The sequence below is a fragment of the Aegilops tauschii genome, chromosome 1 (genome assembly GCF_002575655.3).
Source record: "Aegilops tauschii subsp. strangulata cultivar AL8/78 chromosome 1, Aet v6.0, whole genome shotgun sequence".
Taxonomy (NCBI): domain Eukaryota; kingdom Viridiplantae; phylum Streptophyta; class Magnoliopsida; order Poales; family Poaceae; genus Aegilops; species Aegilops tauschii.
In genome coordinates, this window is record NC_053035.3 from 89971419 (window position 1) to 90042829 (window position 71411).

Sequence of the window (71411 nt, forward strand, 5' to 3'; positions counted from 1 at the left end):
CAGAGTGACCGACAGAGGGAACCCACTGCCACTCAAACCGTTGAAGAGGATCAAAAGCAAGCAAATCCCTGAAGGTAAAATCAGATTTAATCGTTTCTTGTAACGCAACCACGTCTATATGTTCTTTGACCATGAATTCTCTGAGCTGCGTGCGTCGACCACCGTGGCCACAACCACGGATATTCCAGAACATGTAACGCATCTAAATCACCCTGTTACGTAGGCGCACACCTCTAGAGGTCACCGCCTTCGCCACTCTCTTCCTAGCCGTCGCTCGGCCATTAGAAGGAAGGACACCAGCATCCCTAGCTAGTGTCACCTCGTCGGGCACTCTCTCAGCAACAGCCTCTACTGGCACAATGGCTAACTCGCTGCTGTTAGCACAGCGCACAGCAGCGGCCGCCAGCGCAGCCTGCGCCTCTTCCCTAGCGCGCACAAGAGAAACGATCTTGGACTGCGCCCCACGAGTCTCCACCCCGCAGTCATCTAGAATGCTCACTAGTTGCTCATCCGAGAAGGCATTAAGAATGCGAAAAGAGGGCAAGGGGTTACCTGCGGCGTCCATGTTCTTGTCAGCGGTGCGAAGTTTGGCGCTTTCCAAGGAGGAGAGGTCGCGAGCTTGGCCTTGGCCCGAACGCTCGGGGCGCGCTGCACCACCGGGATCGCCTTGGTGCGCCTGGCCTTGTTGATAGTCCCCGTCGTCCCCAGCGCTGCGCCCAACTCACCACCAAGGTCAGAGCTCTCCGCCTCCGCCACCACCATCGCCTGCTTGTTCGCCGGTTTCCTCCCCGCCTTCTTCTTCGGTTGCCTGCCCCCACTGTTGGAGCCCCGGCGCGGAGCAGGCGTATTGTCAGCTGGCTCGCTAACCACGCCACCGTAGTCCGCCCCCACAGCCACTGGTGAGGAAGAGGTTGGCAGAGAAGGAGGGACAGCAGAGGAAACCCCACCCGCGCCAGTCAAAGTCGCCGCCACCTGGGATGAGCCAAGGTTGGACCCGTACCGTTGAAGGTAAGTTCCAGCGACCTGGCTAGCGGGGGCCCGCTGACCGCGGTGTCCTGTGTCGCCACCCCCATGGCACCAATCTCGGCCGACAACGCACCCAGCTTGTCCCAAGTTTCCGTGTCAATGGATGTGTCCTGAATGCTGTCGTCTTGGTCCTCTCCCTTCTCTGTCATCTTGGTATCCTGGTACTCCGCATCACGAGGGCCGCCCTCGCACCCTTGCGACTCCTTGCCTGGTTCGGCCCTGCCGTGCTTTTCGGTGCCCAGCGTCCGAGCGCCCGGATTCGCGGCCTTGTCAGGGGGGTTGGCAGGGCCTGCTCCCAGCACGGCCCGCTCACCACCCCTTTTGGGCAGGGTCTCGCGCTCCACCTTGATTTGGTATCCCTCATGGTTGAACCATACCTCGACAACTCCATTGAGCTTCTCCGGGGCTTTGCACGCAAGCTTCATCCGAACAGGCCCCAACCTGATCAGAGAAAGTTCATCGACCACAATTAGCCTGCCCAGCATTCGGAACCCTTCCCTGATGCGATCTTCCCGCCTATGTTTCTTTGGGATGCCATGGAGACGCACCCAAGTCTCCGGCATCACCATGGGTTGGACCTCCTCGTGTAACATGTCGCGCACCCGCGCAGTGATGTCATTGATGGACAGAAACAATTTACCACTAGACTTCGCCATGTGTAACAGGTCTGCAGAAGGAAAGACCACCACGAAATCATCATCCCCCACTTGAGATACCTGCCAGTCCCAGTCGCCTGTCACCATGTGCTTCAATTCTTGCTTGAGAATCCGTAGGTTCAATTTCCCCGGCTCCGCAGATAAGATGGCCGCGTTCTTGATGCGAGCATCTATGGGTGCTTCGGCCTCGTCCACGTCCTCGAACTCTAGGCAGAAAAAGCCTTCCCCAGAAATGGCGCTGCCCATGATTTGGAGGTGGAGTTGCCGGCCCCTTGTTGGGCAGTGTGCAGACGCATGCCCTTCTTCCTTGCAGAGTACACAGAGGGGCAAGAACTTGCACTGGGACTGGAAGTGGCCGGGGCGCCCGCACTTGAAGCACTCCACGTCCGCCACCACTTCCACTGGGATGGGTTCCTCCGCCGTACCCTTAGGAGCAGAGGGCAGTGCCACCGCCAGTGAAGCTGCCCTCGGCTTCATGGCCTTTGGGTCCCCGTGGCCCCCACCACCGCTGGGGAACGGCTCGGGCTTCCTCTCAAGCTCGCGACGCCGCTGCTGGGCCTTCTTTTTCTTCTTGCGCTCCTGCTGCTGGATCCACCACGGGGGAGGAGGACCCCAATCCCCCTCGCGCCTGCCCTGGTCGCGGGATCCGCCTCGCTCTTCTCTGGCCTCGCGTCCACGAAGTTCCCGCTCCCTACGCCGCTCCGCCTCCGGATCTGAGACCTCCATCGGCCGCTTGTCCGCACGCCTGTCTCCCATCACCACCGCCGCGAAGGACTGGAGAAGGGGGGAGGAGGTGGGCAGATCTGGATCGAGCGAGCGGAGTGGGCAAAGCGCCGCACCTCGCGAGTGGTGGCTGGAAACCCTAAACGGGGATCCAGGCAGCCCCGCCTCACCCATATATATCCAGTTATCGGGCCAGAGTCGGGCCGTGGCGCGTTGGGCCGTTGTGAAGCATGAGGCTGCGGTGCCGCGGCCGACTCCAGGCCTAGTCCACTCGGCCCAGGCCCAGAAGCCGCTGCCAGCTCCACGCACGACGCCGACCCCGATGGGACCCCCACCAACGGCCCACCCGGCCCAACCCTAGGGCCTGGTGCCGAGCGCATCGGCTCGGGACCGCACGTCGCCCCCGCCGCCGCCGCCGCCGTCGCCACGGGGGATGCCGGCAGGCGCGGCCAGTCCTCCCTAGACAGCTCCATCTGCGACTCCGTCAAGCTCGCCGCCGCCCCCGACGAGCCGCCAGCACCTGAGCCCGAGTCGAGCTCCCGCGGCGGCTACCAGATGCGAGAAGCAATGGACCTGGAGCCACGGCCGCCCGGCGCGAAGCGACTCCCGCACCCCGAGCGCGAGGCCACCCCGCCGTGCTTCGCAGCCAAGGCCACGAAGTCGCCGAGCGACGGCCCTGCCGGCGCCGCGCACAGGCCTCGCTCCGGATCCAGCTCCCCGCCTTCGTCTTCCTCTTCCGAGTCCTCCGCCGCCAGCGCCCAGAAGCGGTTGTGGCGACCTGCGGCCCCCACTGTCGGTGAGCCGGCGCGGCCCTCCCCGCCGCTCACCTGAAGCACGCTCGCGGTGCGCCGGACCCCGGTCCAGCCCGTCTTCCCCGCCACGGCTGGCTGCCACACCGCAGTCGCGTCGCCCACGCTGTCGCCCACGCTATCGCCCCTGCTGTCGCCCATTCTTTCCTCACCTCTACACTCTTCAATTGCCTAAGTTTTAGCCTTCATGATAAGGCAGTCAAGCGCCCGCAGGACATACAACACACCGTTATGTGCATATTGTGTCCTAGTTTCTTGTATAGTTGAGGTCCGTGGCCCACCTTTATACATCATATATATGTGCCTATGCATGAAGAGCAATATAACATGCAATTCATACATCATACATGGTATCAGTTCCCGGGTTCTAACCATAGTCTTCCGCTGCCGCCGTCGTCGTCGCCGCACGTTGCCGCCGCCGCGCCATCTCCCTGCGCCGCTACCGCATCTCCTGCCGCCGCCGCGCCCTTCCTGCCTTCCTCAACAGCCGCAACTCCTTCTCCCACACCGTTGTCTACGGCCGGCTCAATCGGAACCATAGCTGCCGGACCGATCTTCTCGCATCAGTCGGATCCGTTGGCTGTCTTCGCCAACATGCAGCCCGATGTGACCGGCTTCTTCCACAGCATGCAGGCAGCTGCGCCAGGCCTCGTCACCAGCATGCCGGCCTACCCGCACAGCATGCATGCAGGCACGCAGGCTGGCGCCCCGGCCTACAGCATGCATACCGCCATGCATGCAGGTGCCCATGCCTGCCGCATGTATACGGACATGGATGCTAGCTCCTTGGACTTCAACCTGCACGCGGCGCTGCCTCCTCCGATTGGCGGGTACCCCGCGCTGCCTCCTCCGCCTGTCGGTGGTGCCGGCTACGAGCAGCGGCAGTCGGCGTCCTCCCCATGGCATGGCCAGTCCGTCGTCGCCCCGCCGCCGGCGCCCTCCGGCGCGGCCTCTCACACGCCCGTTCCCACGTACGGGGCGTACGGGGCTCCGCCCGTGTACGGGTCTCCCGGATACAGGTGGGGGTCGTCAGCGGGCCAGCACTCGCCTGCTGGGCAGCAGCCAGTCGGCACCCAGCATCTGTCAGCAGGCCAGCAGGTTTTTCCGGCGGGCCATCCGGCCTACCCGGCACCGCAGTTGCCGCCGCGGCCGCTATCCATACCGTACGGGCCTCCCGCCCCTCCCACGCCTCATGCGTACTACGCGGCTCCGCAGCCGTATAGAGAGTACCCACCGCCGCAGTTGAGCGGCGGTTACGCCTTGCCCATGGCGTCTCCGTCCCCCTCGCCGACCCTGCCGCCGACACCCTGGGACCTGGTGCTCCTCACCAGGCTGCATGCCGCTCGTACGCTGAACAACTACACCGGAGGTGATGATTGGTACATGGACACCGGGGCTACGGCTCACATGTTTGCTCATCCTGGTAATCTTGCCTCCTTCACTCCCATCAGCACCGACCGCCGCATCATTATCGGCGACGGTTCCACACTCCCTATCACACATGTCGGACACACTTCTTTTCCTTCTAATTACATGCCTATTACTTTATCTAACATACTTGTGTCACCTCATCTTATTAAGAACCTCGTTTCCGTTCGTCGTTTAACTCGTGAAAATCCTATTACCATTGAATTTGACGAGCTTGGTTTTTGTGTCAAAGACGCTCGAACCAGGATGGTACTTTACCGATGTGACAGCCTCGACGAGCTCTATCCGGTGCACTCGCCTTCATCCACCACCACCACCACCACCGCACCAGTTGCTCTCTCCGCTGGCGTCGATCTCTGGCACGCTCGCTTGGGTCATCCCAACCCCGCCACAGTTCGTCATATTCTTAGGAGTTTCAGTTTCAGTTGCAATAAGATCGAGGATCACACCTGTCATGCCTGTCGTGTCGGCAAACATGTTCGCCTCCCATTTAATAACTCCACCATCATTGCTTCTTTTCCTTTTCAGTTGATTCATAGTGATGTGTGGACTTCTCCGGTTCCCAGTAACTCGGGCTATTTATATTATCTGATCATTCTTGATGATTATTCTCATTATGTGTGGACTTTTCCTTTGCGCAGAAAGTCGGATGCACTCTCTACCTTGACGGCCTTTTACTCCTATGTCCGCACGCAGTTTGGGCGTCCCATCCTTGCACTTCAGACGGACAATGGAAAAGAGTTCGACAACCTCGCTTTCCGCACCTTTTTGTCGCATCACGGCACAATTTTCCGCCTCATATGCTCGTACACTTCACAGCAGAACGGTCGAGCCGAACGCGTCCTTCGCACTCTGAATGACTGCGTTCGCACGCTCCTGTTTCATGCCAACGTGCCGCCTCGTTTCTGGCCGGACGCACTCGCCACTGCATCACTTCTTCTTAACATTAGACCCTGCTGCCCACGGTGGAACTACGCACCTTACAATCTTCTCTTTGGTATGCCCCCGTCTTATGACGACTTGCGTATTTTTGGGTGCCTTTGCTATCCCAGCATTGCCGACACTGCTCCTCACAAGCTTGCACCTCGATCTGTCGCTTACATCTTCATCGGCTACCCCTCCAACTCCAAGGGATATCGGTGCTACGATCCCGTCTCCCACCGTGTGTTCACTTCCCGGCACGTTTACTTTGATGAGCATGTGTTTCCGTTTCACCAGGTACCCCCGGCTGTTCCTCCCGCCACTGGTGACGCGGGCTCCTCGAAGCCTCTCCCAGGGCGCTCGCGCGCCCCTCTTGGCCCACCCCCTGGCTTTGAGGCGCGCCCCCCGCATGCGCCGCCTCCTACACCCGCGGCGCTGGCGCCCCCGGCAGCCCCGACGTTGGCGCCCGCGGCCCCCCGGCGCCTGTGGCCGGTTCGGTCACCCGCGCCCGTACGGGCGTTTTTCGCCCGAGCTCGCGCTACGCCTCGGATGACTACGTCCATGCGGCGTCCACCTCTGAGCCGTCGCCGTTGCCATCCTCCGTTCGAGCCGCTCTTCGTGACCCGCTCTGGATGGCTGCGATGCAATAGGAGTTTGACGCCTTGTTGCGCAACCGGACGTGGCAGCTTGTTCCCCGTCCCCGGCACGCCAACATGATTACCGGGAAGTGGGTCTTTAAACACAAGCTCCGTCCTGATAGTACCCTTGATCGCTACAAAGTGCGCTGGTTCGTTCGTGGCTTCCGGCAGCGTGCTGGCATCGACTTCACCGACACCTTCGCTGCGGTCGTCAAGCCCGGCACGATACGCACGGTTCTCCACCTTGCGGTCTCCCGTGCTTGGCCGGTGCACCAGATGGACGTCTCCAACTCCTTCCTCCATGGTCACCTCGAGGAGCAGGTCTTCTGCCAGCAGCCCACCGGGTTTGTTGACCCGGTGCTTCCCGACCACGTGTGCTTGCTTTCGCGGTCCTTGTACGGACTCAAGCAGGCTCCACGCGCTTGGTACCAGCGCATCGCGGCGTTTCTCCACCAGCTTGGGTTCCGCTCCACCCGCTCGGACGCCTCGCTCTTCGTCTATCATCAGGGCTCTGACACGGCCTACTTGCTGCTCTATGTCGACGACATCATCCTGACGGCATGTACGGCTGGTCTACTCAGTCAGCTCACGGCTCGTCTTCGCGCTGAGTTCGCCATCAAGGACTTGGGTCCTTTGCACTACTTCCTCGGTGTCGAGGTGGTGCGCCGTCCGGATGGCTTATTCATACATCAGCGGAAGTACGCTCACGAGCTCCTCGAGCGCGTTGGCATGCTTAACTGCAAGCCCGACGCTACATCTGTTGATACGAAGGCCAAGCTTTCTGCCACGGATGGTTCTCCTGCTTCGGATGCTGCTTTATATCGGTCTATCGTTGGTGCTCTCCAATACCTCACTCTGACTCGACCGGAGATCCAGTATGCCGTGCAACAGGTGTGTCTTCATATGCATGCTCCTCGAGACGTTCACTGGGCTGCCATCAAACGGATTCTCCGCTATATCTGTGGCACTATGGATCTTGGCGTCACGCTTCACGCCTCCGCCGACACCGCCCTCACCGCCTACTCCGATGCAGACTGGGCGGGCTGCCCTGACACTCGTTGCTCCACCTCGGGCTATTGTGTCTACCTTGGACCCTCACTTATCTCGTGGTCGTCCAAGCGGCAGCCTACGGTCTCTCGTTCCAGTGCTAAGTCTGAGTATCGCGCGGTGGCCAACGCCGTCGCTGAGTGTTCGTGGCTTCGCCAACTGCTTCAGGAGCTTTCTTGCCCTGTTGACCGTGCCACGGTGGTCTACTGCGACAATGTCTCGGCGGTCTACCTCTCCGCTAACCTGGTGCATCATCGACAGGCCAAGCATATTGAGTTGGATATTCATTTTGTTCGGGAACAGGTGGCCCTTGGCCATATTCGTGTTTTACACGTCCCTACTTCCTAACAATTTGCAGATATCATGACCAAGGGCTTGCCTACGACGTCATTTGAGGAGTTTCGGACCAGTCTTTGCGTCAGCCGCGGTGCCGCTTTGACTGCGCGGGGGGGGGGGGGGGGGGGGGGGGGGGGGGGTGTTGAGTATATGTGTTATGTGCATATTGTATATTGGACCCGCCTCCTAGTTCCTTGTATAGTTGAGGTCCGTGGCCCACCTTTGATGTGCATTTAGAGCACACAAACCCTCCATTATCACATAATGTTTTTGCTGCACGCAAGGCGACCTGACAGCACAAGTTTATTGGCTAGATAGGACTTCTGTTTTCCTGATCTTAGGCTTCTGCCTGTTACGTTTTACCTTTTGTTTGTGTAGTTTAATGTCCGTGCCACCCTTCGTGCTTGTTTAGCTTTATACCATTTTGGAGAACTTTTTTCCAATATAAATGACACGCCTGCCTTTTGGTTCGAGAATGGCTCATGTGACAATGTGAATACTAGAATTTTCATCATAAATATGTCCATAGTACTAGTATCAAGTATGTATATGCTGTTACAATATTACTCCCTCCATCCCAAAATAAGTGTCTCAACTTTAGTACAAATTTGTACCCCCCGTCCGGAAATACTTGTCCTAGAAATGGATATAAATGGATGCATCTAAAACAAAAATACATCTAGATACATCCATTCCTCCGACAAGTATTTTCGGACGAAGGGAGTACTAAACTTAGTACGAAGTTAAGACACTTATTTTGGGATGGAGGGAGTACTAGTCTATTGACTATAAAAAGCAATTAAAGTGCCTATTGGGGACTATGCCAGTCTGATTCCTATTATGTATATATTACTAATATATTGCATCCTTATACACAATCTGATTCGTATTATGTAGACTATAGACTTCTTAAACAATATGTATCCGCCACAATATAGACTATAGACTTCTTAAACCTTATGTATCCACCACTATAGCTGTTTAATATAATGCTCTCCACCACTATAGCTGTTTAATATAATGCTCTCCACCACTTCAACAGTCGTGTCATCAAACTAACCTCCAGATTCATTTCTTTCTCCCCATTCATGTGGGAACTTGCCTTTTGATTGTTACCAAGGACTGTTAGTTGTTACCGAGTGGATTTATACGAGTTTCTTCGTCTAGTTATTGTGGCTCCTCTAATATTACATGTTGTTTTGATTTGTCGAGATTAATATGATGTATATACACATGCATAACAACACTCTTGTGGCTCCCTGGCGTGGATGGGAAGGTTTGAGGCTTAGAGATCTTCTCTTTATTTCATTGCTTGATTTTGGCGGAGTACATGGGGTCCCTTTTATGGGGAGAGAAGAGTTGACTTGACCACCAAAAATAGTGTCTCTACCGTCTTAACAAACACTTATCTCTCTTTTTTTTAAATTAAACATATATTTTTTCCAATTGCCTCTATCTTTAGTATGTTCTTTGATTCTGTTGGTTTCTTACTAGGACATGTGTTACATACCAATTGCGTTGGATGTGCCATACTTTTAGGCCATAACATTACAACGCTTTTTGCTAGACAGCTGGCATCTGGGGTTATATTTCTAGAACCCACCTTGTTGAGGGGTAGTGATGTCTGCTTCTATTACCGATGATCGAATAATGTCCATCCCTGGGAGCCTGAACCTGAAAGGATCATTCTTGTAGAAGAACCTGCCCAGGGCCACACTGGTCATGCCAAGCTAAAGTGCCACACCGAGGAGAAAGTGGCATTCCCAAACTGACAGCCGAAGCGGTTGACAAAACTCTTTACCAATTCCTGTTCAGATTTCCCTAATACACTAGAAGTGGTTCCAGACTTCCAGGTCTTCATGGCCTTTCAAGGTTGGAAGCCCTAGGGGGCGAAGTCATGAAGCCCGCCACATCATGGCGCTCACTACTGAGCATTGTAAACCCTACTGCTAACCATCTGATACCAAATGTTAACCTTGATCCATAACAAGATACTTTGGGTAGGATAATGGTTTGAAGATCGGGGATATGTAGCACTCGGCCTCCACAATCTGGTGACAGGGCTCTTGTTGTGGAAGGGAGGCTTTTTACTAAAGTATAAGGGTCCCTTTTATCGGCAATCTCTACTTTCCCAACTATCTTTTCTATTATGACAACTTTCTTTTTTATGCCTTGTCCATTGACAATTCTATAATATTTCTGACGTATATTGGGTTTTCGTTCCAGAGTCATCATTGTTATCCAACTTGAAGTAGTGCAAACTGAGTGTACACTGATCGGGAGTCCTTCAAGTTATCAGGTCAATGCTGCTCAACCAAATATCAGATCCTGTTCTGGTAGCCTAGGCATCAATGGGTCAAGGGCTGAGCAAGGTGTTAATGCCATGGCATTTTCTCCTGATCAAGGTCTGTTGCGCTCTTCTATTGCTGCAAGGGCAGAAAATGCTGTGAACAATCTGCCATTCAGCAGACTTCATAGTTCAGTGCTAAAGCAAAACACAATAAATGCCAAGATGCAGCAGCTTTCACTGAACTCTCATCAAGGGAAAATGCCTGCAGTTCGTTCCATTGGTCAGGGCTTTGGCCCACGCCCTGCAGAGTTTTTGTGTCAGCAGCCACCTCCAGCATATGTGAACAGAGGATCTGTTGCTAACAATGTCACTCCTAATGTCACCCCTGTTGCTTTCTTGAACCCGTACCAAGGTAGATGGACAATCAAGGGCAGGGTCACTGCAAGCCTTATCCTTTGATCTCATTGATGCACAGGGTGGAGAAATTCGTGCAACATGCTTTGGTTCGATGGCTGCTCAATTCTCTGACCAGCTTGTTGTTGGAAATGTGTACCTCATATCTGGAGGATTGTTGAAACCAGAGCAGAAGTTAGTTAACTGTTTAGACAATGCGTACGAACTGATTTGGGATAGTTCAACATCTATAGAAATTTATTGCAGTGACGACAGCGGCATCCCTTGGCAGCAATATAATTTCCAACAGATCAGTGAAATAGTAAATATGGACAATGGATCTATGATTGATTTGCTTGGGGTTGTTACATCAGTTAGTCCTTCTGTTATGATAACGCGGAAGGATGGCACAGAAACCCAGAAAAAAGACCCTTCAACTGAAGGACATGTCTGGTTGCAGTGTGGAAATAACCTTATGGGGAAATGTCTGTAATGCTGAAGGTCAGCTGCTGCACTCGATGTGCATTTCTGGTACTAATCCTATACTTGCCTTGAAAGGTGGCCGCATATGTGAATTCAACGGCAAATTTGTGGACACAATCAACTCAAGCTTGTTAAAAATAAATCCAGACTTGCCTGATGCAGAAAAGCTGATGCAGTGGTACATAACTGAAGGGAAATTAGCAGTTTGCACTTCTTTATCTCAGGAAATCTCAAGCATGGAAAAGATGTATTTCCGAAAAACAGTTGCGCAGATCAAGGATGAGAATATGGGGCGATCAGATCAGCCAGATTGGGTCACTGTTGAAGCTACAATTTCACACATCAACACTGAGAAATTTTCTTATCCAGCTTGCACAAGGGAGGTTAATGGTAAGCGCTGCAACAGAAAGGTAACAAATAATGGTGATGGGATGTGGCATTGCCCCAAATGCCAGCAGAGCTCTCAAAATTGTGAGTATCGATACTTGTTTCAGTGTAAGATCCAGGACCACACTGGGACTACCAATGCTACTGCATTCCAAGAAGCTGGCCAGGAAATAATTGGCCTCTCGGCGGAAGAGCTTGTCATGATAAAAAATGTGGATCTAGATGACGCACGATTTGCAGAAATAATACATGGGGCCTGTTATTAGCAATTTCTGTTGAAGCTGAAAGTCATGGAAGAAACCTTCGGTGACGAGGCGCGCGTGAAAGTCAGCATCATGAAGGCTGAAAGATTGGACCACACATCAAACAAGAGTCATGTTTTTTATCTTGGAGCATTTGATGGCCTTTGGGCGGATGGTCGAGGCTCGGCACCTGGTGCGAATGGTGTTGCTACTGCTGTGAACGTTGGTTTCACCAACTCAGACGCCGGACGGCAAGCTAAGGTATCTGGCGGGATGCCTAATGCAGCACCATCAGCAGCACGATATGCCTGCAGTACATGTGGCTCCACTGGGCACAACGTGCAGAACTGCCCTGCAGCCATGGATATCCAGCTACCACCAACAGGTTGGGACTTCACGCCGAGTTCATATGGCTCTTCTGCATCCAATGCTCGCCGGTGCTGCAAGTGCAATCAGCCTGGGCACTGGGCCAGAGACTGTCCATGGCAGGCCACCTCGTACGGCTCTTCTGCATCCAAAGCTCAGTTGTGCTGCAAATGCAATCAGCCTGGGCACTGGGCTAGAGACTGTCCGGTGCAGGCGCCTCGCATGGCTCTTCAGCTGGAAACGGCAACGGCAGCCTTGGTTTCTGCTTCAGATGTAATCAGCTTGGGCACTGTCCTAGTGACTGCCCAGCCCCCTACTCCTTTGCAGGTGGTAACGGCGGCGCGGGTGGTCCGGGCATAAAAAATAATCAGCCTGTGCGCCTCGCTGGACTGTCCAGCTCAGGCTAGTGCCCCTCCAGCGGCAGGCTGCGCCGCATCAGGAGGATGCCTATGTTGGTAATGTCTGAAGTATTCTGCCGATCATATAGCGTCTTGATTCGGCTTAGTTGCACGTTTTGTACAGTTTGTTAAATCTACCTGCTCTGTGTGCCTTTCTACCGTTGTTCACTTGCTACCTACGTATGTATGGTCGAGGACCTTGTATTAGCACTTTATTAAGCTTTATATAATCAGCGTATGTTAAGTAGTATGCCGTCGCATTTTTGGTATTTTGTGGTGCGATTTGCTTGTTATTATGCCTCTATGCACAGATTTCAGCCCAAGTAGGCTAGTCAGTTCATTGTTCCGATTATTAGACCTCTTCGTAGCATTGCATATTTTCAGTTGGACTGGTTATTATTTGGATGATGCATCATCGGCACAGGCCGGAGAGTGTCACAGTGCCGACCACCAGTGAAGGAACTCAGCGACGGTGGTGAGGGAGGAGAGGTAGAGGCGCAAATGCCTCCCGTGAAGAACTGCCACCGCCACTGTGGAGTGTGCATTGCAAGCAGGATCTTAACAGAAGCTCTTTCTTCATCTAAGCTTTTAGTAATATTAGTTGTCATCAATAGGGTGGAACACATTAACCAGTAGTTTGGAGTTTTGTCCTGCTACTACTACTCTACTACTACTTGCAGGAGGACATCCAATTGCAGGTGACGGAGGCGATCAAGGAGCTCGATGACGAAAGAATACAGATATGACGCCGGCGGCGGTTGGACCGTTGCGCTGTTGAGCATGTATAGTCAGACTGATCAAATTTGCCCCTGTACATCTGCGGGTAGTGATCGGTCACTCCTTATTTCTCCTTGTCAAAAGCTGTTCTCATATCCGTCCTTCAAATCCATACAAACCACATGCAACGTGATAAACACTGTGGATCAACATGGCAACTTAAGTTCAAAAAAGGGAAAAATCTAAAATAAACCTTGAACTTATGGACAAAAGCTAAATTGAACCCTAAACTTCAAATCCCGAAAATCAGCACACCAAATTTTCCGATCCCGGTCTATTTTCAACCTTGAGTGAGTTTCCAAACAGGGATTGTGGATATGGCATGCTAAATCCCGGGATTGCTTGCTGTGGACTCGACTGGACCGGCCCGGCCCAACAGGCACTAAGCGAGTTATTTTTTTCTTAACGAGCAACGTAAATCCTCTTTCTCTATTAAAGCGCGACGGATTCTCGAAAAAAAATATTAAAGTGCGACGTAACAAAAAATGACTCGAGCAGGGTCGAACTCGGTACCTGCCAGAGGTGTTGTCATCCCGCTAGCCACTAGAACAAACAACTATTAGTGATACAATAATTGACCCGAAATATTTAAGTACACAACGAAGCGTTGAACTTTGAAAACATTTTGTAGGGGCAAACAAATATTCAAAACATAAACAATTTTGGAAATGTCCGAACCTTCTATAAAGTGTGAGAACTTTTTGAAAATTCTGAATACTTTAAGAAAACAACTATTTTTTGAAAAAGCAATCAATTCTGAAAAGGCAAACACTTTTTGAAACATAAACATTTTTGAAACCTGAAGAAAATTTGAAAGTGCAAAAACTTTTTGAAAATTATAAAAATGGAAACAAATTTTGAAACCTAAATGTGTAAAGAAAATGTTTGTGATATCTAAAAAATATCACGAGTTTAGATAAATGTATGTGGCATTTCAAGAAGAAAAAAATGGTTGTACAATGTAAAATAGTATTCGTGTGATTCAATTTTTTTTAAAATGTGCTTGTGATGTAAAAAAATGCATCATACCCTTAAAATACTATATGTGACATGTTTTTGAAAAAAGTGTATACAATTTAAAAAATGTGTAACAAAAATGTTTGCGTGATGTAAAAAAATGTGCCATACCACTAAAAGACTATACGTAAAACGTGTTTCAAAAAAGTGTATACAATTTAAAAAATGTGTAACAATGTAAAATAATATTTAGTTTATAAAGTGTTTATTGTTGTTAAGAAAATGTAAAATGTGTCTTTGGAAAAATATTGCAGTGTATTCAAAAAGTATTGAAACCATGTATTTTAAAAAATGTATGTAATGTATTGAAAAATGACGAAAGTGTATCAAAAAATATTTCATGTCTGCCTAAAAATGTACATTGGTTACTGAGAATAATTATACTTGTGTAAAAAAGAAAACCAGTTACCAGTAAAGAAGCAAAATAAAAGCAAAAAGCAAACAATATGAAGAAATAAAAAAACAAAAGTATAACGAGGAAAGAAAAACCAGATATAAAACATAGTATATTGAATAAAAACAAAAGAAAGCCGATGAAAACCCATAGAGAAAAAACGAAAACAAAAATAAAAAAACAAAGAAAAACCAGAGCAGCGCGAGCGACTATGTTAATGGGCCGGCCCAATTCAGCGAATACCAGCTAAATCCTCTCAAGGTTCAAAATAGATCGGGGTCAGAGAGTTTGGTGTGCTGATTTCAGGGATTGAGAGTTCGGGGTCTGATTTAGCTTTCACCTACAAGTTCAAGGTTTATTTTAGACTTTTTCTAAAAAAAACGAACATATAGTAACATAAGAATATAGCATCATATCATACATACATAAAGTATTAAAATTTTGCATAATCACGCCCAAAAAAGCAAGTTCGTCCACTTGGATATATAGATTAACTGAAACGCTAGCTAGATTGACTAATTAAACGGAGAGGGGCGCCAATCGTCGGTCCTTCTCTTTTGCGGTCACTGAACCGGTGGTATTGGCCCTCCGTTTAGGCATCGACGGCCGAGGAGGATCGTTGTCATGCCGCTCTCGGACGACAACAAGGAGTTGATGTTGGCGAGTTGTCGGGCGGTGTGGGCCTATTCCTTCGCCAGCTGGACCGCTTTCGCCGTGGCGGTCGCCCTCTTCGCTGTGAGACGCTTGGACTCCTCAATATCGAGCTCGGGGTCAGCGACCGGTGGATGACATCGTGCATGAGCTGCTCCTCTGGGTCGAGCAGTGCAGACATGCGGGAGCCGCAGCAGCCGCGGGACGAACCGGCGGCCGCCTCCCTTCTCCGTGGGCTCAACGGTGCGGGCACTAGGACCCAGTGCGTTTGTCACGCAAAACGCTGTGTGTATGAATACAGTAATACAGCATGAAATTGCAAATCAAAGCGAAATTCTCTGGGCATTTAAGTTCATTTCAAAATTAACAAGCCCTGAAACCTTGTTAATTTTGATTCCAAATTGACATCTGCGTCATTTGTGCTGTGATTTCCGCTTTGTAATCAGTGAGGCCGCCGGCCGCTAAGTATTATCCACTGTATTTCAGAAGAGCCGCCATGGTTGGGCCGGCAGACCTCACCGCACGGCCGACATTCTTTCGGCTCTGATTGATCGATCCTTTTTTTTCTTTTTTTATAAGCGGAACAAAGGGTTGATATAGATAGATCGGGAAAAGGAAAAGTATCTAAATTAACCGGATGAAAACAGCGTCGCATAAGTCAGGTCCCCTACGCGACACGTGTCCCATGCGTCAGCTAGTCCGCCGCTTTCCCGTCGAGCCTTATCTCTTTCACACGCCCGCTCCTTCACCCGTTCTTTCCTCATCTTTTTTCCTCTCCCCATCTTATCTTCCATTGCCCATGGCGACGCCGACCACCAGCCACCAGCTGCACCCCGTCCAAATAGGGGTTGTTGCTGCAAGCGAGAGGCGACGCGACCGCGGGCTGTGCGCTCCTCCCATGAGCGTACCACCATTGCTACGAGCATGAAGGAGTGGTGTGCTGCTCGCCATGGGTGCACCGGCCACCGGCGTAGCAGCGCCGCCGGTGTTGCATCGCAGCACGAAGAACAGAGGCGGGCGCCACTCACCGTCAATGCTGCAATGCAGCACGCACGAGGGAGGTTGCGCGGCTCGCCGCCGGCATTGCAAGGCAGCACGAAGGCCAGAGGCGGACGCCGCTCGCCGCCGGTGCTGCAATGCCCTACGCAGGAGGTGCTGCATTGGAGCTTTTTTTGCGCCGTCGGGGTTGCATTGGAGCGTCTCCCGGGGCTCCATTGGAGCACCGCCCGGTCGTTAGAGCTGCGATGGGGTTGGAACGGACTCCGCCGGGGCTGCAATGAAGCTTCGCCGGAGCTGCAATGAAGCTTTTCGCCGGAGCTGTAATGAAGCTTCACCGGAGATGACGCGCTAGGTGTCGCCATGAAGCAGCCCCCCTGCCTCCCGGTGGTGCGTTGCAGCGGTCACCGGTGGCTTTGAGAGCTGCGATGCAATGCTTGTCGGCGGCCCCGGTGCCGGGATGTCGTAGGCGCAGGTACCACGGCGGTGGTGTCGTTGCGTTGCTCTGCACCGGGGATGTCGTCTTCTCTCGTCTTCAGAGAAGACGCAGGGTGTCAAACTGAATCGCGACGTGGATGGGTTTAGTGGAAGAAAGACGCGGGGCTGCCTTGGTGAGATCGACGGTCCACAGTGCTAGATCGGACGACCAACTGGACGGTCTATAATTCGTTGTCATCAGTCGGCTTACGTCTAGCAGGCGCCTCGGGAAAAGGAGTTTACAACTAGCCCTTCATTGCGGAACAAAGGGCTGATTCCCTTTTTCTTTCTTTCTTCCGTAAGAACCATATATCAGACTCGAATATAATACTCCGTTTGAACAAGGCTTGGATGAGAAATACAGGAAGCGGCAGGGAAGATTTTCCGATTTCCATAACTTAACTGGCTATTGGAAAGGACCCTTACAAATTATTTTTTCTGCCAAACAAATTGTTAAACTTTGCACAAAAGAATGACTTTATATGATCATCATTTAAGTGGTGTTTTTGAGTGCAGGGGCTCGAGTTCCTGGGGTGAAAACTTTAGGTTTTACCATCATTGGTTCAACCTCGCAATGACGTTGTTAATGTAATGTTTCCTTGTTGCATTGTGTTCACTTAGAGCATCTCCAATAGAAGACGTAATACAGTAGAGGTAAAAAAAAATTACATTTCCAAAAAGTGATTTTTACATCTCTAAAAAAGAGGCAACTTCAACAGATGATGTATATTGAAGATGTAAACGAGAAACTCCAATAGATGATGCAAAATGAAGATGTAGAAACTAGTGGGCGGCGGCAGCGCGACGCGATTTGGGGCGGCAGTGCTTGTGTGTGGGGGCGCAGAGGAGCGTCGGAGGGGCGGTGGGGTGGTGAATCAGAACGGCGATTCGAGGGAGAGGAGCGGTGTAGGAGCGTCGGGAGCTCGGCGCAGCCGGCAGCCGGCTTCGCGCGGCTAGAAGACGACGGAGGCCGGCGGTCGTCGGGCAGGCGACATGCCACACCTTACTTACCTGTGGCGGTGGGTTAAGGCTAGGAACAAGCCCAGCTCGTCCACGACCGCGCCATGGAAGCCATTATGACAGACAACCAGACCTCTGGCGAAGCTTCGATTCGAAGCGGCGGCCGAAATCGAATCGGCGGCTGCGGGGGACAGTCGGTGCTACTCAGGCGAGGCAGACGGCGGGGGACAGGCGGGAGAGTCGCGCGCGGGGTAGGAGGTGGGCGGGCCGGCGGCGGCAGTGTCGTTTTTGGGTGGAATCGGCCGGCGACGGAGTTGGGCGGGCGGCGGGCGCCTCACAGCTAGTCGAAGAAAAATCTAAACATAAGCTAGCTCACGGCTGGTCCTGGTATCCAATATCGTATGCAAACTGTAGCTCAGATGGTTAGGTTCTGTGGTTTCGTGTGGTGAAACCTGCCCACCAGAGTTCAAGTCCTACACTGTCACTGGTGCACACATTTGCTAGATTTATTTTAACCTTTCTAGCAACTAGATGACCCGGTTGCGCCAATGGCGCAAAAAGCGAGTTAGAAGCGATGCTAGTGGTGAGTAAGTAAGATATGTAGAATGAAAGATAATGCAATGTGGATTGTATTGCAGGTAATACAATGACTTAGATGGGTTTACAAATAGTAGAATAACTTAAATTAGTTTACAGATAGTAGAATGACTTAGATCAGTTTATAGAAAAACACTTATATATAGGCAGCCTCATGGCTTATTTAGGCATCTTCTTAGTCTGACCATGGTCTTAAGATGATATGTACGAAAAAGCAGTGTCATCGTCGGATAATGCTTGCATGGTAGACTTCCACAGGTACTTGAGGGCCTATAAAAGTTGGTTCCACTGTCAGACCATTTGGAGTAGCCCATATAGTTATTATCTCCGAAATATCTTTTCTTTCATTGGTCCATATGACACACTTGTAGAACCAGATATCAGGGAAATCACCAACGTGATAGTTGTTGTTATCTAGCATGCAAAACAATGACTCGGGATGTCTTCCATTATAGGTGAGGTGAGGATGTCTTCCATTATTGGTGAGGTGAGCTGTAGAACTCAGTTGGTAGTCCTTTAATCCTTATCTCATCTCTTCGAGAGAGGATATGAGATACTGCACCAATAGACACGATGAGAGGATAGCAAGCTGCCTGCGGTAGACAGAATAAATGGCTTAGGAGGGGGAAAAAGAAATGAAGAGAGTGTATAATATTCATACTACACAAAGGATAGGTTAACCATGCATGCAATCACCATAAATAGAATTAGCAACAACTACCTATCCGTTACTTGAATGGAACGCAGGTGAATGCATCTCCAATAAGAGAAGAATAGGTAGTGAGCACACAAGTTTGCACTTTACACAGGTATGTAACTGGATCAGGTCATCAGGTTTGACAATGAGGTTAGAACAAAAGTTTGGTATCAAAAGTAACTTAATACAATTGCAGAGGAAAGGTTTTGTAAGAAAGGTACTCTGTAAGCAATTTCTTCTGGTCAACACAGATGCAAAGCAAAGGTGAAAACATCAGTTTATCTTGGATTTTAGGCCTATTATCAAACATCTTGGTTTTTAGGCCTATTATCAAACAACCTGTGAGTGTCACAAAAACAATGAAGTAGGTAAAATCTGGGAGTTATTCAACTAAGTTTGACAATACACGGTTTATTTTCGGCGAAAAATACATCCTCTGGTTTTTAGGAAGATCCAACTTACAAACAACACCGAGCATACGTTCATAGGAATAGATCAACACCGAGCATACGTTCATAATGACCATGGGCAATGGCACGGAATGCAGAACACAATAGATGGTTTAATTTACATGTGCCATCATCATAGGAAAACTAAATACACCTACCACAGATCCTTGAACCTAGAGCAGATAAACAGTTTCAGGTAAAGAAAAGCAGGAATGATTGTTAAGGAGCTATTTCTGTCAAGGATGTCAGTTGTAGTTTCCCAAAGCATAGGAACAACATAAATTAGGGGATTCACTAAGAGTATTATGTTAACAATCTGGTATCACATACATAGCCTAAGTATATACTCACAGGCATGTTCCTTAGTATATAACTAATAGCAAAGAGGCATTGTCGATCAGTTAAACCAAAGTTAATAGTGCAGCATGTTGTCTGTAAAGTCAAGTGACCATGCAGTTTTTTTTCCTGGGATAAAAGATGGTGTGATCTTTTCCATGGTCTTTAGTTATCATCTTTAAGCCTATGTATATGAAGTTTTGGTTGACCTGCACTTCAATTGATAGTTTGGTGAAGTCTTGTACTAAAGATCAGAAAACAAGTTGGTGGTTAGCATGTACTGCTCCAATAAACCTGGATCACCATCTGAATGAAAATGCACCTAAAGGAAGGTGTATCACAATTTCTATCACGGGAAATACACAGGTTGTCATGATACCCCTATAAAAAGGCGCTCTTTGAGGCAGGCAGCTTGGTCCGGAGGCCCTCGTTATTAGCATAATTGACTAACTATCAAATGGGCATCCACTCAAATTATCTAAAGGGAGATTATTCTTTGTGGTGGTCCATATATACAAATTTTCAAGTAATGTTATACATGAAATGAAGGTTATATGGTTAACTATCATATCAGCATCACTCAAATTATCTGAAGGGAAACTCAGTATTTTTCAGGCTAAAGCACTGAAACGGAGGAGCTACCCCACTTTTCTTTCTTATTATATACAGGTTATACATGAAATAAAATGAAGTATACATGGTGCGTAAATGATTATGGAATTGCTCCTCCCTATCCAGACGAATTGATTTCAACTACCAAATCACAGCAGAGAGGACGAACAGTGAATAAATTGGATGGGAAGGAGTTGCAATACCTGTCCAGACGGATGGGTTGGAGACAGCGAGGTCGCCGGCAAGGACACACATCCAAGCATGTTTATGTTTTTGTGAAACCTGGGAAGGATGTGAAAACTGAGCTGCAAGTAAAACCATAGTTTAGGTTCTGCCGAAAAGTCCCATAGCATGATATCTTCAGAGAGGGGAGCAAGTAGATGGATTAGGACTCCAAGAAAGATCGCGTTACAATAGAAAGAACAGAGAGGGGGACAAGTAGATGGATTAGGACTCCAAGAAAGCGTTGACTTTTGGGAGTTGGGTTACGACCACAAGGAAATCAAGCCTGCGGGAAAAGAGAAACACTGAAGAAAGCATCCAACGTCCACCTGACCGGGGGTGCCACTTGTACAGCCATGCCATCGGGTCTCCTTCAGGATATAGATGAAAGAAGAATAGCTAAAGATAATTGCTAGTACTTTAATACCAATGGCAGCAAGGCTAACCTTGTAGAGTGGGTGCCACTTGTACAGCCATGCCATCGGGTCTCCTTCAGGATATAGATGAAAGAAGAATAGCTAAAGATAATTGCTAGTACTTTAATACCAATGGCAGCAAGGCTAACCTTGTAGAGTGCACTCATTGCTCAATAGAGTTAAAAAAAGTTTCCTTATTTTTCTATATAGACATTGGTAGCGTTCAAATAATTCAACACCATGTAATCGAGTGGTCGATAATTTTTAGTTCTCGGGGGTAACAGAAATTTCCAATCCTTGTCAGCAAAATCCAGGAATGAAGTGAGAGAATGTGCCAGCATATCATGGAAGCATTTATGGTTAAGTAAAAACCATCAACTCGTAGAAAAAGCATAGGATGTTGAAAGTTTGTTATTTTAGATCCATTCATGTAATAAGTTGGAAATATTGAAACAGTGAAACAGAGCAAGGCGATCAGAGACTCGCCCGCGGCGACGCGCGACTACCTGTGACAGCCTAAAAGTCAAGGCATCTACAAACAAAATGCAGCGGTGAACCTACCGACCATGAAGTGAACTTATAATTTTATACCACCACACTAATTCTACCATAGAAAATACCGTCTTCCCATGGTCATGCATAATACATTAGCCCACTCATGTTCCTGACTTGAAATCATCCAAATCAAAGCTAGCCCATACCAAAATCACAAATAGTAATTTTATTCCAGGAAGTGCAAATTAGTTGTGTTCTCTACCAGACTGGAGCCAGTCAAGTCATAGCTAACACATACCAAAAATACATGAAATAATCACACTGTACAAAGTGGCAAGCTTGATTTAATTAGTAGTCCAAGGGTAAGAAGTTTGCATAGTAGAGGAAAAATGCAGGGAATACAGTAGGCATGAGTGTATACACAACTGTGATCAAAAGACAGTGAACAAATATATACGATGGGCATTCATAGGCATGATCAAAAAGTCAGAGAACAAAAAATGAGCACGAACACACATGTGCGGTGGAAATGGTCTGAAAAGGGTGCATCGTAATTAGACATATGGCAGAACCATGGTGGAGCTAATGCAAAGAAGGCACATCTCTTTTTTTCCCTGAGCAGTTGATCTAATTAGTGGGACATACAACTTTATTTTCATCCTCAGGTGTAAACAAATAACACCTCAGGAAAGGCGTTTGACAATAATGCAGAATCTGCTGAAGCATCATGCGCTCCATCATTTTCTGCATCCTCCATATACCATGAATCAAAAAACATCAAATTAGAATATAAAGATGGAAACATCTAACTGTCAAGCTGGGAGTTGATAGATGGAAGCAGTTAACTATCAAGCTGGGAGTTGATAAAACCAAGTATTCTTTATGCACAATAGAACCAAATAAGACAGGTCACAACAAAATAAAGAAAGATTTTTACCATAGTAGCCCTTTAGCCTTGTCGCAATATCTTCTTTCTTGAATATCTCTAGAAAGAAAGAAAGCAGAATATCAGCTCAAACATGATGGCCAAGCAGTAAATCCATAGCTTTCAACAGTTGAACCTGCTTTGCAAAAGAACTAATCAAGGACTGGACGTAAATGTCAGTACAAATTTGAGCAGGTCATCAAGCATATATTATTACACATATATTAATCTGCCCCTGCAGCAGTTTGGATTTTCATCAAACAACTTGTAGGTAGGTGGATACCTAAACGAATCTACACAAAAGAGGAGAGACATGCTGGCGTTAAATCAAAAAAATGAGTGGAAAAGAGAGGGGAGGAGATTAATAAGGAGGGGTGAAGGGGTGTGGTTACCTGCAAAGGCCAGATGCTGCAAGGTTGGTGTGGCAGAGGATGTGTCGGGGGCTCGGGGCTATCTTACATGTAAGCTCAGCTGCAGCGGTCACCCGTGCTTCTCCTACTGGCCATGGCGGCGCCCCAGGCTCCCGCCGACAAGCAACAAATCAGTGGGAAGTAAATATTTTTTCAGATCAAGGACAACTCACCAGGGGAAGAAGGAAGTGCAGGCCGCTAGCCAAAACACGCGAACGCCGCCAGGAATCGTCACCCCGTCCTGCTCCATCTGCCTATTGATTTTCTGGTCATACGTCATGCACGCCATCCTCCGGCGATAAGGGATTCCAGCCACCGCCGGATCCAACATTTTTACCTTGCCTGGGCCGATGAGTTGGAAGATCTGGCAGGTTGGGGCGCCCTCGGGAAGGACTCTCTGCTTCCTCGCTCCTGCCTCTGAAGCTCTCGCCTCCTCATCCATACCGCCGCGGACTGAGCCGATGACGTCTAGGCCCTGGCTACATGGATGAGACGAGAGGCGGCGGCGGTGGTGGGAGAATTGGGGGAGAGGAGAGGGGGGTGGCTGCGGCAGCAGAAGAATCGAGGAGGAGAGGAGGCGGCTGCGGCACGCGGGTTAGGTCACAGTGCCTCTGACCAATGGTTGACCCACCCCCACGGCACTCTTATCCGGTGCCAGTACCCCTCACCCGAGCCACTTATAACCCAAGCCACTGCACCACTGGCCCAAGTGCTAACCGGGGCCACCAAAGCAGCAGGGTAACGCACGGTCGAGTAGGCCAGCGAAAACCCATCCACAGATGTCGACCTCACCCAATCACAAACAGCTAATTACCAGCCAATCGTGCATGCAGCCGCGAGAGAAACCCAGCCTCTGCTCATGGGCCCCATACAGTCACGACCCCATCAGTCATAGAGTTTTAAAATGGCATGACGTGTGCAAATGCAACGAACGGTTGGCCAATCGACAACAAGGTAAAAATGCAAACAGTAAATCCATCGTGGGGTTGAAAATGCCCGACGCTCGCAAGTGCGGTAGAACGGCGGGTTGCCTAGAGCTGTTTATATGTTCAATGTTCGTTTAGTGGACCGCAGGCGACCATGGTCTGCACGATGACCGAAGGCATCATGAATAGGTTTTTGAGCTCCACGAAGGCCGAGATGCTTCAAAAGAACGAGACGGAGATAAAATGTCTGTGTCGAAGATGCAAGCTGAAGAGCCTTATGGACCCGGATTTCATACAGGTGCAGGACCACCTGCTTTGCGTGGTTTCATGGATGGCTATCGGTCGCAAGGTGATGAAGATGATTATGAAGTCGTCCATGGGGGCCGGGCAAGAAATGAGGAAGGGCAGCAAGACAACCGCGGCGAGGGCGGGCGAGAAGACGAAGAATCTTTAGGACATGATCACGAAGTAGATGCAGGACACAGTCATCATGTAGAAGATGCCGGACATGATGATGAAGAAGATCAAGACGAAGGGCATGATCATGAAGATGAAGATGCCAGAGCAGACGACGATGGACCATCGATGGGCTGGGTGCAGGACCCTCATATTCAAGAGCTGCTTCTCAAGCAGACGGGTAACGCAAGAGCTGCCGCCCGAGAGAAAGCCAAGCTGGATCAACTGGAGATAGACGCGGTTACTCCATTGTATGAAGGATGCAGGCCCGAGGATACCCGCCTAAAAGTAACGCTGATGGCTCTGGAGATGAAGGTAAAACACAAAATGACCGACGCATGCTTCGACGAGAATATGTCATTCTGGCACGAACGTCTTCCCAAGGGGAACAAGTGCCCGACCAGTTTCGAGGAGGTGAAGAAAATCGTGTGTCCTTTGGATTTACTGCACGTGAAATACCATGTGTGCACGAACAATTGCATCATTTATCGGGACGAGCACGCGAAGTCTACCATATGTCAGGTGTGCGGCGTCACTCGATACAAGAAGAGGAAGAAAGCTCCTCGAAAAGTGGTGTGGTACTTTCCGATCACTCCTCGTCTGCAGCGGTATTTCGCGGACCCTAAGCTAGCAAAGCTCCTGCGTTGGCACGCGGATAGGGAGGAGAAGAAGCGAGAAGATGACGGAAATGATCCGGAGATAAATAAAAAAGACAAGATGCTGAGTCACCCTAAGGATGCGAGCCAGTGGCAAGCGTTCAACTTCGAACACCCAGAATTTGGGGATGATCCAAGGAACATCGTGCTGGGCGCAAGCACCGATGGAGTCAATCCGTTTGGTAGCCAGAGAAGCACACATAGCACCTGGCCTGTGTTTGTGTGGATGTACAACCTTCCCCCTGGTTGTGCATGAAGAGGAAGTACATTCACATGAGTATGCTAATTGAAGGGCCGAAACAACCAGGGAACAACATCAATCTGTATCTGGGGCTGCTGAAAGAAGAGCTAGGCACGCTGTGGAAAACGCCAGCCAATACGTGGGACGCCGCAGAGAAAGAATATTTCCCTATGAGAGCCGCACTACTCACGACAGTGCACGACTATCTCGGTTACGGATATGTCGCGGGGCAGGTGGTCCACGGATTTTCTGCATGCGTCAGGTGCATGGACGACACAACGTATCGCCAGCTGATAGAGATCCCGGGTCTTCGCAAACCGTGTTCATGGGACATCGAAGGTGGCTTCGCGACGATGACTCATGGAGAAAATGCAAGGATCTGATCGATGGTGAAACCGAACCCCGAAGACGCCCGCGTACGAGGAGCGGCGAGGAAATAGACGAGCTGTTGAAAAATTGGAAAGAGTGCCCACCGTCGGGAAAGAAGCGAAAGGCGCCAGAGCCCCTGCTGAAGGTATGGAAAACGAGGTCTGTTTTCTGGGACTTGTCGTACTGGAAGAACCTCCGTGTGCCTCACAGCCTTGATGTCATGCATATCACGAAGAACGTGTGCGAGAGTCTGCTTGGTACCCTGCTCAACATGCTAGAGAGGACCAAAGATGGGCCGAAAGCAATGGCAGACTTGAAATCAATGGGCATCAGGGAGGAGCTTCACGCTAATGATGATGATGATGATGATGAGGCAAAGGATACGGAAAGTCGTCGCAAAGGAAAAAAGGCCAAGAAGATCGGAGATGACTGCCCTCCCGCGTGCTTCACTCTAAGTCAGGAGGAGATCGAGCAGTTTTTCACCTGCCTCGTAGGAGTAAAACTTCCTTACGGTTACGCGGGAAAGATAAGCAGATACCTAGACTCAGCGAAGCAGAAGTTCAGCGGGATGAAGTCTCACGACTGTCACATGCTGATGACGCAGATACTTCCAGTTGCAATCCGTGGGATCATGGACGCGCACGTCCGTGAAACGCTATTTGGCCTATGCAAATTTTTCGACGTCATCTCTCGGAAGTCGGTTGGCGTGAGGCAACTCAGAAGGATACAGGAAGAGATCGTGGAGATACTATGCGAGCTTGAGATGTACTTCCCGCCCGCATTCTTCGACGTTATGGTGCATCTGCTGGTCCATATCGTGGAGGATATCATCCAACTCGGGCCGACGTTCCTGCACAGCATGATGCCGTTCGAAAGGATGAATGGTGTCATCAAAGGATACGTTCGCAACATGTCACGTCCAGAGGGAAGCATAGCCAAGCGCTTTCTGACCAAAGAGTGCATCTCCTACTGCATGAATTATCTAGGCATCGAGAACCCCGTTGGTCTGCCCGTCAACAGGCACCTGGGCAGGCTCGCTGGATGGGGTCACCGCGAGGGTCGCCGCGAAATGTGTTGACTTCGAGGGTCGACTCGCCAACTTTGAAAGAGCAAACCTAGTCGCGCTACAACATATAGACGTGGTCGATCCTTGGGTGGTAGAGCACAAAACCTTTATTGAGAAGACGTACAATGACCGAGGCCAATAGAGGACGGACGGAGATATAATCAAAGAGCACAACTCATGTTTCACGCGTTGGTTCAGGGAGAAGCTTCTGTCGTACCCTTTACATGAGGATTCTTCCGCGGAAGAAAAACTCATATTCGCCTTGTCACAGGGCGCCGAGCACAACCTGATGACCTATGAGGCGTACAATATCAACGGCTACACATTCTACACTGAGGAAAAGGACATGAAGAGCGATGGTTATCAGAACTCCGGGGTAACGATGGAATCCTACACCGGTAACGACAAGGACAGATACTAGGGAAGGATCGAGGAGATCTGGGAGCTGAGTTACGCTGGAGAGAAGGTCCCGATGTTCCGTGTCAGATGGGCCAAGAGCGTTCTAAAAGAAGACCGGTATTTCACAACCATGGTTATACCCGAAGCCAAATCCAAGACCGCGGGCGCAAACGTCACCGTGAAAAATGAGCCATGGTTACTGGCTTCCCAAGTGGACCAATGCTTCTTCATTACCGACCCGTCAAAGCCCAGTCGTGTTGTCGTGAGGAGAGGCAAAAGGAAGATCATCGGAATGGATGGAGTCGCCAATGAGCAAGACTTCGACAAGTACGGCGACCCGAAGATGGAACATGACGACGACGATGAAGTACCATACACCACAAGAAGAAGCAGGACCACCCTACCTAAAGGACGTCCGTTCAAGAGAAGAACTCCATTTGCGAAAAAGAAGGGCAAGAAGATTATGAAAAGATAGCTAAGATCGATTGTATTTAAATTGTAGCCTTCATTTCTCGATTGTATTTCGACATATGGAAATGGCATTTCTTCTTGTTTTGTTGCAGATCATCATTTACAGGCACCTTGGGCTTCTTTGTGTTTTCTTCTGGTATTTTAATTGCTTTTATTTATGTTTATTCTGGTGAAAAAAAAGTTATTAATGGCGCACCAGGAGAAGGTGCGCCATTGCTATCAAGGTATTTATGGCGCACCCCTAGGAGGTGCGCCATTGATATACAAATTTTTATTTATGTTTATTCAGGTATTTTATTTTTCAGTGTTCCTTTTCCTGCTTAAATTTGCAAACATTTTTTTAAAATGTGAACATTTTTCTAACTCACAAAAAGTATTGAATTTGTTAATATTTTTTGAACTCATGAATATTTTTAAATTTCATGGGCACTTTTTGAATTCATGAATATTTTTTCAAATTTGATGATATTTTTTCATATTCATAAATGTTTTACCAATTCACAAATGTTTTGCAACACAAATATTTGAAAATTAGTAATAACTACTTATATCGTAACATTTTAAAATTTATCGTCATTTTCTAAAAAAATTCTTAGATGCAACTAAAAATCCAAAAAAAGTTAGTAATGGCGCACCAGGGGAAGGTGCGCCATTGCTATCACGGTACTTATGGCGCACCCCTAGACGGTGCGCCATTGCTAACCTTCCCCCCACTAAAATATCCAAGACGTTCCATCTTGCCAGCCGTTCGTCCTTCTCCCATCTCGCCCCTCGCCTCTCGCCACCGCCGCCGATCCCCTTCCACCACCGCCGCCGCCCCCACCCACCGGCGACCTCGCTCCCGGGCTCCGCTGCCCCCACCCACCCCCTCCCTCGCCTTCGCCGCACCCACCCCCTCCCTTGCCTTCCCAGCCCTCAAAACCCTAGAAACCCGCGGCGCCTCTCCGCTCGAGCTCCACCGTGCGAGGCGACAGGCAAGGCGGCGGGCGGAATCTGCTTCAACACCGGGCCGGCGAGCCGCGGAAGCAGGGCGCGACGGCGCTCGACGCTGTAGACGTGCTCGCCCGCCCCCAGTAGACATGCTCGCCGCTGTAGACGTGCTTGTCGGGGCCTCTCCCCCGACGTCACCGGTGAGCCACCGCGCCCTGCCCTCTCCCTCTCTGCTCCTCCCTCCTTGCCCTCTCCCTCTCTGCTCGATCCCCTCTCTTCTCTGTCTCCACCTTCTGTTCTTGCCTGTGAGGTGTTTGATTAAATGTCAATTCAAATGATTGATGCAGCCGCGTCCACTGGAGCACCACGACCGCGTCTGCGACCTCGTCTCTGCTCCGCCGCCGTCTACGACCTCGTCTGCGACCGCGTCCATCGAGGTGAGTTCTTCCATGGATCACTTCCAGGCCGTAGGTGCCAACCTGTGCCGTCTGTTTAAATTGTGTTGTTTGGAATTGTGAATCTTAATATTCTTGTGGTGTTCTTGTGTAGATCATATGCTAGATTTTAGTTTAGATTTTTGCTACTGTCAGATACAAGATAATTAGAAGAGGGAACAGTTCATGCCTCACATTGTAAAACAGTAGCAGAATATATGAAATCCATCTAAATAAATAACCACTGTGACCAGATTTTTGCAATTATAAAAAGGGAAAGAAACAACCATTGAACCAACAGATAATTGATTTGGCCTAAGGCAACATGGTATAAAAAAGTTTGATTCACATGCCTCACATTGTAAAAAAGGGCTAGTGTTGTTGCCAGTCCTAATGAAAAAGCAACTGAATTTCCAACAACCTACTAGGTAGAACAATCCATTTATATCATGAATATATGAAGGGAAGGACATGGTTGCTACATGATTGCCATTATACTCCTTGCTGCTAGTTGCATTATTTCTCAGTGCTACAAATGTGTTTAACTTGTAGCTTCTAGCTAGCTTAAGTGAGTAGCCAGTACTGTAGTGAGTAGCTTAACTTGTTTAAGTACTGCCAATTAGTAGTACTACTAGTGAGTAGATGAACTCCATTTAACTAGCTTAATTGAGTTTCGGTACTCCAAACATAGATGATCTGAATAATTAACCCTATCCTATTTTATATGATCAGATGCACAACTTGATGCTACCTAGCTTAATTGAGTTTCAGTACTCCAAACACTCTGCTACCTAACTGAAACCACTATGTGTGTTTTCTGATAATATTATAAAAACTGCCTGGTGTGTGTTCTAGTACTTGTATGCCTATAGCACTGGTTAATCTATTTCGAAATTATTTGATTACTTCAAGTAGTCTAATCTTGATTTGAGGGAAGATACTGGGATGGAAGTCTGTCACTGATGCTTCTTTTCTTGAGCATTATAGCAAAGTAAGACTACTGTGACTATAAGCATCTAGACAGCATGTTGTAGGTTGTTTGTACTGCCTGTGTAGTTTCCATCAATTATGTTGAAGTACTCATTTGTATGACTTATTCTGTTCGTGTGATGCAATGTAAGGATACTGTGTTGTATTTTCAAATGACCTTGATTTCTTTATTTGCGGTGACTTCGGAAATAGAAAATTGACCTTTCTGTGGTCAATCTCATTGCAAGGAAACCAATAACAAAGGATGCAATCTTGTTTTGCAAATGTTGTATAAAGCCCTGATATGTCATAGTGATGCTGCTGCTACTTTAGATCTTCTGAACTTTGTAAACTGTGATGCAATCTTTCTATGGTCAATAACAAAGGATGCAATCTTTCTGTGGTCAATCTCACTGAATTTTGTCAACTTCTGAAATGACCCCTTTCTCCTGAAATGTTGATTAATTTCCGTATCGGTTGAGAATGGGGCACTCCTAGGTCAAGAAAATTAGCAAAGGTCATGCCCAATTTTTTTGACCTAGAAGGTGCCCGATTCTCAGCCGAAACAAAAATTAATCAGCATGTATCTTGACATCAACCAACTTTCTGGACACATCCCTCGACAAGTAGGTTATCTTGAGAACTTAGAGGAGTTGTGGCTTTGCTACAACACACTAACAGGTTCCATCCCAAACTGCCTAGGAAATTTGACCAAACTCACAACCTTGGATCTTGAGAACAACCAACTTTCTGGACACATCCCTCGAGAATTAGGTTATCTTGAGAACTTAGAGAAGTTGTTTGTTTGCTACAACACACTAACAGGTTCCATCCCAAACAGCATAGGCAATTTGACCAAACTCACAGCCTTGTATCTTTGCAGCAACCAACTTTCTGGACACATCCCTCAAGAACTAGGTTACCTTGAGAACGTGGACTTGGACCTTAGCAACAACACACTAACAGGTTCCATCCCAAAACACCTAGGCAATATCACAAACATCTCTCAATTGTTCCTTGACAATAACCAACTTTTTGGTGACATTCCTCGAGAATTAGGTTATATGGTCAACTTAGAGTCTTGTTCCTTGACAATAACCAACTTTTTGACCAAACTTTTTTCCTATTTAGAGCGAACATGGCCCACAACGATGCGGCCGGCGGTTCGGGCAAGGCATTCTGGGAGCTGTCCCAGGAGATGGAGGAAGAACCTCACCGCTATGAGGACGCCGCGGAAAACACCGATCCCGACTACACAACCCCTAGTGGCGTCGGGGATGACACCACTGATGGTGCCGCCGAGGATGCCACCACTGATGATGGCAGCGCACGCACAGATGGCAGCCAACCGAAGAGGCAACGGAAGTACCGGCGCCCGAACATGCTCGGCACCGTCAAGGAGGAATTTACTGAAGTGTCCTCTAGTGGGAATCCAACGGCGCCCAAAGAATTAGTCAGTGGGTACGCGGGACAACTCGGGTGCATTCTCCGAAGCACCATCTCGATCAATACCGAGAACCTAAGGCATCGTGACCGAGGGAATTTGTGCAACCTCCTCTTCACGAAGCTACACGAACGATACAAGTTCCCCGGTGACTTCGCAAACACACGCCTCTCAGGGAATAAAGTGAACAGTGTCGCCCTCACGAAGATGAGCACGGCCCTGGCTACTTGGAGAGCCGCGGTGAAGAGAAGGATTCTAAGAGGTGATAGTTATGAGAAGATCAAGGAGACAAATCCTTCGATCAGCGAAGCTGACTACCTGGAGTTCAAGATCAAGTGCGAGAGCAACGCATCTGCGGAATCAAGTCAGTGGGGGAAAGATATGCAGGACTTGAACTTAGGGGTCCACAAACTCGGTCCCGGCGGTTACAGAGTGGCGGAACCTATATGGGACAAGGAGGACGCGGAGCGTGCCGAGCAAGGCCTACCGCCCTTCTTCGATAAATACCGTGACAAGCAGACCAGGAACTATGTCAGGGCCCGGTACAAGGCGGACCTGGTAACAAAGGAGCTTACCACAGATCCAAAGACCAAGGCGCTTGAGCTTGTTCTGGTAAGGAATACACCCCCGCGTTATTAGCTCCATATGGTTGCATTCTAATTAATGAAGCCAAATTTCCAAATGGTTCACGTTCCTTCCGCAAGACACTGAAAGCAGTAGCGCGGGGTCGTCTCAGAGCTCCCCTTGGGACACCACTTTAAATAGGGCGTTGAACATAATGAAACACAAGGATAAGTTCAGTAAGCCGTCGTCTGCTGGTCGTGTGGCCGGCAAAGGCTTGTCCACGAAATGGTCGGAATACTATAACATTGGGCGAAAGGAGAGAAAGACCAGCTCGGAAAGCCAGGAGCGCGAGGTTCAAGAACTCAAGGCACAAGTGGCGCGGATTCCGGAGATAGTCGAAGAGCAAGTGCGAGACCAACCGGGAGCGACGGTCACCGCCATTGTGCCTACCTCGATTGAGGGGCTGCAGGCGTGGATTGTGGGCGGCCAACAGGGGCCGCCCCCCATTCCCAGCTTCACGGGCAGCAACTCGCACAACGCGCCGGCGGCGCCATTGGTGTCTCCGGCGTCGGCGCCGGCATTGGAGCTTAATGCACCCGGGTGTGGGAAGAATACGCCGGCCGGCACCTCGGCAGCAAGCGGTCCCTCCGTCACTTGCACGCCCGCCGTTGGAGGTGCCTCGACATTAGCCGAGCTCGACGCTATCACAGTAACTAAGCCTCACGGCCGATGACTTCATCTCCTTGCCTTTGACTGGGCATCCCTGACGCCCTACATGTTTTCGCAGGGTGCCGTCGATGTTCCATGCACTCTCCTGCACTTCGTGGGCAGCGAGTTGATCGATGTCGCCAAGGCCAGAATCGTTTAACCGGGCAACCGCGTGTTCCACGGTAATCCGATGCCACCCACCGTGTATAGGGTTCAACTGGTTCGAGTGCTGCGGGGCTGCGACGACTTGTTACCTCCGTATCGGCCCCCTGGGGCCGACGAAGATGATGTGATGACCCTCAGCACCTGCATAAGCTGGTCCATGCTTTGGCCGAAGAGCCAGATTCGTTTGGGGACGGGGGACACCACCCCACAGACAACACCGCCAGTCTGCCGGCGCCAAGCCATGGCAAGACCGCCGCAACGCTACCGCCGTCAGCTGATCCGGACATGCATATGGCAAAGGATCCGGACGACGACGACGGTACATTTTCCAACGTCGATAAGTACTTCAACGAACATGATGGGTACAGTGACGAATTCTTGGGGCCTCCTTCTCAAGAACCCAACCCTGCAAAAGACGATCGCGATCTAGCTGGTACCGCGGAGAAACCCAATTGCAACAGGCGTCGTCTGGCGTTCAGTTCTCAGGAGACGCCTCCAGCTGCCGCCTTCATCGAGCCTCAGATAGCCGAGGCGCGAAATATTATCAGCCCCAACACACTCAAGAAGGTGGTCTCTGAACTCGATCCCATTACAGCAGAAGAAGCAGAAGGGACGGAAAAGAAAAAATAACAAGGGTGCGAGCCAGCCGGCACCGAGTACGATCCGTGCTCAGGACGGGCCACCTTCACCTAAGGATATCTTGAGGAGGGTGCATGTGGCGGGTAGGCCGATGCTACCGACTAATCTGCTCAATGCTGCAACCGGTGCTATGCGGAGTCTGCATGACAGTGTTCTTTCTTTGGAGAAGCGGCGTCTCTCCGAGAATGATGTGACATACCCGATTTTCGTGGCCAAGGTGCCAGAGGGCAAGGGCTTTGTCGATAGCAACATCGGGCGTATGATCGTCCTGCGGTTTGATGACATCTTCGCTATGTTTAACCTTCATCCGCTGCACTACACCTTCATTCGGCTATTTTCGCTCAGTATGGAGATGCGGATCATTAGAGACGTGACCCCAGACATCATGATAGTCGACCCCTTCTACATGCGTGCCAAGATTTTGGGCAGCGCTGGGGACCGGCAAGTCACGAGTTCATACCTCGAAAGCGTCATTCTGGCGAACCCAGATAAGGATAACTTCCTCGTGCCTTACTTTCCCAAGTAAGTCATCCCCTCACCGCCCCGTAACATATGATTTCTTAGATTTTGATCGTTCTTTTTTTTCTAACATTCCGTGTTTTGTGTAGTGACACACATTGCACACTCATCCTCTTAAGCCCGAAATATTCCATGGCCACGTATTTCGACTCGGACCGTCAGTCGAAGAAAGACTACACAAATATCAAGAAAGTTCTTGATGATGCTCTCCCCGGCTACGCCAAATCTGGAGGCACCTTCAGGAGGCCAATTTGTAGGTACGGCAAGCACGTGTTCACCCACGTAACGACGTTCCCCTGCGTCAAGCAGCCGCCTGGCGGTCAGAAGGATGCCTACTACGCTCTCCATCACATGCGGGCGATCGTACGGGACCATAATCACCTTCTGCTACCAACTAATCTCAAAGATTGGGCCGCACGCTTGTCAGCAATCCAGGACGCGGACATCAGACAAGAATTCTTTCGCATCCAGTCGGAGTTTGTGAAAATCATCCATCAAGATGTCCTTCATACCTCGGGGCAGTTCTACCTTAAATATCAACCGTACAACAGTGAAATAGAAACAACGCTACAAATGCAGGCTGACAACGATCGCGATTTCGTGACCATCACGAAAGACGGCGTCTTCATCCACGCTCCGGTCCCTGAGTCGAGTCGAAAGTAATGATGCTATGTAGTTCTGAAATATCGATTAGCTCATGTTGTAATTAAACTTTAATGAACTTGTATGTCTCTTTAGTTTGGACAGTCGTTCAACTTATATGTAATCGATGCTATTTATTAGTAGGACCATGAATCGTGCTATTAATGTGTTGCTTTTCTCTTCCGATCCTTTTGTTGCATACTTATATATTGCTTATATATTGTCTGTGAATTGCTACTAACGTTTTGTTTGTCTAGTGCATAGAGATGTGGTCGTATGTCGTGTACAAGGGTAAGGTTCCCGGAGTCTACGACGACTGGGAGGAGTGTCGGAGACAGGTTCACCGTTTCAGCGATAACAGTTACAAAGGGTACACCACTAGGGCGGAGGCGGAAGCTAGATACGCGCGCTATCTAGCGGGAGAGAGGAGGGAATGGAGGAGGAACCGGATGAAGACCAGTTTCATCGCGATGATGCTCATCGTGACTGCAGCTCTCTTCTATGTGATGGTAGTTTAGATGATCGATATCGACTTTGTAATGTGACGACAAACTCGGCTAATATATATGATGAACTTTGCTAATGTCTCGAGACCTAAACTTGGCTAATGTTTGAACTTTGTTCGCTATTTCAAATTTGGAGACTAATATGATGAATTCTATTGTGTGATGTTTATATTCTGTGCTGTGTAATGTGTATTTTGTAACCTGTGCGAATACTAGATATTTTGTAACCTGTGCAAATACCAGAAAAGCAAAAAATAATAATTCCTAATATTCATAGTAGTGGCGCACCATATTGAGCATTAGTGGCGCACCAGGGCTAAATACCAGTGGCGCATTATGGGGCATAGTAATGGCGCACTTGGAGGCATACGTGAAGGTAAATATGGCCCCCTAGGAGGCATAGTAATGGCGCACCGTTGGACATAATAATGACGCACTGCCAGGTGCGCCACTATTATCTGGTATACTAATGGCGCACCAGAGGTGCGCCATTAGTATTTGTTACTAGTGGCGTGGTAATAGTGGCGCACCTATAGTGCACCATTAATGGCCAAAATAGGTGTGCCACTAACAGGCATTTTTCTAGTAGTGCGTTTCCGTCGACAATGCGGCGTCACTTTGTCAATCTCAAGATGTTGTGCTAGCTCAGTATCTTGGAGGTGCTCATAGATGTAGAGTTGTGTGAGTTCATTGGGGTGTATGTGCGTGTATGTCAATTGAACTCTGTAAAAAACACATCGTATGCACCATATTTATTACTGCAACAATGCAATTTGACTCAAACATACATCATTCTCACGAGTGGTCACAAGCAAATTAATCAGCACCAATGAATTATCCCAAAATCTAAAAAGTGGCCGCGCATCTTTTAGAGGAAACGAACGGCCTGGCTCACAGCGCATGCATGCTTAATTTTTTTGTCCGCTAGTACATGTGACTACAGCATTAAATGTCTTCACACCGTCCCTTTACTTTGGAAACGACCAGATCCATATGTATTTATTTTGGGTTTTCAAAAATTCAAAAAGCCATATTTTCCAAACCGCACATCAGAATTCAAATCTATTTTCACCCTCCGAATCCTCGCGACGAGATCTTTGAAACTAGATTCCTCATGGGTATGTTTTGACGAAAAAGATTCGATGCCAAGTTTAAGGCTATATGGTGCAACTTTAGTACTGCATTGTGCAACTTTAGTACTGCATGATGCAACTGTTTTTCAAAACCAAATTTAGAGCTACATGATCGAACTTCCAATGAGGTTACAACATAGCAACCATAACAACCGACTTTTGTGATGTGCAACTAGTCTACTGCCCCGGCCAACTACCTAGTTGTAGATATGCAACTCTCCTCCCTACTTGTGGATGTCTACTGTTGGCATACTCTGCCCACCTCCCCTATTAGGGATATGTGCAACTCAGTATGTTGTTCAAGCCAACTGATTATTAGTCGATGTGCAACTATTTCCTCTCCCTGCTTGTGGATATGCAGTTTCGGTTGGCCAGGGCAACAAACGGAGTTACACATAGTCTGCTAGGCAGTTGGCCAAGAAAGCATGCGAAGTTGCACATCTCACAGGCAGGGATAGTTGAATGGTGAAAATTCCATATTCACGAGGATAGTGAAAAGCTGCTTATAGACAGGGTGCTAAAGTTGTAAATCTCAAAAACAGGGGTGGTTTGGACCGGTTGCTAGAAGAAAAAACTACACATCCATGGGGGTACGATCAAAAGTTGCTCTCACTGTTAGACATTTGGTTGTGGCAGTATCCGAAGTTGCACATCCATTACTAGGAAGTTGGCGGATACAGCAAAAAGTGAAAGCACATCCACGGGCAGGGGGAAAGTTGCACATCAATTACTAGGCAGTTGGCCTGCGCAACAGACGAAATTGCACATCTCACGTGAAGGGGTAGTTTGAGGGGGTGGAGGTGACATCAGTGAAAACTGCACGTCCACGGGATAGGTGAAAAGTTGCACATCCACGGTCAGCTAGTTGCACATCAACTACTAGGCAGTTGCACAAAACGAGGCACTAAATTGCACACAAAAAATTCGTCGAAACATAGCCATGCAGGATCTAGTTTCAAAGATCTCGTCGCGAGGATTCGGAGGGTGAAAACGGATCTTAATTTTGATGCGCGGTTTGAAAGTTATGGCTTTTTGAAATTTGTAAATCGTGAATTAAATGATACAAAGCCATGTGCGTCCATGCACTAAAAGTAGGAACAGCCGGACGCATGTCTGTTGGAATTTTCTGTTTAACTAGCTGGGACCATAGAAATTTTTCTTAATTGGGATAAAGAGACAAACACTTTTCATTTAATAGCCGGCCGCTGTGAAGCGCTAGCGGGCCAACGGCTGCCCGCTAGACGCGTCCATGAATTATGACTCACTGCCCTTGATTGGACCCTTTCCCCTGGCCCACCCTCTGATCTTGCGGAGCAATCTTGGCCGTCCGATCCCTGTCCTGCAGCCCGCCAGCCCCATGCACGACTCCTCTCCCGCGGCGCACGACGACGCGTCGGACGACGTCTTGCGGAGCTCCACCTCGTTGATCGGCGCGGCCACCGCCACCATCTTCTCCCCCTTCTTGCGCTGTTCCTCCGCCGTCGGGTCGGCGTCATTGTCGTCGTCCCCAATCGCCACCGGGCCCTTGGCGGCGCCGCCCTCGCCGTCGCTGACCAGGAGGTCGTGCTGCAGCCACGCCGTGATCCAGCCGAGGTAGATCAGCTCCTCCATGTCCGCCGCCCACCGGTCCCGGAGCACCTCCATACCGTCCAGCAGGTCCTTGCTGCTCGACAGCTTCCGCATGCTCCTCTCCACGGCGACCTCCACGCTCTATGCCGTGCACGCACAAGGAATATCTTGATCAGACGAAAATGGAGGAAGGAAATGTCGATGAAGCGAAGAAGACAATACGTACCTCACTGTCTGTTCCTTTCCCCTTCTGCAGCTGCAAAACCAGCTCCTTCATCTCCGCCATGAGCTGCTCAAAGCCTCGGCACCTCGTTGCCATCTCTGCCTCCCGGGCATCCAAAGCCAGGATCCTTCCATCAATGGCGTCGAACTCTTGTCTGCTCTTCCTGGCAACCTTCCTGAACTTGCTCTGCAGCGCGTCGAGGCTCGCCCGCATCACGGCGAACTCTTCGGCGGCCGCCCGGATCTCCGTGGCGGCCGCCTCGAGCCGCTGGTTCTGCGACTCCAGCAGCTCCAGCTTCATCCCCAGGCACATGATCTGCATCTTCTGGTACGTCGACTCCTGCTCCTTCGCGTCACAGTAGTCGTGGAACCGCGACTCGATGCCGGCGGCTCGCTCTTCGAGGGCCGACACCACGCGCTTCAGGCTCTCGACCTCCTCGGCGCCGGCGGACGTCCCCTCCACACCCTGGAACTTCTGGTTGTTGACTGAAACTTCCGATGAGCTCTCGGTGTCCTGCGCCACCGTGATTTCCTCAGTAACAGAAGCCCGCCTCGCGTGGCCGCCACCGTGGAGCCTGCCGGTGCTGTAGGGGGTCTCCGCTTGCACCAGCTTCCACGGCGCCCGGTTCGGGGACTCCATTTCTCCTCCTCCCTCTTCTCCTTGAATCAATCTCAAACCGTCTGACGATGATGATTGATCCAACTGGATCGAGTTACCAGACGAGTCTAGGTCACTGTGCCTGATTGCTCTATCTGCTATGAGGCCGCAGATAAAAGAACCTGCCAGGGGAAAAGCCAAGGGAATTATTATCTTGAGAAGGAGATTCTTGATGTCCTCTGCTTGCTTGCTTCCCATTTAGAACATTTCATCATTCCTGCAGTCTGCATGAAACAAGCTCCTTTATTAGTAGTATGTATATCTGGCCAGTGCCCCACCCCATAAGCCCTGACTTGCTTTGCCTTCAGGGCTAAACTATGCCAAGTTTCTCCAGGTCTGTAACCCAAGAACAGCTGCTTGGGTGACATCTTTGATCAAGTTTCAACACACGGAAATTTTCGCTTCTTCGGTGTGATTTGACAGTATTAATAAACACATTAACTGTTGAAGTCGGTAACCAATTGGGATTCATCATATCTTTGCCTTGCAAGGCAAGATTAGTACTGTTCTGTTTCTTGCTTGAGAGAGGAAAGCACAACCATAGCATGCACCGGATGCAAACTCTTCCCGGTTTGTTTGGAGTGTACAAGATCGTCACCTATGAGCATCGGGAAACCTTTCCTAGTATAGTATATGTTGGTTGCTAGCTACCAGCATACGTGCAGCAGCCTACACTACTTGACTATGGGGCTTGCTTGCTTCCTGTGATGTCCACACTGTCGTGTTTGGGCTGTTTGCGTATGCCCTCTTTTACAAGTATTCTTTCTGTGTTTTATGTTGAAGCTTATTGTGCAGTCAAACTATGTAATGATGCGTACAGTACCCTTCACCCTGTTTTTTATCCAATCAAGAGATCCCAACTAAGCTATCCCGTGAATCCCCTAAAACTCTCCCCGTGTGTGTAGCATTGCTCTTTTTACTCCGCGTATTAGATGTATGTCAAGTCAAACTTTGCAAGCCCTCTTTTACAAGCATTCTTTCTGTGTTCTATGTCGAAACTTATTGTGCCATCAAACTATGCAAAGATGTGTACAGTAAAGTATTGGTGAAGCAAAGCTACTCTGTTCTGTTAGATGGCCTATTATGTAGTGTGATTTTATGTATTTTTACCTTTGAACAATAAAGCATGGAAGTTTATATTCCTTTGCAGCTTTGCTCCTGTCAATGTTGAAATGATCAGTACTTCCGCAACCGGATCCAAAACATTCTTCACACGGGCAAAGCTGCCATTCTCCTGAATGGGGTCCCAGACAACTGGATACAATGCAAGAATGGCCTGCGGCAAGGTGACCCGGCCTCCCCCTACCTTTTTCTCATCATCGCCGACCTGCTCCAACAGCTCATCTTCCAAAACGTAGAGCCTGCTCTCCACCACCCAATCTTCTCCCACTTACCTCCCACTGTTCTCCAATACGCCGATGGCACGCTTATCATTGCAGCCGCCTCTCCTGTCGCCGCAACAACCCTCAAAGTAATCCTAAACAATTTTGCGCAAGCTACGGGCCTCACCATCAACTTCTCCAAAACCACTCTAGCCACTCTTCACACAGATGATACCATGGCTGCTGCCACTGCTCTCGCCATGGGTTGCTCCCGCGCTCCCTTCCCTCAACTCAAACGTACCTCGGCCTACCCCTTGCCCCAACCAAACCTCCTACCAATGCCTTTGCTCCGTTGTTAGAATGATCTCGCAAATTATTGACGGGCTGGTGTGCTAAACTGCTTGACAAAGGTGATCGTCTCATTCTCATCTCCACGGTTTTAGACTCCCTCCTCACCTACTTCATGTCAGTGTTTCGCATTTCAAAGAAACCCCTCAAAATCATCGACTCTCTGAGAAGGGCTTTTTTCTGGGCAGGGGACGACGCTTGCTCAGGAGCTCAATGCCTTATTGCGTGGGAAAATGTTTGCTTACCAAAAAAAATTCGATGGTTTAGGGCTAAAAAACCTGCATGTGCAAAATAACTGCCTACTCATGAAATTTGCAGCCAAAGCCCTCTCCTCTGCATAGTCACCTTGGCTAGAATGGTTAGAACTTCAACACCCCAATGCCTTAGTCCCCTCGGCTCCTCAAACCTCGTTTCTTTGTCGCACAATAGCTCAGCAAATCCCCACCCTTCAGACTATCTCCTTTGTGTTAACAAACAGTGGATCGCATACATACTTTTGGCTTGACACCTGGTTGACCCCAAAACCTCTAGCTACCACCTTTCCACACCTCTTCTCACACGCCAACCTAGAGCTGGTTAAAGTGGCTAATATTTTGTGTTTCGGTATCGAAGCTAACCTCCGTAATCGTTTCTCTCTTACTGTAGAACAAGAGCTTGTTTCGCTTTTAGCTATTTTGCAGGACTTCATGCCCTCGGCGGAGGAAGATCAAAGGTTCCTACACAGAGGCCATGACTTCTCCACCAAGCAAGCGTACGGCGCCCTCATGGCTAGACCAGACGTTGATCTCATCGCCCCTCTCATATGGGGCACCAGGGCTCCTCACAAGCTAAAAATATTTGCTTGGCTACTCTTCAAGGACCGCCTCAATACTAGGGTTAACCTTGCCCACAAGCATATAATCTCCTTTGATATATGCCCCCGGTGTGCTAGGTTATCCGAAGACTCCATGCACCTCTTCATCACATGTCCACTTGCCAATAGGATATGGCAACGACTAGGGATCCTGCCGCAGACCGACGACATCTCCGACCTCTAGGACGCCCCCCCTACCTCATCACCTGCCCAAAAAAGCATGGTCCTTCGTCCTCGTGGCACTAATATGGAAGATATGGGCAGCACGTAATGACATGTTGTTTAGGAATGTTGATCAATGTTCTGTAATAACCCTCAGGAACCTTATCTCTGACTTAGATCTTTGGTCACACCGTCTCTTGGAGACAAGTGTCAAGGAGGACGTCTTCTCGTGACGTTCCTACCTCTCTGCACGTTGCACCGTGCCTATGTAATTCTGTACTTGCTGCTTCAGCAGCCTTTTGAGTAATATATTCAGGTGGGGGAGCTCCCCCCCCCCCCCCCCCCACCCCCCGGGTTATTCTCAAAAAAAAAGATCAGTACTGGTAAAGCAAAGCCATTCTTTTCTGTTAGATACTTCAGGAGTCCAAAGCTTCAGAAGTCTGATACCAACTTTTTGTTGATCCCATCAACAAAACTGCCTGATTCGCCCCGTATCATATTCAGTTCCGGTGTTGGATTAGTTGATGCATTGCTGCTGGAGCCTGAAAGCTTCCCGCAACACAGCTGGAATGGTTGTGTGTAGCTGTCTAAATATAGTTGGACAAAGTCTGTACATGATGGATCTCATATATGGAAAATATAGTGAAGTTTATAAAGTTGTTGCAGGCATGGATGATACAGGGAGCAAAAAATATGCAGAGGGTATTGTGCCAGTGCTAGAGTTTTTTTTGTTAAACACGAGGCGAAAGCAATACACATTGCATTAATTAAGAATGTTGTTGTCCAGTTAACTACGGAACAGAAGAATATTGCTGTCCCATTTAATTACGAAAAACACGGCAAAAACCGATACAGCAAGGGCCAAGCACACTCGTAAACCACTAAACAGGTGAAGATCACAATCATGCCAAACGCCACAACAAATGTCAACCACACAAAAACATGGGATTGAAAAGGCAACACACTGCATTCCCCAGTCAACTAAAGTTTACATATGAACGGTATATGCTTTGCAATATAGCAATATTATCTCACAAACAGAACGATAAAAGTTTTACACCACATCAGGGAGGTGCCACGGGCACCGAGAACTGCCAGGATTTTAGTCCGCTAAATCTAGACGTATATGCCTATGTCATGCCAACAAAATAGATGCATCTGCTCAAAATTTCGGAGTCACAACGTTGCATAAATACCTCAAGTATCACGGACTGCAAACACCCTGACGCAGTGATCAGATCCACAAGAAGACAGCTCAATTGCTGCTTTCTCATCAGCCGAGTCGGGTTTCTGCCACCGCAGACGGTGCACAGTTGACACATGACACAACAGAGGATCAAACCGGAGCATGCATGCGACGCTGAAGGGAGACAGATCTGAGCTACTGTCTGAAGCAGCTCTCCCCCCTGAAACACTCCAGAGCTCGATTAGTCCATTGTCCATGCCAACAGCAATAATGCCGGCATTACGAGCACGGTCACGGCCCGTCCAGGCCAATGCGGTGACACTCTCACGGAACTGAGGCAATGTGGCGAGCAGCTTGACGGAAGATGCATCTTGAACACACCATATCTTGACAGTCTTGTCCCTCGAACCAGTTGCAAATTCATACCCAAAAGGGTTCCACGAGCATGCCCATATGATTCTTTTGTGCGCTTCATGCTTTGTAACCAGGTGATGCTGTGCTCCTTCCTCTAAGAGTTACATAAGTGGGATGACACCAACAATTGCAGACCATGAGCACTGGATCCAATACAATAAACAATGTATATGAAACTAAAAGATACAAATCTCTCACCAGTTTTCTTAATTGAAAAGACAGACAAGTGACGATCCCTTGATACGCTCAGAAGAAAAGCATTGTCAGAAGAAAATTCCATTTGTGTAACTGTCAGATTGTGAGACTGCAAGCGACCAACGGCTTTCCATGTTCCAACTTCCCAGAGCCAGATCTCAGCAACTGGTGCTGATTGAGCCTGGAAAAGAATCAAGTATCATTCAGAACTCCCTAGTAAAATATAGCATTGACATTCTCCACCAACTACTACGAGTAGTCATATGGAGACAAATAGTACTGTAACATGCGTTCTTGCGACATGAGGATGCACAGATACAAAACTATTTTCCTGTGGCAGTGGCAAAACATTTAAGTGGTTTCCAGAAATAAATAAATAAATAAATAAAGCCCCAGCAATACTATGTATCCATTCAAGTTTCTATGAAAATGAAAAACAAGCATCTGTTTGCAGATTCACATTTGAGCACTTAGCTGAACCACACATGCTCTAAACAAGAACAATCAAGTAAATAACTGTGGCCAGGTGAGGTAAATGATCATGGTGATTATGATGTCTGGCTGAACACAACTGATACCGGATATCATACAAAAATTTCAGTCACAACAAGAAAGCATGCAGTAATACCTTGCACGACGATGCAACGAGCTTCCCTGCATGATCACAGCAGATGGAAAAGAGTTCATTTCCATGTCCATAAAGTTTGTGAGATTCAGGCCATAAGGTATTCCATGCAAGCTGGTCCTCCACAGGAGGCTCAGTAAACACAGTTGGCACTGCATCAGGAATCGTCTCCATGGAATCTGGACCATCATTAGAAGCGCTGCTTGGGGATTCCTTTCCTGCATAAAACCATCAACCAAAAAGTATTAGTCAAGTGAAAAAGAATCACTGAAAAAATAAAGTAGGTGCTACTAGAATTTGTTATCAAAAGCTAACAAGACAACTCTGCCCAATACGTGAGGGATTTTTACCATGTGTATATATAGGCTTCTGTGAAAGCCCAAGAGCAGACATATTTGCTCCAAGGACTTGCACATCGTCAAAATCCTCATTGTCAGGTTTCAACAAAGTTGCTTCCTGTAGGGTCCTCAGGAATGATAAAGTAGCTTCAAAGACTCTACAGACCTTTTCATCAGCACCACAAACAAACCGGTGGTTTCCTGTACCCTGAACGAATGCCACACAGTTAATGTCATGCCCATGGATTTGGGGGCGAGCAATTTCACGCCAACAAATCACATCTCCTGGGTTAACATGACTTCTCCAAGGAGCAAATATGCGTGCTGTCTGCATAATAAACATTGATGCAAAACAGGCTTAACAAGTAGCACACAAAAATGATAATCACCCAAAGATAAATATTCTATAAGACTGCACTGAAGCTGAATTACAAAAACCTACCTGGTCATGGCTAACTGTTAGCAAATATTCGCCAGATCTAGACCATGTTAAGTCAGATACGGGTGCAAAATGACCAGATGGGACAATCTGAGGCTGCCAATTTTCAGAATCCAATCCAACATCTCTCCACATATGGAAAAATCCACCATAGCCATGTGCAAGAATAGATTTACCATCAGGTTCCCAATGGCCACCATAAAATCCAAGTGCTGAGTGACTTAATTCACCAACTGTTACTGAATTTATCCAAAGGCCAGTATTCTTTTCTGGCCTCCATATCATCATCATCTTGTCCATAGATGCAGATAATATGCTCATTGGCTGATGAGCTTCACCGCCAAGTAGCAGTGTAGGAGGCTGCCACTCTACTGAATATACCCAATCTTCATGCCCAACAAGAAGAGACTCCAATGATAGTTGGTAACTTGTATTACCGGCCACAAATAGAGGACCTTCAATGTAGGAGGCCATCCCAATATTATCCTTCCTTTGTTGCACATCTGAAGTCATCTTCCATATCCGAATGGTTTTGTCCTGAGACGAGCTAACGAGAAAAAGGCTGTGTTTCTCACTGCTCGTCATCACAGGTAAAGAGAAGTCTAAACTTCTAATCCAGTCAGAATGGCCCTTAAGTTCACAGGCTTTAATGAACTGCGCATCAGAAAATTCTGGTCAGTACAGGAAATGCGAGCAGGTATAGCAATGGAAGTAATAAGAAGTCTTACAAACCTTGCCTGACTGATCCCCACAATATATGTGGACCTTATGATCTAATCCTCCCATTGCTAAAATTAGGCAGCCTTCCTGCTCCGGCAACACCGCTAATGAAAGTGAAACCATTGGTTTTAAACCAACGGAAAGAGAATGCAAACAAGACACTTTGCAGCAGCCTACAGAAGTGAAACCAAATAACATAAATAGGATGACAGCACACATATATAAGGCTTTAAGATCATGCAAGTTAAGAGAATTGGACTATAAATTTTGCTTTAGAAACAAGCTAAAGATAAATGAGACTATTCAAGCTTTAACCAACAAGATTAGGATCAGACGATCAGTGTACAAAGTACCAAAATGCCAGTAGATCATCTTACCACCAGCAGTCGGCTCAACCACCATTTCCCAAATAACCACCATACCATCTGAGGAGGTGGAAGCAAAAATTGAAACCCTATCCGACACCATCCTTCCAGCAAGACAGGTCACACCTTTCTTATGCATGGCTGGTAGTTGCAAAACATGAGACCACTGCAAAGCAGACATAAACAGCAAAATCAATCAACTTGGGTCAGCTTGATCAAGATAAACAGATAAACATATTCCGAGCAAGCAAATGAGAAGAAGAAGAAATCTAATGCCACGAAATTGCAGCAAAGGCTTCAAACAGAATCCAAACGACAACAAACACATATATGGTGAAACAGAAGAAATTCACCTTGCCTATTCCAGAACCAATCTTCCATGCCATAATAGCACCATCAGAGCTTCCAGACAATAGATAATGTGTCTCCCTGCTTTGAACTGCAAAGGGGCAAATGAAACAAACCACCAGCCAACGGTTCAGTACTCATTACAGGATCAGTCCAGAACACCTTTTGCTTGATCTATCTCCTCTCAAGTCCCACCAATTATTCATTGAGACAATTTCAGGTTGACACTCTAATTTTTTACCTCAAAATGCAGCTCAGTGCATCAGCAACAAGACATGGTATTGTTTCAGACTGGTTGCTCTAGTTAATCATTTCAGTTCATTGCTTTATATATAAAGCAGGGTGAAAGCCTTTTTCGGTAATCATTTCAGTTCAGATGCAACAGAGAGAGAATTAACTATTAAGAGAGACAGAAGCAAATAGCTGTAAAAAGGAGGTAGCAGACCTTGGAGTACATCCTTCTTGGTTGGCAGCCACAGCGTGCAGTTCACCGCCGCCTTGTGCCCCGGCAGCGTCGTGACGATCTCCCCTCTCTATTCCAGCACAGACAGGAGCCAAGACCAATCAGATCAAACAAAGAAAACAGCAGGATACCTAAAAACAGAAGGGCGAGAGGGGCCAGATCGACGGACCAAAGGGGAGAAAAGGGCGACGGCGTTCTGGGCGCCGAAGGCGACGAGACCACAGGCGCCCCACGAGACGTTGTTCACGACACGGTTGCATCCGGCGCCAATGAAGACCCTCTCCGCCTCCGCTCCCCCGCGAGCTCCGGCGAGCTCCCCGGCCGCCGGCGGCATGGTGACGGCAAGCAGGCTCTGGCTTCTTTTCTCTCTCTTTGTTTTGGGGGAAAGCAAGGGTCTAGCTAGGGTTCAGGGTTTGGCTACTGCCCGGTCCGACCGGCTCAGCCACGCTGAGGCTTAACAGGCCGATCGGGTCGAAATAACCGCTGGTAACGCGATTTTTTTTTATTTTGAGAAAAACAAAGGGACAGGCTAGATGTCACGTGACTGAAAACAAATTTGGGAGCCGTTGGATCTTGGATGAAAAATAGATGGCCATATCAGCTTCTTCAACCTTCAAACAGTTTCACCGTTCATCTTCTACCTCCGAACAGCCTATCTACCACCGGCCTACCCGCGGCAGCCTCACTGCCCCGCCCTCCCCCAACTGCCGCTCATCGTCATGCTGCCGCCATCCCAGTCATCCTCTAACCCAGCCATGAACAAATTTTTTTCCAGGGAATTTGCACCACCCTCACACTCCTATGATAGATAATGGGGTCATCTGCCACTCTAAGATGGATAATACGGTCACCTAACACCCTAAGATAGATCCAGGTGTTTCTCCAGCAAGCCGACGACTCCTTCCTTTCGGCGGCTGCTTCCTTCCTTCCAAAATCAATTGACCCAAAAAACTATTTTCAGGCGACTTGCATATAGCTATTGTGAGAAACAAACTGATTGTAGCGTCGGAGATAAATTCAAAGGAAAGGGCAACTCTAATATGGACCCCTAAAAGCGGACACCACATCAATCTGCGGATGGGTCCGGATGTTGGGGAACATTGCATGGGAAACAAAAAAATATCCTACGCTCACCAAGATCAATTTAGGAGATGACCATCTACAAGAGGAGAGAGATTGGATCTACATACCCTTGTAGATCGCTAAGCGGAATCGTTAAGAAACGCGGTTGATGTAGTCGCACGTCTTCGCGATCCAATCACGATCTGTCCCGCGAACTCCCGATCCAAGCGCCGAACGGACAACACCTCCGCGTTCAACACACGTACGGCTTGGTGACGCCTTCACCTCCTCGATCCAGCGAGCAAGGATGAAGTAGTAGCTTGAGTTCCCGGCAGCACGACGGCATGGTGGCGGTGGTGGTGGAGCAATCTCAGCAAAGCTTCACTAAGCTATGCAGGGAGAGAGAGAGAGAGAGAGAGAGAGAGAGAGGGGGGGAGAGAGGGAGAGAGAGGGACTACGAGGGAGAGGGAGGGCAGCGCCGTGGCATACATGGGTGTGGTTGCCCTCCCTCTACCCCTTTATATATAGGGGTAAGGGAGGAGGAGGGGCGCCCCTAGGGTTTCCCCCCAGGAGGCGGTGACCACAAGGGGAGGCGCCCTAGGGTTTGGGTGCCCCCCAGGCGCCTTGCCTCCCAAGCAAAGGGGGCCGACTGCCCTAGGGGGGCACCTCCCTGGCCGAGTGGGCTAGGTGAGGGGAGGCGACCAACCCCTTGTGGGCTGGTGTGCCCCCTCCCCTGGCCCATGAGCCCCCCCAACACTTGCTGGGGGGCCCAGAAACCCCTTTCGGTTCTCCTGGCGATAACCCGGTACCCCCGAAACACTTCCGGACTCCGATACTCTTCGTCTTATATATCAATCTTTACCTCCGGACTATTCCGGAGTTCCTCATCATGTCCGGGATCTCATCCGGGACTCTGAACAACCTTCGGTCACTAACACAATAAATCAACTATACTTATATCGTCACCAAACGTTAAGTGTGTACACCCTGCGGGTTCGAGAACTATGCAGACATGACCGAGACACCACTACGGTCAATAACCATTAGCGGGACCTAGATGCCCATATTGGTTCCTACATATTCTACGAAGATCTTTATCACTCGAACCTTGATGTCAAGGATTCAGCTAATCCCGTATGTAGTTCTCCTTGTCTATCGATATGTTACTTGCCCGAGATTCGATCGTCGGTATCTCCATACCTAGTTCAATCTCGTTACCGACAAGTCTCTTTACTCGTTCTGTAATACAAGATCCCATGACTAACTCCTTAGTCACATTGCTTGCAAGCTCACTATGATGTTGTATTACCGAGTGGGCCCTGAGATACCTCTCCATCACACGGAGTGACAAATCCCAGTCTTGATCCATGCCAACTCAACAGACACCCTCGGAGATACCTATAGAGCACCTTTATAGTCACCCAGTTACGTTACGATGTTTGATACACACAAGATACTCCTTCGGTATCAGCGAGTTGCATGATCTCATGGCCATAGGAACAGATACTTGACATGCATAAAACGATAGCAATAAACTTGATAGGGTCATATGCTACATTCATAGTTTGGGTCTTGTCCATCACATCATTCTCCTAATGACGTGATCCCGTTATTGAATTACAACTCATGTCTATGACTAGAAAACCATAGTCATCTTTGACCAACGAGCTAGTCCGATAGAGGCTTACTAGGTGTTAGAAAGGAGAGAGGGATATTGGTGGAATCGTTGTAGTATTGCTTGAGCCTCGTGGGCATATATATAAGAGTACATGGTCAACTTGGAGTACAAGACAAGCTGGAACATATCCTAGTCTATCTCGTATTTCCTAACTAAACATAATACTCAACATCCCCCTGCAGTCACAACGGTAGCGACGCAGACGGTGAGACTGGAGAAGAATCCGAAGGCAAGCCGACGGACACCCCCCACAGTCGTAACGGTCGATGCATCGCGGAAGTCGTGGCTGGAGTAGAAATCGATGAGGTTGCTCAAGCAAGGCGGTAGCCCTTTGTGCCGGTGTCGAGGTAGCCGAGAGCATAGGTGGTGTAGCCGTAGTCGAGGTAGCTGATACGTCTCCATCGTATCTACTTTTCCAAACACTTTTGCCCTTGTTTTGGACTCTAACTTGCATGATTTGAATGGAACTAACCTGGACTGACGCTGTTTTCAGCAGAATGGCCATGGTGTTATTTTTGTGCAGAAATAAAAGTTCTCGGAATGACCTGAAACTTCACGGAGAATATTTTTGGAATTAATAAAAAATACTGGCGAAAGAATCAACACCAGGGGCCCACACCCTGTCCACGAGGGTGGAGGGCGCGCCCCCTGCCTCGTGGGCCCCCTGAGGCTCCACCGACGTCAACTCAACTCTATATATTCACGTTCGGGGAGAAAAAACCAAAGAGAAGGATTCATCGCGTTTTGCGATATGGAGCCGCCGCCAAGCCCTAATCTCTCTCGGGAGGGCTGATCTGGAGTCTGTTCGGGGCTCCAGAGAGGGGAATCCATCGCTGTCGTCATCATCAACCATCCTCCATCACCAATTTCATGATGCTCACCGCCGTGCGTGAGTAATTCCATCGTAGGCTTGCTGGACGGTGATGGGTTGGGTGAGATTTATCATATAATCGAGTTAGTTTTGTTAGGGTTTGATCCCTAGTATCCATTATGTTCTGAGATTGATGTTGCTATGACTTTGCTATGCTTAATGCTTGTCACTAGGGCTCGAGTGCCATGATTTCAGATCTGAACCTATTATGTTTTTCATGAATATATGTGAGTTCTTGATCCTATCTTGCAAGTCAATAGTCACCTACTATGTGTTATGATCCGGTAACCCCGAAGTGACAATAATTGGGACCACTCCCGATGATGACCGTAGTTTGAGGAGTTCATGTATTCACCAAGTGTTAATGCTTTGGTCCGGTACTCTATTAAAAGGAGGCCTTAATATCCCTTAGTTTCCACTAGGACCCCGCTGCCACGGGAGGGTAGGACAAAAGATGTCATGCAAGTTCTTTTCCATAAGCACGTATGACTATATTCGGAATACATGCCTACATTACATTAATGAACTGGAGCTAGTTCTGTGTCACCCTATGTTATAACTGTTGCATGAGGAATCGCATCCGACATAATGAACCATCACTAATCCAATGCCTACGAGCTTTTCACATATTGATCTTTGCTTAGTTACTTTACCGTTGCCACTGTTACAATTACTACAAAACTGCTACTATTACTTTTGCCACCGTTACCGTTACTTCCATACTACTTTGCTACTAAATACTTTGCTGCAGATATTAAGTCTTCCAGGTGTGGTTGAATTGACAACTCAACTGCTAATACTTGAGAATATTCTTTGGCTCCCCTTGTGTCGAATCAATAAATTTGGGTTGAATACTCTACCCTCGAAAACTGTTGTGATCCCCTATACTTGTGGGTTATCAAGACTATTTTCTGGCGCCATTGCCGGGGAGCATAGCTCTATTCTTTGAGTCACTTGGGATTTATATCTGCTGATCACTATGAGGAACTTGAAAGACGAAAAAACCAAGATTTATCCCTCAACTACGAGGGGAGGTAAGAATCTGACATCTAGCTCTGCACTTGATTCACCTTCTGTTATGAGTAAACTTGCGACACCTACTCCTGCTATTGATTCTGATATGTCGCATATTATTGATGATGCCACTTCTGCTTTGCATGATACTTATGATGAAACTACTTCTATGCTTGATAATACTGTGCCATTAGGTGAATTTCTTGATGAACAACTTGCTAGGGTAAGAGAGAATGAAATTATTGAAACTGATAATATTGATGAAAGTGATGATGAAGATTCTCCCCCTAGATATGAATTGCCTGATGTACCTAAGGGTTATGTTATGGATGAAGAAACTGCTAGAGATCTTTTTGCTTGCAAGGATAGATATGATCTTAAGAAACTGTTAGCTAAGCTGAAAGAAAAATCTTTGAATGCTAGAATGAAATATGACCCTGCTTTTGCTACTTCACCTATCTGTATTTCCGATAAGGATTATGATTTCCCTGTCGATCCTGAGATAATTAGTTTGGTTGAATCTGATCCTTTTTATGGCTATGAATCTGAAACTATTGTGGCACATCTTACTAAATTAAATGATATAGCCACCCTATTTACTCATGAGGAAAAAATTCGTTACTACTATATCCTTAAGTTATTTGCATTCTCATTAAAGGGTGATGCTAAAACATGGTTTAATTCTCTTGATCCTGGTTGTGTTCGTAGTCCCCAGGATATGATTTATTACTTCTCTGCTAAATATTTCCCCGCTCATAAGAAACAAGCTGCCTTAAGGGAAATATATAATTTTGTGCAAATTGAAGAAGAGAGTCTTCCACAAGCTTGGGGGAGGCTTCTCCGATTACTTAATGCTTTGCTTGATCATCCTCTCAAGAAAAATGAAATACTTGAGATCTTTTATAATGGACTAACCGATGCTTCCAGAGACCACCTGGATAGTTGTGCTGTTGTGTTTTCAGGGAAAGAACTGTTGATCAAGCTGAATTGCTATTGAATAATATGTTGAGTAATGAAAATGACTGGACACTTCTTGAACCAACTCCTAAGCCAACTCTGAAGAAAAGGGGTATTCTATTTCTCAGTCCTGAAGATATGCAAGAGGCAAAGAAATCTATGAAAGAAAAGGGTATTAAAGCTGAAGATGTTAAGAATTAACCACCTATTGAAGAAATACATGGTCTTGATAACCCGACACAGGTAGTAAAGGTAAATTCTCTCTATAGATATGATAAGGGTGAAATCCCATCTACTAAGTTTACTAGCCCATGCTTAGATGAGTTTGATAATTTTATTGTTAAACAAGAAAACTTCAATGCTTATGTTGGTAGACAATTGAAACGTAATGCTTATATGATTGAACACTTGAGTGATTATATGTCTAGAGTTAAAGGTGAACTTAAACTCATTAGTAAACATGCTTCTATGGTTACCACTCAAGTAGAACAAGTGCTTAAAGCTCGGAATGATTTGCTCAATGAATTAAATAATAAGAAAAATGATAATGCTGTTAGAGTTATGACTAGAGGGGGTTAAATGACTCAGGAACCTTTATATCCTGAGGGCCACCCTAAGAGGATTGAGCAAGATTCTCAGAGAACTAATGTTGATACACCTAGTCCTTCTAAGAGGAAGAAAAAGAAAAATGATAGGACTTTGCATGCTTCTAGTGAACCTGTTGTTGACACACTTGAGAATCCCAATGATATTTTTATTTCTGATGCTGAAACACAATCTGGTAATGACATGAACCTAGTGATAATATTAATGATGATGTTCATGTTGATGCTCAACCTAGCAATAACAATGATGTAGAGATTGAACCTGCTGTTGATCTTGATAACCCACAATCAAAGAATCAACGTTATGATAAGAGAGACTTTGTTGCTAGGAAGCACGGTAAAGAAAGAGAACCATGGGTTCAGAAACCCATGCCTTTTCCTCCTAAACCATCCAAGAAAAAGGATGATGAGGATTTTGAGCGCTTTGCTGAAATGATTAGACCTATCTTTTTGCGTATGCGTTTGACTGATATGCTTAAAATGAATCCTTATGCTAAATACATGAAAGATATTGTTACAAATAAAAGAAAGATACTGGAAGCTGAAATTTCCACCATGCTTGCTAATTATACTTTTAAGGGTGGAATACCAAAGAAACTAGGAGATCCAGGAGTACCAACTATACCATGCTCCATTAAAAGAAACTATGTTAAAACTGCTTTATGTGATCTTGGAGCTGGTGTTAGTGTTATGCATCTCTCTTTATATCGCAGACTTGATTTGAATAAGTTGACACCTACTGAAATATCTTTGCAAATGGCCAATAAATCAACTGCTATACCTGTCGGTATTTGTGAGGATGTGCCTGTTGTGGTTGCAAACGTTACTATTTTAACGGACTTTGTTATTCTTGATATTCCCGAGGACGATAGTATGTCGATTATCCTTGGTAGACCCTTTTTGAGTACTGCAAGGGCTGTTAGTGATTGTAACAAAGGCAATGTCCCTTTTCATGTTAATGGTAATGAGCATACGGTACACTTTCCGAGGAAACAACCTCAAGTCCATAGTATCAATTCTATTGGAAAAATTCCAATGATTATTACTGGAGGTTTTGAATTTCCTCTTCCGACTGTCAAGAAGAAATATGATATTCTTATTATTGGGGATGTGGATATCCCCGTTGATGTAACCTAGTGCTATTCGAAAATTCTCCGGTTTCATGCGATTCGGAATGAGTTTGTTAACAAGACCTGATCAACCTTGTTAGTGGATTCTTTTTGATGAGCATGAGATGGATGAAGTTAGAAAGCACAACTCTGTGTACCCTCCTTTTAATTTCTGTTATTTAGACTAAATAAAACAAAAATAGTATTTTCTGTCTGTTTTCTGAATTATCCTTGCAATAAAAAATACCCCGAAAATAAAAGTTCTCCAAATGTCCCGAAATTGAAATATGATTTTTTGTATAATATTAAAGAATATCTGGCACTGAGAACACACTAGGGGGAGCCACCACCTGGCCACGAGGGTCCAGGGCGCGCCCCCTGCCTCGTGGGCCCCACGTGGCCCCTCCACTTATTCCAGCACCCACACACTTCTTCTTCCTCTAGAAAAAAAATCCTCCCCTAGCTCAAACCCGTGTTCTAGCTCATCTTGCTGCGATTTTCGATCTCCTTGCTCAAAGCTCCATTCACAAAACTGCTTTGGGGGATTGTTCTTCGGTATGTGACTCCTCCAATGGTCCAATTAGTTTTTGTTCTAGTGATTTATTTATTGCAAGTTTTTGCTGCTTAGGTGACCCTGTTCTTGAGCTTGCATGTCAAATTTATTTGGTCCAAAGTAGTTTTAATGCTTGATATAGTCTCTAGGCACTTGTGGGAGTAGTTGCTATCAATCTTGTTGAGTTTGGTTCACTTTTATTTTGAGTTACTAAAAATTTCAGAAATTTTTCAGAGGGAGAAAATGTTGAAGAGATTGTTGAGAGGCTCTTCGAGCCGAAGCTCGAAGGATAAGCAAAGTGAAGAGAATAAGAAGCCCAAATATAATCTTCCTCGCAATGCAGAGGTTCGGCCGTGTGAATGGCCTTGTGATGAGTTCTCGAGAGCCGCCGGAATCTATGATGATTTTTATTACTTGGCTGAGAATGCAGGCCTCACCGACTTCCTCCACGACCAGCTCGAACAGAATCTCCTACTCACTAATATTTTTGTGCAAAATTTTCATTTCCATGCTAGGAGATCACCACCTTCGGTAGATTTTTATTTATATGATGAGTTTAAGGAGATGTCACTCTATGATTTTCGTGTGGCTTGCAAGTTGCCTTTTGAGGGCAGTGTCGAGGAACCACATCCTAGTGATGTGGCAGAATTCATTGATGAAATTGCTGTAGGGAAAAAGAGAAAAGTGTCAGATGCAAGAACTACTAGTATACATTTTCCTGTTCTACGTTACTATGCAATATTTGCTAGTAGATGTTTAATTGGTCGCGGGAACAGTGGGGGCCTCAGTGCTCCTGACCTCGCCATTTTGTGCCATGCTCTACTCCATGACAGAACTTTTAGTTTAGGCGCTATGGTTGCTAAACGGTTGAGTCTAAACCGTACAAAGGGCCCCATTTTTGGAGGTATCTTTGCTTCGCATCTTGCTAAATATTTTGAGATACCTATTAGACACTATGAGAAAGAAGAAAAGTTGTTGCCCCCTATTTTCTTAGAATATAAAAGTATGGTAGCACATGATTTTATTTGCGATGATAAGGAGAAGAGACTCATTTATAACCTTGTATTCAGTGAAAAGACTTGTCAGATTATTACCCTACCTGCACCTTCTTTGTTTAACATTTATTCAGGCACATACATCATCCTGCCCGATGACATCTATCCATATTGGGAGCGAACATGATCCCCAGAGCCAGAGCCAGAGCCATCTCCTGATCCATATCAGGAGTCTATTTATCAGTGGGATCCGCAAGAGCTCGCTAACCAGTGGCACCCCGAGGATCCTCCTCAGTACACTGGAGAGGACCACTTTGATCCATGGGCATAGACCAACTTAGGCCAAAAGCCTAAGCTTGGGGGAGTATGTATTTCTCACCGACATTACATTCATGTTCACACACTCATGCCAGTTGTCGGTGCTCATACTTTTTCATTGTACTATCCATGCTAGTTTATTTTCTTTTCTAAGCTTCTTCTTGTGTGTTTGAAAGACCTTAAGAAAAACAAAAAAATTAGTTGTAGCTTTTAGCTAGCTTACTTTCCATGCCTGTAGTAGTAATAATTAAAAGAAAACCCAAAAAGATTTCTCGTTCTTCTTTTGCTTGTTGGGAGCTTTCCCGTGTAAATAGTTTTATTTCCTTTCTTTGGGGGTCGAGAGGAGAAGACCATGATGAAAATGTTGAGGGGCTCTTATATGCATTATTGTTAATTTAACCAAGAGCCCGTATTACCTTGTCTTCTCCTGTGTATTAAATGCTTGCAGATTCCAGCTTAGTCCAATGCACGTGCACTATTATTATTATCCACACCGTTCGGTCATGCAAGTGAAAGGCAGTAATGACGATATATGATGGACTGATTGAGATGAGAGAAGCTGGTATGAACTCGACCTATCTTGTTTTTGTAAATATGATTAGTTCATTGTTCCTGATTCAGCCTATTATGAATGAAACAGGTTTGCAATGACAGTTAAAGATTATAGTTGCTCATGCGATGCTTAATTTTCTAGGAGTTTATAATGGTTTATGTTAGAAGGGAGAGAGAGATTTGAAGGAAATATGCCCTAGAGGCAATAATAAAGTTATTATTTATTTCCTTATTTCATGATAAATGTTTATTATTCATGCTAAAATTGTATTAACCGGAAACATAATACATGTGTGAATACATAGACAAATAGAGTGTCACTAGTATGCCTCTACTTGACTAGCTCGTTGATCAAAGATGGTTAACTTTCCTAACCATAGACATGAGTTGTCATTTGATTAACGGGATCACATCATTAGAGAATGATGTGATTGACTTGACCCATTCCGTTAGCTTAGCATTTGATCATTTAGTATATTGCTATTGCTTTCTTCATGACTTATACATGTTCCTATGACTATGAGATTATGCAACTCCCAAATACCGGAGGAACACTTTGTGTGCTACCAAACGTCACAACGTAACTGGGTGATTATAAAGGTGCTCTACAGGTGTCTCCGATGGTACTTGTTGAGTTGGCATAGATCAAGATTAGGATTTGTCACTCCGATTGTCGGAGAGGTATCTCTGGGCCCTCTCGGTAATGCACATCACTATAAGCCTTGCAAGCAATGTGACTAGTGAGTTAGTTGCGGGACGATGCATTACGAAACGAGTAAAGAGACTTGCCGGTAACGAGATTGAACTAGGTATTGAGATACCGACGATCGAATCTCGGACAAGTAACATACCGATGACAAAGGGAACAACGTATGTTGTTATGCGGTTTAACCGATAAAGATCTTCGTAGAATATGTAGGAGCCAATATGAGCATCCAGGTTCCGCTATTGGTTATTGACCGGAGATGTGTCTCGGTCATGTCTACATAGTTCTCGAACCCGTAGGGTCCGCACGCTTAACGTTCGGTGACGATTTGTATTATGAGTTTATGTGTTTTTATGTACCGAAGGTAGTTTGGAGTCCCGGATGAGATCGGGGACATGACGAGGAGTCTCGAAATGGTCGAGATGTAAAGATCGATATATTGGACGACTATATTCGAACATCGGAAAGGTTCCGAGTGATTCGGATATTTTTCAGAGTACCGGAGAGTTACGGCAATTCGTATTGGGCCTTAATGGGCCATACGGGAAAGGAGAGAAAGGCCTCAAAGGGTGGCCGCACCCCTCCCCATGGACTGGTCCGAATTGGACTAGGGAGGGGGGCGCCCCTTCCTTCCTTCTCCTTCTCCCTTCCCTTTTTCCTATTCCATGTGGGAGGTGGAATCCTACTAGGACTAGGGAGTCCTAGTAGGACTCCACACTTGGGCGCGCCCTATGAGGTCCGGCCTCCTCCTCCCTCCATCCTTTATATACGTGGCCAGGGGGCACCCCATAGACACACAAGTTGATCAGTTGATCTTTTAGCCGTGTGCGGTGCCCCCCTCCACAACAATCCACCTCGGTCATATCATAGCGGTGCTTAGGCGAAGCCCTGCATCGGTAGCATCATCATCACCGTCATCACGCCGTAGTGCTGACGGAACTCTCCCTTGAAGCTCTACTGGATCGGAGATCGTGGGACGTCACCGAGCTGAACGTGTGCTGAACTTGGAGGTGCCTTGCGTTCGGTACTTGGATCGGTCGGATCGTGAAGACGTACGACTACATCAACTGCGTTCTCATAACGCTTCCTCTTACGGTCTACAAGGGTACGTGGACAACACTCTCCCCTCTCGTTGCTATGCATCACCATGATCTTGCGTGTGCGTAGGAAATGTTTTGAAATTACTACGTTCCCCAACAGTGGCATCCGAGCCAGGTTTATGCGTAGATGTTATATGCACGAGTAGAACACAAGTGAGTTGTGGGCGATAAAAGTCATACTGCTTACCAGCATGTCATACTTTGATTCGGCGGTATTGTTGGATGAAGCGGCCCGGACCGACATTACGCGTACGCTTACGCGAGACTGGTTCTACCGACGTGCTTCGCACACAGGTGGCTGGCGGGGGTCAGTTTCTCCAACTTTAGTTGAATCGAGTATGGCTACGCCCGGTCCTTGTGAAGGTTAAAACAACACATACTTGACGAAATATCGTTGTGGTTTTGATGCGTAGGTAAGAACGGTTCTTGCTCAGCCCGTAGCAGCCACGTAAAACTTGCAACAACAAAGTAGAGGACGTCTAACTTGTTTTTGCAGGGCATGTTGTGATGTGATATGGTCAAGACATGATGCTAAATTTTATTGTATGAGATGATCATGTTTTGTAACCGAGTTATCGGCAACTGGCAGGAGCCATATGGTTGTCGCTTTATTGTATGAAATGCAATCACCATGTAATTGCTTTACTTTATCGCTAAGCGGTAGCGATAGTCGTAGAAGCAATAGTTGGCGAGACGACAATGATGCTAAGATGGATATCAAGGTGTCGCGCCGATGACGATGGTGATCATGACGGTGCTTTGGAGATGGAGATCAAAGGCACAAGATGATGATGGCCATATCATATCACTTATATTGATTGCATGTGATGTTTATCTTTAATACATCTTATTTTGCTTAGTTCGGCGGTAGCTTGATAAGATGATCTCTCACTAAAGTTCAAGGTATAAGTGTTCTCCCTGAGTATGCACCATTGCGACAGTTCGTCGTGCCGAGACACCACATGATGATCGGGTGTGATAGCTCTACGTTCACATACAACGGGTGCAAGCCAGTTTTGCACACGCAGAATACTCGGGTTAAACTTGATGAGCCTAGCATATGCAGATATGGCCTCGGAACACTGGAGACCGAAAGGTCGAGCGTGAATCATATAGTAGATATGATCAACATAGTGATGTTCACCATTGAAAACTACTCCATCTCACGTGATGATCGGACATGGTTTAGTTGATTTGGATCACGTGATCATTTAGATGACTAGAGGGATGTCTATCTAAGTGGGAGTTCTTAAGTAATATGATTAATTGAACTTTAATTTATCATGAACTTAGTCCTGATAGTATTAGCATATCTATGTTGTAGATCAATAGCTCGCGTTTAGCTCCCCTGTTTTTTTATATGTTCCTAGAGAAAACTAAGTTGAAAGATGTCAGTAGCAATGATGCGGATTGGATCCGTGATCTGAGGATTATCCTCATTGCTGCACAGGAGAATTATGTCCTTGATGCACCGCTATGTGACAGACTAATTGCAGGAGTAAATGCAGACGTTATGAACGTTTGGCAAGCTCGATATAATGACTATTTGATAGTTTAGTGCACCATGCTTTACGGCTTAGAATCGGGGCTTCAAAGACGTTTTTGAAACGCCACGGAGCATATGAGATGTTTCAAGAGTTGAAATTAGTATTTCCAACTCATTCCCATGTCGAAAGGTATGAGACCTTTGACAAGTACTTTGCCTACAAGATGGAGGAGAATTGCTCAGCTAGTGAGCATGTGCTCAGAATGTCTGAGTACTACAATCACTTGAATCAAGTGGGAGTTAATCTTCCAGATAAGATAGTGATTGACAAAGTTCTCTAGTCACTATCACCAAGTTACTAGAACTTCGTGATGAACTATAATATGCAAGGGATAATGGAAACGATTCCCGAGCTCTTCGTGATGCTAAAGGCTGCGGAGGTAGAAATCAAGAAGGAGCATCAAGTGTTGATGGTCAACAAGACCACCAGTTTCAAGTAAAAGGGTAAAGGGAAGAAGAAGGGGTACTTCAAGAAGAACGGCAAAAAAGTTGCTGCTCGGGAGAAGAAACCCAAGTCTGGACCTAAGCCTGAGACTGAGTGCTTCTACTTCAAAGGGACTGGCCACTGGAAGCGGAGCTGCCCCAAGTATTTGGCGGATAAGAAGGATGACAAAGTGAACAAAGGTATAGTTTATATACATGTTATTGATATGTGCTTTACTAGTGTTTATGGCAACCCCTCAGTGTTTGATACTAGTTCAGTTGCTAAGATTAGTAACTCGAAACGGGAGTTGCAGAATGAACAGAGACTAGTTAAGGGTGAAGTGACGATGTGTGTTGGAAGTGGTTCCAAGATTGATAAGATCATCATCGCACACTCCCTATACTTTCGGGATTAGTGTTGAACCTAAATAAATGTTATTTGGTGTTTGCGTTAAGCATGAATATGATTTGATCATGTTTATTGCAATACGGTTATGCATTTAAGTTAGAGAATAATTGTTGTTTTGTTTACATGAATAAAACCTTCTATGGTCATACACCCAATGAAAATGGTTTGTTGGATCTCGATCGTAGTGATACACATATTCATAATATTGAAGCCAAAAGATGCAAAGTTAATAATGATAGTGCAACTTATTTGTGGCACTGCCGTTTAGGTCATATTGGTGTAAAGCACATGAAGAATCTCCATGCTGATGGGATTTTGGAATCACTTGATTATGAATCACTTGATGCTTGCGAACCATGCCTTATGGGCAAGATGACTAAGACTCCGTTCTCCGGAACAATGGAGCGAGCAACTGACTTATTGGAAATAATACATACTGATGTATGCGATCCGATGAGTGTTGAGGCTCGCGGCGGGTATCGTTATTTTCTGACCTTCACAGATGATTTGAGCAGATATGGGTATATCTACTTGATGAAACATAAGTCTGAAACATTCGAAAAGTTCATATAATTTCAGAGTGAAGTGGAAAATCATCGTAACAAGAAAATAAAGTTTCTACGATCTGATCGTTGAGGAGAATATTTGAGTTATGAGTTTGGTCTTCATTTGAAACAATGCGGAATAGTTTCGTAACTCATGCCATCTAGAACACCACAGCGTAATGGTGTGTCCGAACATCGTAACCGTACTTTATTAGATATGGTGCAATCTATGATGTCTCTTACCGATTTACCACTATCGTTTTGGGGTTATGTATTAGAGACAGTTGCATTCACGTTAAATAGGGCACCATCTAAATCCGTTGAGACGACGCCTTATAAACTGTGGTTTGGCAAGAAACCAAAGTTGTCGTTTCTTAAAGTTTGGGGCTGCGATGCTTATGTGAAAAAGCTTCAACCTGATAAGCTCGAACCCAAATCGGAGAAATGTGTCTTCATAGGATACCCAAAGGAGACTGTTGGGTACACCTTCTATCACAGATCCGAAGGCAAGATCTTTGTTGCTAAGAATGGATCCTTTATAGAGAAGGAGTTTCTCTCGAAAGAAGTGAGTGGGAGGAAAGTAGAACTTGATGAGGTAACTGTACCTGCTCCCTTATTGGAAAGTAGTTCATCACAGAAATCTGTTCCTGTGACTCCTACACCAATTAGTGAGGAAGCTAATGATGATGATCATGTAACTTCAGATCAAGTTACTACCGAACGTAGTAGGTCAACCAGAGTGAGATCCGCACCAGAGTGGTACGGTAATCCTGTTCTGGAGGTCATGTTACTTGACCATGATGAACCTACGAACTTGAGGAAGCAGTGATGAGCCAGATTCCGCGAAATGGCTTGAGGCCATGAAATCTGAGATGGGATCCATGTATGAGAACAAAGTGTGGACTTTGGTTGACTTGCCCGATGATCGGCAAGCCATAGGAAATAAATGGATCTTCAAGAGGAAGACGGACGCTGATAGTAGTGTTACTATCTACAAAGCTAGACTTGTCGAAATGGTTTTGACAAAGTTCAAGGTGTTGACTACGATGAGATTTTCTCACTCGTAGCGATGCTTAAGTCTGTCCGAATCATGTTAGGAATTGCCGCATTTTATGAAATCTGGCAAATGGATAAACAAAACTGCATTCCTTAATGGATTTATTAAAGAAGAGTTGTATATGATGCAACCAGAAGGTTTTGTCAATCCTAAAGGTGCTAACAAAATATGCAAGCTCCAGCGATCCATCTATGGACTGGTGCTAGCATCTCGGAGTTGGAATATACGCTTTGATAAGTTGATCAAAGCATATAGTTTTATACATACTTGCGGTGAAGCCTGTATTTACAAGAAAGTGAGTGAGAGCACTACAGCATTTCTGATAAGTATATGTGAATGACATATTGTTGATCGGAAATAATGTAGAATTGTCTGGAAAGCATAAAGGGTTGTTTGAAAGGAGTTTTTCAAAGAGAGACCTCGGTGAAGCTGCTTACATATTGAGCATCAAGGTCTATTGAGATAGATCAAGACGCTTGATAAGTTTTTTCAATGAGTACATACCTTGACAAGTTTTTGAAGTAGTTCAAAATGGAACAGTCAAAGAAAGAGTTCTTGCCTGTGTTGCAAGGTGTGAAATTGAGTAAGACTCAAAGCCCGACCACGACAGAAGATAGAAAGAGAATGAAAAGTCATTCCCTATGCCTCAGCCATAGGTTCTATAAAGTATGCCATGCTGTGTACCAGATCTATTGTATACCCTACACTGAGTTTGGCAAGGGAGTACAATAGTGATCTAGGAGTAGATCACTGAACAGCGGTCAAAATTATCCTTAGTGGAATAAGGATATGTTTCTCGATTATGGAGGTGACAAAAGGTTCGTCGTAAAGGGTTACGTCGATGCAAGTTTTGACACTGATCCAGATGACTCTAAGTCTCAATCTGGATACATATTGAAAGTGGGAGCAATTAGCTAAAGTAGCTCCGTGCAGAGCATTGTAGACATAGAAATTTGCAAAATACATACGGATCTGAATTTGGTAGACCCATTGACTAAACTTCTCTCACAAGCAAAACGTGATCACACCTTAGTACTCTTTGGGTGTTAATCACATGGTGATGTGAACTAGATTATTGACTCTAGTAAACCCTTTGGGTGTTGGTCACATGACGATGTGAACTATGGATATTAATCACATGGTGATGTGAACTATTGGTGTTAAATCACATGGCGATGTGAACTAGATTATTGACTCTAGTGCAAGTGGGAGACTGAAGGAAATATGCCCTAGAGGCAATAATAAAGTTATTATTTATTTCCTTATTTCATGATAAATGTTTATTATTCATGCTAGAATTGTATTAACTGGAAACATAATACATGTGTGAATACATAGACAAACAGAGTGTCACTAGTATGCCTCTACTTGACTAGCTCGTTGATCAAAGATGGTCAAGTTTCGTAACCATAGACATGAGTTGTCATTTGATTAATGGGATCACATCATTAGAGAATGATGTGATTGACTTGACCCATTTCGTTAGCTTAGCATTTGATCGTTTAGTATATTACTATTGCTTTCTTCATGACTTATACATGTTCCTATGACTATGAGATTATGAAACTCCTGAAAACCGGAGGAACACTTTGTGTGCTACCAAACGTCACAACGTAACTAGGTGATTATAAAGGTGCTCTACAGGTGTCTCCGATGGTACTTGTTGAGTTGGCATAGATCAAGATTAGGATTTGTCACTCCGATTGTCAGAGAGGTATCTCTGGGCCCTCTCGGTAATGCACATCACTATAAGCCTTGCAAGCAATGTGACTAATGAGTTAGTTGCGAGACGATGCATTACGGAACGAGTAAAGAGACTTGCCGGTAACGAGATTGAACTAGGTATTCAGATACCGACGATCGAATCTCGGGCAAGTAACATGCCGATGACAAAGGGAACAACGTATGTTGTTATGCGGTTTGACCGATAAAGATCTTCGTAGAATATGTAGGAGCCAATATGTGCATCCAGGTTCCGCTATTGGTTATTGACCGGAGATGTGTCTCGGTCAAGTCTACATAGTTCTCGAACCCGCAGGGTCCGCACGCTTAACGTTCGGTGACGATTTGTATTATGAGTTTATGTGTTTTGATGTACCGAAGGTAGTTCGGAGTCCCGGATGAGATTGGGGACATGACGAGGAGTCTCGAAATGGTCGAGATGTAAAGATCAATATATTTGACGACTATATTCGGACATCGGAAAGGTTCCGAGTGATTCGGGTATTTTTCGGAGTACCGGAGAGTTACGGGAATTCATATTGGGCCTTAATGGGCCATACGGGAAAGGAGAGAAAGGCCTCACAGGGTGGCCGCACCTCTCCCCATGGACTTGTCCGAATTGGACTAGGGAGGGGGGCGCCCCCTTCCTTCCTTCTCCTTCTCCCTTCCCTTTTTCCTATTCCATGTGGGAGGTGGAATCCTACTAGGACTCCACACTTGGGCACGCCCTATGAGGGCCAGCCTCCTCCTCCCTCCATCCTTTATATACGTGGCCAGGGGGCACCCCATAGACACACAAGTTGATCAGTTGATCTTTTAGCCATGTGCGGTGCCCCCCTCCACCACAATCCACCTCGGTCATATCGTAGCGGTGCTTAGGCGAAGCCCTGCGTCGGTAGCATCATCATCACCGTCATCACGTCCTCGTGCTGACGAAACTCTCCCTCGAAGCTCTGCTGGATCGGAGATCGTGGGACGTCACCGAGTTGAACGTGTGCTGAACTCGGAGGTGCCGTGCGTTCGGTACTTGGATCGGTCAGGTCGTGATGACGTACGACTACATCAACCGCGTTCTCATAACGCTTCCGCTTACGGTCTACGAGGTTACATGGACAACACTCTCCCCTCTCGTTGCTATGCATCACCATGATCTTGCGTGTGCGTAGGATTTTTTTTGAAATTACTACGGTCCCCAACAAGATTTGGTGGAATTGTTCGTTGTATTGCTTGAGCCTCGTGGGCATATATATAGGAGTACATGATCTACTTGGAGTACAAGGCAAGCCAGAATATTTCCTAGTCTAACCTATGTTTCCTAATACAATCACGTTACTCAACAGTTTACCTTGTGTGCCAACATGCTATTAAAGTGGTTGTGATGTGGTATGATAGGGTGGTATCCTCCTTTGAACGATTTGAGTGGCTTGACTTGGCACATGTTCACGCATGTAGTTGAAACAAAATCAACATAGCCTCCACGATATTTATGTTCATGGTGAATTATATCCTACTCATGCTTGCACTAAGTGTTGATTAATTTTAATGCATGTTCATGACTGTTGTCGCTCTCTAGTTGGTCGCTTCCCAGTCTCTTTCTAGCCTTCACTTGTCTAAGCGGGAATACTGCTTGTGCATACACTTCCATAAACCCCAAAGTTATGCCATATGAGTCCACCATACCTTCCTATATGCGGTATCTACCTGCCGTTCCAAGTAAATTTGTATGTGCCATCTAAACCTTCAAATGAAATTCTGTTTTGTATGCTCGAATAGCTCATGTATCAACTAGGGCTGTTTGTATCTTCCATGCTAGGTGGGTTATTCTCACGAGGAGTGGACTCCGCTCCTCATTCACGAGAAAATGGCCGGTAACCGGGATGCCCAGTCCCATGCTCAAATCAAAATAATTGCAAACAAAACTCCCCCAGGACTGTTGTTAGTTGGAGGCACCCGTTGTTTCGGGCAAGCCATGGATTGATGCTTGTTGGTGGTGGGGGAGTATAAACATTACCATTCTATTTGGGAACCGCCTATAATGTGTGTAGCATGGAAGATATCGAGATCTCTTGGTTGTTATGTTGACAATGAAAGTATGCTGCTCAAAATATTATTTATTTCTATTTCAAAATCGAGCTTTGGCACCTCTACAAATCCCTGCTTCCCTCTGCAAAGGGCCTATCTATTTACTTTTATGTTGAGTCATCATCCTCTTATCAAAAAGCACCAGTTGGAGAGCACCGCTGTCATTTGCATGCATTACTATTAGTTTACATTGAGTATGACTGGATCTCTTTTACCATGAATTATAATGTTTAGTCAGTCCTTGATCTTCAGAGGTGCTCTGCATTTATGTTTTGCGGTCTCAGAAAGGGCTAGCGAGATACCATCTTGTTATATCATATTATGATTGTTTTGAGAAAGTGTTGTCATCCGAGATTTATTATTATTACTCGCTAGTTGATTATGCCATTGATATGAGTAAACATGAGACCTAAGTGTTATTGTGAATATGGTTAGTTCATAATCTTTGCTGAAAACTTGAATGCTGGCTTTACATATTTACAACAACAAGAGCATACCGAGTTTGTAAAAGTTTTTCTTTATCACTTTCAGTTTGTCAACTGAATTGCTTGAGGACAAGCAAATGTTAAGCTTGGGGGAGTTGATACGTCTCCATCGTATCTACTTTTCCAAACACTTTTGCCCTTGTTTTGGACTCTAACTTGCATGATTTGAATGGAACTAACCCGGATTGACGCTGTTTTCAGCAGAATTGCCATGGTGTTATTTTTGTGCAGAAATAAAAGTTCTCGGAATGACCTGAAACTTCACGAAGAATATTTTTGGAATTAATAAAAAATACTGGCGAAAGAATCAACAACAGGGGGCCCACACCCTGTCCACGAGTGTGGAGGGCGCGCCCCCTCCCTCGTGGGCCCCTTGAGGCTCCACCGACGTCAACTCCAACTCTATATATTCACGTTCAGGGAGAAAAAACCAGAGAGAAGGATTCATCGCGTTTTACGATATGGAGCCGCCGCCAAGCCCTAATCTCTCCCGGGAGGGCTGATCTGGAGTCCGTTCGGGGCTCCGGAGAGGGGAATCCGTCGTCCTCGTCATCATCAACCATCCTCCATCGCCAATTTCATGATGCTCACCGCCGTGCGTGAGTAATTCCATCGTAGGCTTGCTGGACGGTGATGGGTTGGATGAGATTTATCATATAATCGAGTTAGTTTTGTTAGGGTTTGGTCCCTAGTATCCATTATGTTCTGAGATTGATGTTTCTATGACTTTGCTATGCTTAATGCTTGTCACTAGGGCCCGAGTGCCATGATTTCAGATCTGAACCTATTATGTTTTCATGAATATATGTGAGTTCTTGATCCTATCTTGCAAGTCAATAGTCACCTACTATGTGTTATGATCCGGTAACCCCGAAGTGACAATAATCGGGACCACTCCCGGTGATGACCGTAGTTTGAGGAGTTCATGTATTCACTAAGTGTTAATGCTTTGGTCCGGTACTCTATTAAAAGGAGGCCTTAATATCCCTTAGTTTCCACTAGGACCCCGCTGCCACGGGAGGGTAGGACAAAAGATGTCATGCAAGTTCTTTTCCATAAGCACATATGACTATATTCGGAATACGTGCCTACATTACATTAATGAACTAGAGCTAGTTCTGTGTCACCCTATGTTATAACTATTGCATGAGGAATCGCATCCGACATAATTATCCATCATTGATCCAATGCCTACGAGCTTTTTCACATAATGATCTTTGCTTAGTTACTTTACCGTTGCCACTGTTACAATTACTACAAAACTGCTACTGTTACTTTTGCCACCATTACCGTTACTTCCATACTACTTTGCTACTAAATACTTTGCTGCAGATATTAAGTCTTCCAGGTGTGGTTGAATTGACAACTCAACTGCTAATACTTGAGAATATTCTTTGGCTCCCCTTGTGTCGAATCAATAAATTTGGGTTGAATACTCTACCCTCGAAAACTGTTGCGATCCCCTATACTTGTGGGTTATCAGTAGCCGTGCGAAGAACGCCATGGTCGGTGTCGAGTCGGGGGTCGCTGGTGTCGAGGTAGTCGCCGTGGAGCCGCGGAAGAAGAGCAGCGGCGGCGGCGGCCTAAGGTGGCGGCGGCGGTGCTCGAAGTAGGCGATAATGAACCCGACAGCGTGACGAAGACCGGCGCGGATGGTGACGTTCCCACACCAAGGGAGGCGGCGTGGCGCATATCACGTGGAAGTCAACGCGCGTGGACGGCGATGGACCGCGTGCCGCAGCCTTACGACCCGAAGGGGCGACGCAACAGTGGCGGGCTGGTCGGGGCGACGGCGGGGAAGACCTCAGGGCGGTTGCAGGGACTGTGTGCCACACTCGCTACGGCCCGACGGGGCGACGCAACGGCAATGTGAGGGTCGGTGCAGCCTCGGAGGCGGCCTGGAGCGGACGACCTCGATGCGGCGGTTGACCGCGGGCCGCGGCACTACGGCCCAAAGGGGCGACGCAGCGGCAGCGCGCGATGTGGTGCAACCACGGGAACAGCCTCAGGGCGGCGGTAGGGACCACGTGCCGCGATGCTACGGCCCGAAGGGGCGACGCAGTGGCGGCGCAGATCAGTGGCCACGGGGAGAACCATAGGGCGGCGGCGCTGCGGCCCGATGGGGTGACGCAGCGGCATCCCATTGCTCGATCGGTGGAGGGGCGCGCTGAACTCGGGGACAGGGTGGTGACGGCTGGCGTAGGTCGACGAGCGGACGACGGCCGTGAGGGGCCGCCTGTCGCATGAGGCCGCCGTGTCAGTGAAGAGGCCGGCCGGTCGCGCCGGTGTCGGAGTAGAGGCGCACGGTTGTCGACGGCGGCGGCGGGCGTTGCAAACCGGTCAAGCATAGATCGTAAAACCAAAAAGAAAAACGCCGATCAAAACGACCGGTGAGAGAGCGAAAAAAACAGAGCAAGGGCTCGGGAGAAAGACTCTCTAGGGCAGCCGGTCAACACGACCGACGGACGAATCCTATGTACGGCGGCGCGGCCCCCGGCGGCGGTCATGGAGGCTGATCGCCTCGGGGGCGGCGCGCGGGTGCGGAAGCGGCAACGACGGCTAGGGTTTAGAACCCGGAAACTGATACCATGTTAGAAAGGAGAGAGGGATATTGGTGGAATCGTTGTAGTATTGCTTGAGCCTCATGGGCATATATATAAGAGTACATGGTCAACTTGGAGTACAAGACAAGCCGGAACATATCCTAGTCTATCTCGTATTTCCTAACTAAACATAATACTCAACACTAGGGACATGTTGTTGTCTATGTATCCACACATATATTTGAGTTTCCGGTCAATACAATTGTAGCATGGATAATAAACGATTATCATGAACAAGGAAATATAATAATAACCACTTTATTATTGCCTCTAGGGCATATTTCCAACAGTCTCCCACTTGCACTAAAGTCAATAATCTAGTATTACATGGTAATGAATCTAACACCCATAGAGTTCTGGTGTTGATCATGTTTTTTCCGTGGAAGAGGTTTAGTCAACAGATCTGCAACATTCAGATTCATATGTACTTTGCAAATGTTTATGTCCTCCTCCTTGACTGCATCGTAGATGGAGTTGAAGCATCGCTTTATCTGGTCCTCTTGTGAAATCTTGGTTCCTTGGCTAGAGCAATGGCACCAGTGTTGTCACATAATAGAGTCATTGGGTCTAGTACATTGGGTACAACTCCAAGATCTATCATACTTCATCCAGACACCTTCCTTTGCTGCCTCCGAGGCAGCTATGTACTCTGCTTCGCATGTAGAATCAACTACCACGCTTTGCTTGGAACTGCATCAGCTTACCGCTCCCTGATGTCTACTACGCAACTTTATTCTTGTAGACACATGTTGGGCCTCCAAGTGCAGAGTTTTGTAGGACGTAGCAATTTTCCCTCAAGTGGATGACCTAAGGTTTATCAATCCGTGAGAGGTGTAGGATGAACACTACTGGAATCAGGATCTTTGCCGTCAGCCATGTCTTTGTCGTCCGCTAGCTGACGGCAAAGACCTTCTTTGCCGTCAGCTCAATAGAAGCTGACGGCAAAGACTTGGCTGATGACAAAGACCGTATTTGCCGTCAGCCAAGTCTTTGCCGTCCTCCAGCGGATGGCATATAGTCTTTGCCGTCCGCTAGCGGACCGCAAAGAATGAGGGTGGCCCACTACCGACAACCACCTAATGGACACTCTCTTTGCCGTCTGCTAGCAGACGGCAAAGAAAGTGGCCAAGCTAACACCCGTTAGCTAGGATCTTTGCCGTCTGCTGGCGGACGGCAAAGAACCGTGCCCTAACTAAAATCCATATCGACGCCCACCCGCGCCCCACATCTGTCCCCCCTCTCTCTCCGCCTGCGCCCGAGCCGCCGCCGCCCCGCACCATCCCGCCCCCGTGCCGCTGCCGCCCCGCGCCACCCCCGTCGCCGCGCCGCCCCAGCAGCCCCGGTGACCCCCTTCCCCGCCCCGTGCCATCCCCGTCGTCGCGCCGCGCCGCCTCGTGCCCGAGCCGCCGCCGCCCCGCACCATCCCGCCCCCGTGCCGCCGCCGCCCCGCGCCACCCCTGTCGCCGCGCCGCCCCAGCAGCCCTGGTGACCCCCTTCCCCGCCCCGCGCCATCCCCGTCGTCGCGCCGCGCCGCCCCGTGCCCGAGCCGCCGCCGCCCCACGCCACCCACATTGCCGCGGCACCCCTCCTCCACCCCGGCGGCCCCGGCGCCCCTCTGCTCCACCACCGCGGCCGCCCTGCCGCTCCGGCGCTCCCTCCTCCACCAGGCGGCCCCGGCGCCCCTCTGCTCCACCACCGCGGCCTCGCCGCCGCTCCGGCGCCCCCTCCTCCACCCGGCCGCCCCGGCGCACCTCTCCTCCACCGCCGCGGCCGCCCCACCCCTCCGGCGCCCCCTCCTCCACCCGGTGAGACCTCTTGTATTTTTTCTGTTTTTGTTTCTGTATTTAAGTTTAGTTTAGGTTTATTTTAGGTTTGCTTTAGTTTAGGTTTACTTTAGTTTAGGTTTAGAGGATAGATAGCCAGATTTCTCAATTGATTGGCATATAATGAATTATTATTGTTATATTATTAATAGATGATGGAACAAAAACTATTTCCCTTCAAAGTGAAAAATCTTTTAGTGAAGTAAATATTAGTGCACGAGTTCTTTTGTAAACAAAAAAATATTGGCATGTCTTGGTAGGTACGTGGCAACCGTATCATCAGAGTTAAACTTTAGAATTAGTATTTGTGATAAATGAATTCAAATGCATTTCCAATAGAAAATGTAATACACATATCTAGTGAACTGTAAACGAAAGTTATCCACAGACTCCTTGAAGAGGTTGTATAAAAGATTATGAAACTAATAGTGAGAAGAGCAAAAGCTTTCCTCAAATTCCTTTGCATATATTCAAATTCATCAATCAGCAACACTCGAATTAGTTTAATTTGAGAAAACAACAAGGCATGCATATTGCTTATGGAATCTGTCATAAGAGGCAAACTATACTCGTCTTTTCCTTTTCTTTTTTGCGGAAAGGCAAACTATATATTCTGATTTGCATACAAAGTAAATTGATTTTACGACACTACACCCTAGAGCCACCTAAAATATGGTGCAACTATGATTTGTTGCCACAAGTATTCCAATGTGATCACACCAGAAGGAACTTTAGGTTTAGTTTTGGTTAAGAAGAAAGAAGAAAGATGAAAAAAAGAAGATAAAGAGGAGAAAGAAGAAGTGTATTTTCCCCCTATTTTTATATTACTATGCTCTTTTTTCAACATTTTCAGTTTTCTTTCACGTCTAAAGAAATCCCTAGTTTTGAAGGGTGCCAATTGCCATTGCCAACTAACCTACCAAATTAACAAGTGTTGTTGATGTTGTTGAGCACAAGTGCATTGCTTTTTTTTTCTCTCAGTTTTCTTTCATGTCTAGAAACTTGGCTCTACGTTTATAGATATGCTTCTAGCTAGATACTAATTGGTCTCTTCTGCTGCTTATTAGAGATGGGGGGAGGCCGTCACCGCAGGCTCCGCTCTGCCACACCGGAGTACGAGTTGGATGCTTTTGAGTTCTTCAGTATCATACTTGGGAC

The 71411-nt window shown here is 47.2% G+C and overlaps 3 protein-coding genes and 1 long non-coding RNA gene across 10 annotated transcripts; 1 reads left to right on the forward strand and 3 right to left on the reverse strand.

Annotated features, from left to right (window-relative positions):
- Window positions 1-9967: 9967 nt before the first annotated feature.
- LOC109747693 (replication protein A 70 kDa DNA-binding subunit C-like) lies at window positions 9968-12889 on the forward strand. The gene is made up of 6 exons (XM_073506667.1): window positions 9968-10286; window positions 10769-11160; window positions 11419-12075; window positions 12143-12200; window positions 12568-12632; window positions 12824-12889. Exons 1-6 carry the CDS (start codon window positions 9968-9970, stop codon window positions 12887-12889), a joined length of 1557 nt encoding a protein of 518 aa, XP_073362768.1.
- A 5137-nt stretch (window positions 12890-18026) lies between these two features.
- On the reverse strand, window positions 18027-23204 carry LOC141041757 (uncharacterized). 7 transcript variants are annotated; one of them, XR_012203235.1, is made up of 4 exons: window positions 22557-23204; window positions 22177-22224; window positions 20310-20818; window positions 18027-18605 (listed from the first exon to the last, which is right to left on the reverse strand). It is a non-coding gene; the product is annotated as an uncharacterized lncRNA (long non-coding RNA). The 7 variants fall into 7 exon arrangements; XR_012203234.1 differs by having other exon boundaries at window positions 20310-22824; window positions 22912-23204; XR_012203231.1 differs by having other exon boundaries at window positions 20310-22828; window positions 22912-23204.
- A 13753-nt stretch (window positions 23205-36957) lies between these two features.
- LOC109747736 (uncharacterized) lies at window positions 36958-38494 on the reverse strand. Its single transcript, XM_020306772.4, has 2 exons — window positions 37607-38494; window positions 36958-37521 (listed from the first exon to the last, which is right to left on the reverse strand). Exons 1-2 carry the CDS (start codon window positions 38456-38458, stop codon window positions 37066-37068), a joined length of 1308 nt encoding a protein of 435 aa, XP_020162361.2. The 5' UTR covers window positions 38459-38494; the 3' UTR covers window positions 36958-37065.
- A 3399-nt stretch (window positions 38495-41893) lies between these two features.
- Window positions 41894-46487, reverse strand: LOC109747727 (elongator complex protein 2). The gene is made up of 10 exons (XM_020306765.4): window positions 46208-46487; window positions 46021-46108; window positions 45581-45666; window positions 45240-45393; window positions 44875-45035; window positions 44146-44796; window positions 43716-44031; window positions 43369-43583; window positions 42744-42921; window positions 41894-42639 (listed from the first exon to the last, which is right to left on the reverse strand). The coding sequence occupies exons 1-10, from the start codon at window positions 46370-46372 to the stop codon at window positions 42143-42145; spliced, it is 2511 nt and encodes an 836-aa protein (XP_020162354.1). The 5' UTR covers window positions 46373-46487; the 3' UTR covers window positions 41894-42142.
- Window positions 46488-71411: the final 24924 nt, after the last annotated feature.

Excerpts from the sequence above, each read along its gene's own strand:
- LOC109747727 (XM_020306765.4), bottom strand. The coding sequence starts at position 46,372 with ATGCCGCCGGCGGCCGGGGAGCTCGCCGGAGCTCGCGGGGGAGCGGAG. Across the intron at positions 45,394-45,580 it reads TTGGTTCTGGAATAGGCAAG|TGGTCTCATGTTTTGCAACT; the intron begins GTGAATTTCTTC and ends TCTGCTTTGCAG. Across the intron at positions 44,032-44,145 it reads TAACAGTTAGCCATGACCAG|ACAGCACGCATATTTGCTCC; the intron begins GTAGGTTTTTGT and ends TTTATTATGCAG.
- LOC109747736 (XM_020306772.4), bottom strand. The coding sequence starts at position 38,458 with ATGGGAAGCAAGCAAGCAGAGGACATCAAGAATCTCCTTCTCAAGATA. Across the intron at positions 37,522-37,606 it reads GGAAAGGAACAGACAGTGAG|AGCGTGGAGGTCGCCGTGGA; the intron begins GTACGTATTGTC and ends TGCACGGCATAG.
- LOC109747693 (XM_073506667.1), top strand. The coding sequence starts at position 9,968 with ATGGCATTTTCTCCTGATCAAGGTCTGTTGCGCTCTTCTATTGCTGCA. Across the intron at positions 11,161-11,418 it reads GTAAGCGCTGCAACAGAAAG|CTGAAAGTCATGGAAGAAAC; the intron begins GTAACAAATAAT and ends TTTCTGTTGAAG. Across the intron at positions 12,633-12,823 it reads ACGGTGGTGAGGGAGGAGAG|GAGGACATCCAATTGCAGGT; the intron begins GTAGAGGCGCAA and ends TACTACTTGCAG.